The sequence below is a fragment of the Nelumbo nucifera genome, chromosome 2 (genome assembly GCF_055504915.1).
Source record: "Nelumbo nucifera cultivar China Antique chromosome 2, China Antique-T2T, whole genome shotgun sequence".
NCBI lineage: Eukaryota > Viridiplantae > Streptophyta > Magnoliopsida > Proteales > Nelumbonaceae > Nelumbo > Nelumbo nucifera.
The window spans coordinates 71146312-71218400 of record NC_142650.1 but is presented as its reverse complement, the minus strand read 5'-3'; the positions used below and the strand labels follow the sequence as shown (position 1 = coordinate 71218400).

Below are 72089 nucleotides of genomic sequence, written 5' to 3'. Positions count from 1 at the left end.
ACAATGATTGAGTAATGAGCAGATTGCATATATTACCTTATTCGTTCCCTCCATTTATCACCAAAACTATAGCATACAAAATATAATCTAAGAACTTCCAATCCACATAATCATATGCTTTCTCCAAATTCAGCTTACAAATATGCCCCTTTCCCCTTGTTCCTGATAAATGATTGAAGGAAGCACTAATTTAATCCCAAGAGAGAGGTCCTGAGCTACGATTTTGTAGAGATTACTAGTCAAGCTAATAGGCCTAAATTCAGTAGAGATTAGAGCGTCACGAGACTTGGGAATAAGAAATACAAAAGTGGCATTGACCATCCTTCTTAATCACTCCTCTATAAGATAATTCACCAAAAACCTCCATCAATTTGCCTTTCACAATTCCCCAATAAGTTTGATAGAAACCCATGGTAAACCATAATGTCCAAGGGCCTTTGAAGGGTCCATATTGAAAACAGCCTGTTTCACCTCCTTTAATTGGAAAGGTTTCTCTAACTCACAGACAAGAGATGAGGGATCCAACTTGGGCGGGAGTGACATATGTTTCTTAAGAACTAAGAAAATGAGGATGCTATTGACTCCTGGTCAGTAATAACTTCCACATCTACTTCCAATTTTGAGATCAACTTCTTTTTATCTAGAGAGTGAAAAAAAATTGTGTTATCATCTCCTTTCTTTATCCATTTACATCTAACCTTTTGCCTCCAATAAACTTCCTCTCTCTTTAATAATTCCTCTAAATCCTTTAGGTTCCATCTATTCCCATCCAAATCTAATAAATCTTCCGCACCTTCCTTGAAATCTAACTTTTCAATTTTACTCGATATTTGGCTTTTTTTCTTCTCTTCTCTCGCAAAGATCTCCTTATTTTGCACTCTTTCAATTTCCCTTGAATTCTTTGGGGCTTTTGAAAAATCTATACCACTTCAGTAGAAATCTTGTTGAATTAAAAAAATATGAAATAAAGGAGTTTCTTGAAGAAAGAAGGAAGAGAGAAGGAGAAGAAGAGAAGTTGAAAAGAAAGGAGAGCAATAATTTGGTTGCCCCCTTCACTTATTATTTATACTAAAAATAATAGAGCAATACAAAGACAACTATGCCCTTATAGGGCGACAAGACATAAAACAACAAATATAAGACACAAAACATAATAAAATTTGGACTCACATAATTACTGTAGTCCCCACCTCCTATCTAACAACTAACATAAAACATCTACTCATAAAAAACATCATAAAACTGATATCTTCAACACTCCCCCTCAAGTTAGGAGTAAATGTCACAGATTCCCAACTTGCGTAGATCATGTTCAAGCTTGTTCTTTGCCACCCCTTTAGTGAGAACATCAGCCAGTTGCAACTCTGAAGAGACATAAGGCAAACAAACTTCTCCGGTTGTTACCCTTTCTTTTATAAAGTGTCTATCAACTTCAATGTGTTTTGTCCTATCATGCTGAATTGGATTGTGGGCAATATTGATTGCAGCCTAATTGTCACAATATAACATCATAGGTTCCTTTGCTTTCACCCCAATCTCACTCAAGAGAGATATAACCTAAAGAAGTTATGAGACACCATGAGCCATTGATCTATACTCAACCTCTGCACTTGACCTTGCCACAACCGCTTGCTTCTTACTCTTCCAAGAGATCAAGTTTCCACCTACAAAGGTACACACTCCTAATGTGGACCTCCTGTCATCTAAGCATCTTGCCCAGTCTGCATCTGTATAGGACTCTAGCTTCAGATTTTCATGATTTGAGAAAAGAATGCCTCTGCTAGGGTCCTTCAGATATGCAAGTATCCTCTCATAGCTTCCCAGTACTGAACCCGAGGTGCATGCATGTACTAACTCACAACACTGACAGCATAAGAAATATCTGGTCGTGTCATACACAATTAAAGCAGTCGGCCCACCATTCTTTGATATCTCCCCACATCCTTTACCAATTCACCACCCACACCATTAATTCTGTGATTTGGATCAATAGGAGTGTCTGTTTGTTTGGTCCCCAGCTTCCCAGTCTCTCGCAATAGGTTAGTACATACTTTCTCTGTGAAATGAAGATCTCATGCTTGGATCTTGCAACTTCAATCCCCAAGAAGTATTTGAGTTGACCAAGATCTTTGATCTCAAATTCTTGCTGCAATGATTTTTTGAGATCATCAATCTCTTCCAAATCATTTCCTGTCACCACTAGATCATCCACATACACAATCAGAATTGACACCAGAGCATCTCTCCTCTTCACAAAGAGAGTGTGATTAGACTGTGTCTGTGTGTATCCAAAACGGATGAGTGCCCCTCTGAACCTGTCAAACCAAGCCCTAGGTGACTGTAAATCACCATTGAGAAGACATTTTTAACATCAAACTGGAACAAAGGCCATGAATAGGTGGCTGCTAGAGATAAATGGATACGAATTGAACTCATCTTAGCTACTGGTGCAAAGGTTTCCAAATAATCAACACCATACGTATGAGTATACCCTTTTGCTACCAACCTTGCCTTGTATCTCTCTATCTTGCCACTAACCCTATACTTCACTGTAAATACCCATCTACATCTGGCTATCTCCTTGTCTGGGGGGAGATCAACTATTTCCCAAGTTTGGTTTTTAACCAAAGCATCCATGCATGGTTGTTTTCCACTCAAGTTTGGAGAGAGCCTCAGTAACATTCCTAGGTATAGACACAGAATCCAAGGAAGAAAGAAAAGCACGGTAGGAGGGTGATAAGGCACTGTAGGAAAGATGGTGTGAAATGCAATGGGTTGTACACTTTCTCTTCTCCTTACGAAGTGCAATGGGAAGATCAAGGTCAGTGGGACCGTTTGCAACAATGGTGTTAGGGACATGAACATTATCATCAGAAAACATAACAGGCTCAGGCTCAAGAGGAATACCTGGAATTGTATCTGCCGAATCTGGAGTTTTAGAGGGACTGATAGAGAGTGGTGTGGGTTGAGGATGTGTGGAGTCAACCCTCATTTGCCGGCGTTGATATTCCTGTGAGGCTACTCGTAGTGGCTCAGGTAATGAAACTGGAGGTGCAGGTGTGGGCTGAACTGATGAAGGTGCTGGTTGAACTGGTGGAGGTGCTGGCTGAACTGATGAAGGCACCAAAGAAACAGGAAGATGAACAGATTGTGAGTTCTCCTCCCCAAAACTCTCCCCTTGAGGAGAACCACTCGAGAAGAAGAAGGTGGATTCAAAGAAGGTAACATCCATTGTGACAAATCTGCTCCTCGACACTGGGTCATAACAGCAATACCCCTTTTGGTTCTAAGCATACCCAAGAAAAACACATTTCTTGCCCTTAGGATCCAATTTCTTGCGATGAGGGCCAAGAATGTGAACAAAGGAAACACACTCAAAAACCCTCAAAGGTATATGAAGTATCTCTCCAAAGTCCGTGAAGGAAGACGGTTAATCAAATGCACGGCTGTAAAACTACATCTCACCAGAACTGCACAGGAACTGAAGCACACACCATAAGACTCCTTGCCACCTCCACAATGTGTCTGTTTTTTCTCTCAACAACTCCATTTTGTCGTGGTTATATGCACAACTGCTCTGATGAATTACCCAATGTTCTAGGAGATACGTGGTCAAGTCCTTTTCAAAGTACTCTCTGGCATTATCTGATCTAAAAACCATTTTTCTCACTCCACATTGTGTGAGAACCATCTGGTGGAACTGTCGTACCAAGTTAGGAACCTCATCACGTGATCTCATCAAATATATCCAAGAATATCGTGTATAATCATCCACAAACAAGAGAAAGTAACGGAGTCCTCCCATGGAAGGGATATGATATGGCCCCCATACATCAGTGTGAACAATATTAAAAGTAAAAGTACTTTTATTAATTGGTTTAAAAGACTGTCTACAATACTTTCCTAATTGACAACTCTCACACTCCAAAGTAGATAACTGAACAGACTCAAACAGCTTTGGAAAAGACATTTCAAAAAATTAAAAGAAAGGTGTCCCAAGCGATTGTGTCGGAGCATAATCTGGTTCATTGACTCTGACCCGCTACTACTGCTGCTGCTAACATGATGGCCTTGATGTCTCGGATTCTCATCCAGAAGGTAGACTCCATTCACCTCACGACCACTCCTAATCATCTTCTTTGACTCCAAATCCTGCAAAACACAATTATCAGGAAGAAGGGTCACAAAACAATTCAAATTCTTTGTCAAAGAACTAACAGACAGTAGGTTGGTATGAAGTTTAGGGACATGTAAAACAGAAGACAGAGTTATATCATTGGTCACTCTAACTGTCCCTTTCCCAGCAATGGGAATATGTGAACCATCTGCTTTTGAGATTCTGTCTCTACCAGAATACAATTGATAGGAACTGAAAAGGGTAGGGGCATTAGTCGTGTGCTCAGATGCTCCTAAGTCTTTAATCCAAGGAGGTCTCTCCTTACCTAAAGTGGATGCAAGATTTGCAGTTGCATATGAACTACCTGTATGTGCAAAGGAAGTGGTGTAGCTGGCTCCTGCATTTTGTTGTCCATCTGGAAGGATAGTGCTAAGTGAATCTTTCTTATTCATAAGCTGTCCAAACCTGTCCAGTTCTGTCCTCACTGTTGCTACTACAATGGATTCCCAATCAGTTTGGGAAAGAGGGACCGAAGAGTCTTTTGTAGTGGCTACATTTGCATTTCCCTTATTGTTCCTTATCCGGGCAGGCATAAGATTTGGATGAAGCTTCCAGCAAGTGTCCCTGGTATGCTTAGGCTTCCCGCAATAATCACACACCAAGTCCTTATTTTCCCTTCTAGTCTCACTACTTCCCCTGTCTCCATTCGGCTTAGGTTTTGTTGTACCAACCATAGCCGACTGGTCAATTCCAGGCTGTCTCAGCATTACATTCCTCCTACTCTTCTCTCTAGAGACAAAGGCATAGGCTTTAGAGAGTGTCACACCCTCCCTAGAAAGAATGTGCTGTCTAGCAATGTCGAATTCAGGGTTCAACCCTGCCAAGAACTCAAAAACCCTATTCCTCTCTACCAGTCTATGATAGGTTGTTGCATCATTTACACTTTCCCATACCACAGTTTCTAAGTGATCTATTTCCTGCCATAGGTTTTTCAGCATGGAGAAATACACAACAAGAGGTTTTTCTTCCTGTTTCATACTTATCACCTGATTCCTTAACTAATAGGCTCTGGCTTCATTTTGTTTATGAGAGTAGGTTTCAGTCACTTCATCCCAAATCTCCATAGCAGTATTAGCCCATAGGAATTTTTTTGCAATATGAGGTAACATAGAATTACAGAACCAGGACATTACCATGTAATTCTCCTGCACCCATTAGAAAGAGTCTGTATTAGGTTTCTTCTCTTCCCTAGTGAGATACGCTAATTTTCCACGGGCACCAATAGCCATCTTAGCTGATTGTGCCCACTCCAAATAATTTGTACCATCAAGTTTTACTATAGTAATGATCCCTGACCCAAAAATATCACTACTACCTCTAACACCCAGTCCCACAGTACCGATATATTTCATCTCGGTGTTCCAACTCTCCATCTTACTTCAAATAGTTCAACAGTAAGAAAAAATAGATTGGGAACCTTCCAAAAACAATTTAATATCACACACACAGAAACAAACCCTTCCGGAAGAAGAAAACCCTAGTTGGAGAGAAATCTCTCTCCTTCCCACGCCTCCCAACAGAGAGAAGAGTGAATCAATCACTCCAAGAGGCTCAGAAAAATCCAGAAACCAAACTGCACTCTTCAGGAAATCAAAAGAAAGCTAACAATACCTGGCCGTCCAAGATCATATAAAAAACAAAGAGTCCAACTTTTCAGGGACTCTTCCCCGTACTCCAATTCTTCCTGATTTTGTTGCCGAATAGTAGATCACCTTCCTGATGACTAGATTCCACCAAAAAATCCAAGAACCAGGCAATTTACAGCAGATCGATCAGCCCTTTATTACTTCATGTAGTTGGCTGATCTAGGGCTGCATGAGAATGCTTCTAGAAACCCTAGCCACCGCTCTGATACCAAGTAGAAAGCTTGCTGAATTAAAAAATATGAAATAAAAGGAGTTTCTTGAAGAAAGAAGGAAGAGAAATGGAGAAGAAGAGAAGAAGAGAAGTTGAAAAGAAAGGGGAGCAAAAATCTGGTCGCCCCCTTCACTTATTATTTATACTAAAAATAATAGAGCAGTACAAAGACAACTATGCCTTTATAGGGCGGCAAGACATAAAACAGCATATATAAGACACAAAAACATAATAAAATTTGGACTCACATAATTACTGTGGTCCCCACCTCCTATCTAACAACTAACATAAAACATCTACTCATAAAAAACATCATAAAACTGATTAATCTTCAACAACTTCCATTTACCTCCCATCTCCTCCTTCCACCATTCTTTAGCAGACTGCAGAAACCTGGGATATAACGTCATATATTTACAAAGCCGAAAGGAATGGAGCCTCCTCTAAGAACCTCATGACAGATGCTAATAGACCAATTGTCAGATATGAGTACAAAGGAGGAGATTGAGAATTGGTCTAGGTGAACCTAGCATGTAACATGGGGATTTCTTTTAGCTCACTCATTAATGAAGCTATTTAATTTCCTCATACTGGTTGAGAATGGGTGATTAGGGTTAGTCGATTCTTTTGTGAATCTGGTTACATTGAAATCACCACCAAGGAGACAAGGACTCTCCCACAAAACCTATTATTGTCACCAAAATTCCTCCACAAAGCTTCTCTCTCTATATACCTGTTGAACCATACACATTAGTCAGGACCTAGGAGAAACCATCCTCTCTTCCTTATATTTTCACAGGTACTGAGAATTGCCCCACAAGCTGCTCGGTACATTCAAATACATCTTCTTTCCACAAGGTAATAATTCCCCCTGAGGTTTCCCAAGCTGAGCATATAATCTAATTGATATATCTTGAGACCCAAATACTCCTAATACATCTCCTATCTATTTCTGACAATTTTTATCTGTTGGATCAAGACTATATCCGACGTCTCCTTTTTAAATATATTTTTTATTACTCTTCTCTTATTCGCACTCCCTAGATCCCTTGCATTTCTTTTTAAATACCCTGCTTACCTTCTGTTTTCTCTTTTTCTCTTCCTCTTCCTTATCATGGATCACAAGCTCACTTCTTTTCTTAGTTTCTATCTCAACTTTTCAACTTGAATATACAAATGTTTCCTTTTGAGATTGATATACCTAGCTTTTTGGCAAATTCCCTAACAGAATCCTAGGTGGGCTTTAGGGGTGAAGGATGGCCTAAATCACCTTCTATGCGGAGTGCCTGGTCAACTTGTGCAGGCCTTTTACAACATCAATATTCTTCCACTATCTCTCCAGGTTTAATAACCTCACTTTCCTCTTCCTCATCTTTCACATCCACCTGATCCCCTACAGATTCTAGTGACTCAAAAGACTGACAACAATGGTATCAACAATAGGGTTCACTTAAGGGTTAGTCGTCAATCCTACAGAGCTAGGACACATATTAGAGACACTGTTGGTACCAGGAGGACAATACAATAAACAAGGAGAGAGAGAAGGAGCAAGGGAGAAAGACAAAACAACTCCATGAACTGCCCCCAAGTAAATTGAGTCCCTAATAGCAAAGCATGATTTCTGGGGAGTCATAGCTTGTCGAGAACAAGAAGGTGAACTTGGTGCAACCTCCCCTCCCACAATATCTTTTATCGGATCTAGGGATTTAGGCTTTACATCCTTGAGTACACCCTAATTTGCTTCTTCATATTCAGAGTTGATATCCCCTGGCTTGGTCTGGTAGTGTCTTGAAGACTTTTGCTCTTCATTGGAGAAAAGAAAGAATATCAGTGTTCAGATCAGTATCACCGATAGGCTTCAGGCTACCAATACTGGAAGCACTATCAAAAGATTCATATTCTAAACTATCTTCTTCATCATTTATGCATGAAATCCATCCTTTATCCAAAATGTCTTTATCTTGACTGTCCACTCTCTGAAATAATGTGGATTGAGATTCTCAACTTTAGGCGCCATTACTTGGCTGTCAAGCATGAATACACAGGTTTGAGAATGGCCACTGTGCAAAACATGCGTTAGGATTGTATCCAGTCCACCCCTCTCAAGATCCAGGTAGCTGGAACCAGCATTGGGTAATGGCCTTTTTTTAGGCTTCTCATTTTCTTTTCTTTGAATTGGCTGCCACACTAGATTCCTACTTGTTGGTTAAGCCCTTGATTTTCCTTTCATGGTGTTGAATGAGGGAGAAGATGATAGATGATAATAATTATCCACAATCTTCTCCTTATTTATGGCCTCATGTGACCACTTAAAGAGGCACCTGATTCAAGTTGCCTTATAACCCAGTTAAGTGGCTTGGCTTGATTGGAATTCACCTGTTTAGGGTGGACAAAGGTGGTTTGTCCATATAGGATAGGAGGATAGGCATTTTGCACCTCCCACCTATCAGTGGTTTAAATGCTGTGCCTAGGTGCACAGGTGAGGTGCATTTTAAGGTTGTGCCTTGCCAAGGTCTTGGTGCAGCCCCCTTTGAAATGACATGTGCCTAGTGTATCTTGCACTTAAGTTCAGGCATGCACCTCAGTTAAATTTTGTGCTTTTTTGCCTTTTGAAGTACACTGGATGGGTGAGAATCCCCCTTTTCCTAATGTTGTTCATTTGTTCTTCTTAATACAAGAATTTTTTGAAAGATAAGGAACTACAATTAAAATTATAGAACCAATATTTTGTGTATGAATTAAAAATTTAAGACTATAGCATGGACTTGTTTGTGCTTACCTCAAGGGGCTTGGTACAATACTACAATGGTGGCTTATAGAACTAGGAATGCAAGATGTTTAACACTACATTAGCTATTTGAAGTAGTGCGATTGGGAAAGGAATAGAGATTGAAAGTTTCACATACTTAAATTGTTTAGTGGCTTGAGCATGTTCTATATGTTATTTTTTATTGGGCAAATTTCTTAAACCACCCTTATGGTTTAGCTAATTGACTAACTCACCGTTACTGTTTACATATTGTCTTAAAGCATCCCTACTGTTTCTGGCAATTGTCTAAAACATCCCCTACCGTTAACTCTCCGCCATAAACTGTTTACATGTGGCATCACGTGACTGATACATTTTTCAAAAATCCCTAAAATACCCTTTTGTCACAGAGAACTCAGGGCATCGAGACCGGGAGCAGAACTTAGGGCAAAGCTGGGAGGAACTCTGCTTTCTCTGAGTTCATCAGCTAGGATTTGTGAGTCGATGATGATAGAGTTTCAAACCAAAGCGCAATGGAACCAAAGATTGCCTTTTTCTTATTTTGTTTTTCTCTTTTTTATTCCCGGTTTATAGGTAGGCGTTTTCTGTCGGTTTTCATTCTTGGTGACTTCCTGTCTTTGATTGCATTTTGTCGGAAGGGAGGAAAAAAAGAGGAGAAAAAAATTAGAAACCTAGTTCATTCTTGGTTCAAACAATCCAAATCATGAAAGAGAGAACAAAAGAATTTTCAGGAACTCCATCTCAGTCTTAGTGGGATAAGGATCTCTGGTGAAATCCAAGACTGGAATGTTGGGCGGTTCCTATAGTTCTGATTCTGGAAAGAGTTTGCATTTCACCTTGACCATAATAAACTTGGCAGAATTGGGCAACGGGAGGCTGAGCTTCTTGTTCCAGGAGGGGGGCAACTCCTGCCCTGTGTGTCCATGCTGGTGGAGCATGAGTTCTGGGTTTATTTGCTATCCAGCTAATTCTGTTGTCTCACAAATCCAACAGATTAGGGGAAATGGCCTCCATCTGAAGGATTTGGTTGTATTTCTTCCGGAGGGCTCAGAGGCACTTGTTGATGAGACTCAGGATGGGATCATTTGTGACTTCTGAGGACGCCGAGGCTACCATTGCTGTTGGTGACACCCTGGTTCACTCCCTTCTAGACCACAACAGAGATCCAAAGTATAGGAGATTGAAAAGATCCTCAAGAATGGCTTCGTCATGGTCCCTGTCCGGCCTGCTTTCCTTTAGTTCTCCACCATCCTCTTTACTGTCCTTAACCTTGTTGTCTACGATAGGGGGAGTAGCAGAGACTTGATGACGTTAGACGACAAGGTTGAGCTTCATTCTCTGCCTCATCTCTTCTTGTTTCTTCATTAGCTCAAACACCTATACAAACTAAAATGCCCTTCAATCCCTCCCTAAGCAAAAACCAAAAGAATCAAACCTTTGAACCAAACAAAACAAATCCACAGTTTGAACCTTTTTGCCCCATGAAGAGCTGTTAATCTCTCGTGCCACCTTCACTCCTTGCTCAAGCGCTTCTGGGTCGAAACCAGCTGCCATTGTCCACGGATTATCATTCCGAACCCACTGAGTTTCCTCTTTTGCAGCTGACCCGGGTGGAGGAACTTCGTGAGAAACTTGAGGAGTCGACGAAGGATAAGAAAACGGATCGGAATAACAATCCTCTACTGCTAAGGAGGCCGATGCTAGAGCAGAAGAAGACCTGCAGCATAGGCTCTTGTTATTGTTTTTTTAGACCTTAGATTGAGGGGTTGACAAAGCTTTTCGAACTCATCGATGACAGCAGTAACAATGGGCTTGGAGTGGAGAACCTCCTCTTGCTCCTTGTTGATGGGCTTTCCCTAATAAATGCCACGTAGAGGACGAAGGAGGAAAGAGATTACAATTCTTCAAGTTTTTCATCAGTTGGGTTTTATTTTGAAAATTTGAGGAACAGTGGAGGGAAAATTTGACATTTCATTTTTTTTTTCCTGTTAGCACTTAACAATGATGTCAATTGTCAGAAACAGTAGGGGTACTTTAAGACAATATGTAAACAGTAAGGGTAGAGCCAGTCAATTAGCTAAACCATAAGGGTAGTTTAAGAAATTTGCCTTTTTTATTTTATTTTATTTGTGCATGTTCACTTTGAAATTTGAATATGTTATATATATTATGTTTATGTATTTTAACTTGAGCTAATAGGCTTTTTAAACATTTAGTTTAAAATTATTATGTATGCATTTTTAATTTATATTAACATTTCTTGATTTATTTTGATTTTTTTTGCATATTTTGAAAATTTTAATAGTTTTGTGCCTTGCTTCAAAAAGGTTTGCACCTGAACTTGTGCCTTGTGCCTTGGGAAAAGCCATTTGTGCTTTTTTGCACCTTACATTTTTTAAATGCTGCCCCCAATACATATGGTTCTTGGGAATCGCATGGTTTAAGATCCAACGGCTGTTTTTTCTTCCCCATTTTGGTTAACCTGGCCATTACTTTTTAGGGAGTTGAAAGAATTTCTTTATAAGATAATTGCTTGCCCTTTCTTTGACTACCCATCCTCGGTTCGCCACATTGACCCACACATTCCATGTCATATTCCCTTGCTTCTCGACTCCATAAGTAGAGTCTGGTTTACACCAAGGACGACAACTAGGAGGCTTTATACTTTGTACCTTCCACAATCAACTCAATCACTCTAGGGATGTGATTGATCTCTATGCCTCTCACCTTTATCCTTGCCTCCCTTAGGCTGTGTTTTGTTTGAAGGAAAAGGTGGTTTGTATAGGTTTCCCTGTCTTTCCCTTCCTTTCCCTACCTTTTCCTTCAAACCAAACACAGCCTTAGATTAACCAGGTTGATGAATTCATCAGCTTCAATAAACCCACCACATACATTGTCAATAACTCTAAAGATATATTCTCTCCATAGTTGACCTCCCTTTCCTTATTGAATGATACAACCCACACTCCTTTCCAGCTTCTGCTGTTCTCATTCAAAGTTGCAACTGACATTCTCCACTTGGTATTCAATATCACCCTCTACTTTACTTTATGAGCTGACTCAGTTACCTGAGATTGTGCTCTCAAGGATTTAGAGAAGGGGATTTTCTCTTCAACTTCTCTTATAGGAAATCATCATCATCATTTAATCCTTATCTGGCTATCCCAACTATATGGGGTTGGCAACATGAATCTTGTTTCGCCATTCCATTCTGTTTAATGCTATATCCATTGTTAAATAATGAGCATTTAAATCTTTTCTAACAACTTTGACCCATGTCCTTTTTTGTCTACCTAGCCCTTCTAGCCCCTTCTACTTGCAACAGATCACTTCCTCTATGGGTGTTATTAGTGGTCTTCTATGCACGTGACAAAACCATCTTTGTCTACTTCCTTTCATTTTTTCACCTATTGGAGCTACTCGGTTTTTCGAATGACATCATTTCTGACCCTGTCCATTCTAATTTTTCCACTCATCCATCTCAGAATATGCATTTCTCTCGCTCTAGTTGTTTGGACATGTTTCTTGACTGCCCAACAGTTTGCTCCTTACAACATAGCTGACCTTACAGCTATTTCATAAATTTTTCCTTTTAATCTAAGTGGTATTGTCTATCACATAAAACTTTGGATCCACCATTCTATTTTGCCCATTCTGCTCTAATTCTATGGGCAACATCGTCCTCAAACTTTCCCATGTTATGAATTATTGAACCAAGGTGCCGAAAAAGGTCACATTGTGTAATTTCTTGATCTCCAATCCTAAGTGTATCCTCATTTGACTCCTATTATTACTAAAATTACATATCGTATATACCGTTTTAGTCCTACTTATTTTAAAACTGCTTGTTTGTAGTGTATTTGTCCATAAACTTAATTTTGCATTTATCCCCTTATTAGTTTCATTAATTAAAACAATGTCATCAGCAAACATGCACCATAGGACCTCCCCTTGAATATGTTTAGCCTATTCATTTACAAGAAAAATGAGTTCCATATATTCCCATGACATTTTTGCTAGCACGTTCCATCTGGATGCCTTTTTTTCTTCCAGAATACAAACAATTTATCTCCCTCCCTTGCCAAATTTTTCTCCCAGTTGAATGAATTCCACTTCTAGTTGCTCTTCTTCGTGCTACAAAAAATATATTTTTTTTTCTATTACTGCTGCATTCATCCCTCCAATGACTCATTTCTACCAAAAGAGCTCTTTCTACAAATCCCTTCCACCATGTTAGGCATCTACTATCCAGGTATACCACTCCTTTTCCCACCTCTTGAATCTTCAAACCAGTCATCCTTTTTACAGAGATCTGCTCCGGGTGTAGTGTTTTAGCCTCAATCAAAATCTATTTTCTCCACTTAGTCCTAGTCCATCCTTTCTCCATTCTTCCTCAGCTTTCAGCCTTTTTCCCTTTTTAACAGGGTTCATAAAACTTTATACTACCTGCACTCCTTACTTGATGTAAGATTATGCTATGCTTGGAAGTGCTTATGTTAAAATTAAGTGCTTATTAGAATAAGCACTTATTTGCATTTGGCACCCAGCTTTTTCAAGTGCTTATTTTAAAAAATAAGCAGGCGTTTGGTAGTTTTTTCCTCCAATAAGCACTTGTGATTTTTTTTGTCCATTTTCTTTCAAATTTTAAATATATACCATAAATTTATGTCTAATGAAGTTTGGTAATTGAGACATTGTCACCACTGACCCTGGTGATATAAGCTCGTGGTAGTAGGGAGCTCTGCTAGCAATGGAAGTCTTCAAGGTCAAATTAACAATGGAAGAAACAGCCATGGGAGCTCTGCTTGCAGACTCGCAGTTCAAGTTGCCCTAGTTTTCTTCTTTGTATCATTTGTAGCATTACTCCCTAGTCCTGTTTACTCGCAGGAGCTTCTGATCGCCAATGCCGAGCAGAGAGATTTCTCTCTTTTATGAGTACTTCTTTTTCTTAGCAAGTTCAAAGTAATGATATAAAGGAGCCGGTAACTGAGATTTTGATTTGTGGTCTTTGATGGTACTCTGCTTATTGATTAAACTGGAACGCAATTATCCACTCAAGTAATCAGATTGCGTAAGTTTATAGTTCATTGTTGTTTGGATTTTGGAATCTTTCCTTCGTGATGTGTAGACTATGTGCTGGAAGTTTGATGAAGGCAGCAGTTAGTTTCTGACCATTCACAGCTCATGGAAAAATGTAATCAGACCATACCAGCTTGACGACGATGTGGTCGGGTGACATGCCAGTGAAGTTGCTGCAGAAGATGAAGAGGGTGATGGAGAAGAAACAGTCGATGGACTAAACCCTAGGTTTTTTTTACATTTGAATGGCATTAATGGAATTATAAAAACTTATTGGGGACAGTTTTGGTAGAAAAAATGGAACAAGTGCTTATTGTTTAAGCACTTAAAAAAGGTGGGAATTTGGGCTTAAAAATGAGCACTTATTTCGGGCTTATTTCCCAGACACCACCAAGTGCTTAATGGTGTTGTCCCAGCCAGAAATAAGTGCTTATTTGAATAAGCACTCCCAAATGTGGTCTTAATTGTATTATTACTAGTATAGCTTATATATATTTATGTACAAGTATTATTTAGTCTAGCTGATACAAGTGCACATTTTTTGTAAGGAAAAAGTGTTTGACAGTTCAGACATGGACATAATGCATATTTGTTTTTGTGTGCACACTTGGGAGGAGTGGAGGTTGAGGTGATGACTTGAGTAGTTATCTCTTAGACACCTAGACTATGCTATGCATGCCAAACAAACTAAGAAATCATGAAATGGAGGGTGTTTTTTTATTTTTATTTTATTTTTTTTTGGGGGGGGGGGATATACTTGGGGCAATCACATGCTGAAAATGGAAATCGTCCATTGTCAGGTTTCATATTTCTGACATCTTGAGTGTTGGGATCCAAAACATTGGTTCTATTCTTATAGAATATTTAAACCTTCTTAAACATTGCAGGATATCTTTTGTTCCTGATTTTATGTGGCAAGTGAATCGCTTCTTAGTTTGCATGATCCTTCACCTTCTGTCTTTTAGGATGGAGAGTCAGGATGGAGCAGCTTGCACAGGGCTCTTCATTTTGGTCATCTTGCTATGGCAAGCATTCTTCTCCAATCTGGTGCTTCTCTTACGCTTGAAGACTCTAAATGTCGATATCCTGTTGATCTACTTTCTGGACCTGTGTTTCAGGCTGTTGAGAATGGACGTGATTCAGGTAAACCTGTCTGGAATAGCAACAGTTTCTATTTTTTATGCTTATATAGTTATTGATCTTTCAAAAAAAAGTAATTGATCTTTCTAGTGGGCATAGATTGGTCCTAGTGATATCTTTGATGAATTCCTTTGTTATTTTAGTTGTTACAGAGGTCTTCAGCTGGGGAAGTGGTGCCAACTATCAACTTGGAACTGGAAATGCACATATACAAAAATTGCCATGCAAAGTTGATTCACTTCATGGAACTTATATTAAGTTGATTTCTGCTGCTAAGTTTCATAGTGTAGCAATTGGTGCTCGTGGAGAAGTGTACACCTGGGGATTTGGAAGGGGTGGTCGCCTTGGACAACCTGATTTTGATATTCACAGGTAATTTGGATCTACAAAATCCTCCTGGGACAAATTAGCACTCAAGAACAAAGTCTTTGCTTCTCTCTTGTGCTTGTTGTGCACATGTACCTTGTGTTTCTTGTAATTGTTGTGAAATGCTATCTATTAATCTCTTTATATTTTTCCTTGGATGAATTATGCCTTTTTATTGATAAATACATATTATAACTTTAACTTCTAAAAAAAATACATATTATTAACTTTATTCTCATAACTAGTTAAAAAAATTCTTTATTGACATAATGGCAAAGTTGAACAGAAAACTACATTCACACTTGCAGCATGTCAATGTGTCAAACAAAAAGTAAAGCTTGATCACCGTAACTATCCATTTATAGCTTTACTTATCTTTTGGTATTCTGGAATTTAACTTCCTACGTTATTGATTTCTATGAAGGACAGAAATAACTCCTCTATTTACTTGGACCCCGATGGATTATTTTCTCCTATTTTTTCTTAAACAATAGATAACAAGATTGTTTTTAATCAAAGAAGAGGATAGATAGAAAATAGACATAGAAAATGACTTTATCCCAGGGTGCAGAGAGTTTCCCACAACATACATATTTATCTTTTATTTTAAGAAGAAATCTCCACTTCTTATTTTGGCCCAATCACCAAAATTTGGATGCATCTTAGCTCCCTAGCATGTTTTTTACCCTAAATGTCTTAGTGTCCATCACATATAGATTCTTGTGTAAGAATGCTACAAGGTATTTGGATCAAGTCTTAAGCAATGTTTAAAATGTTGGTGTCGTGGAAATGTCAATCATCCAAATTTAGGAAACATGTTGGAAATGTCGGATGGAAATATTGTAAAAATTATAGACATGGTGGAAAGTGAAAACGTTTTTTTTTTGATAAGCAACACTTTCATTGATTAGAGATTAGAGAGATTACAACAATCTGGAAACAGAAATTACAGTTCGTCCAAAAACAATTGGTCTCTATGCACAGCCTGTTTTGCCATGCAGTTTGCAACTTCATTTGCTGATCTTCTAACCCATTTAGGGTAGCTTCCACATCTTTGGCTAAGGACTGTATTTGCCTTAATGTCTGTCTTAAGCCCAAGCTCCTGGAATACTGCTTTTCAACCAAGAAATGACAATCTTAGCATCTCCTTCTACATCCAGCAGTTTGATTCCAAGAATTTTTGCTAATTCCAAACGTTGCAAAAGTGTCATAAGTTAAGCTGTGACAACCATTTGCTCCAATGGAACTTGAAAACAAAACTTTGATATTGTCCATTGAACTCTAAACTCCTCCAATTCCTGCTGGTCCAGAGTTGCCTAAGAAACTGCCTTCAAAATTCAACTTCAATCTTGGACTTAAGGGTGCTTTCCATTCCATCATAATCTTGTCCTTCATCTTTGAAGAGATAACAACTGCTCCCCAAGCTCTCAAGATGTCATTCAGATGGACTTCTTTGAACTCTTCCAGGGTTTTTACCCAACTAGCAACCTTTAGTTTTATAATGCCTACTAATTTACCCACTGACTCTCGTTTTTCCTTGAAGATTCTATCATTTCTCTCTTCCCACACTGCCCATAGAAGTGTTGCCCTTGCTGCCCTCCATAAAATTCTTCCTCTTATTTTAGGCTGTCTTAGAAAATTTGGACTAAATAACCCTTCCACCTCTTCAGGAGCCTCCCACCTGCAACTAACAAAAGAGTATACTTCCATCCAAACACAATTCACAAGTTTACAGGAGATTTATAAATGGGGTGCAGATTTACCGCTTTCCTTGCATAGAAAACACATATGAGGGGAAAGACATAAAAGGCCTTCACCTTCTTTTTTACAGTGTATCACAGGTGTTGATCTTGCCCAGAGCCACTTCTCAACAGAAGGCCTGAATTCTAGGAAGGACAGTTTGGCACCAAACTTCTTTCACAGGGAAAACCCTCCCCAATCCAACTGATCGAGAAGAGAGCTGAAGAAAGAACAGGAAAATAAGCCCAAGGGTGAAGGTGGCCAAACTTTGCTATCAACAACTTGTCCATCCAGGAAGACAGACTTGAGTTTGGACAAGAGGATAATTAGAGAGCTGCGTTCATTTTCTCTAAGACTCCTTCTAAAGCCGAAGTCCCAATCCAACCCAAGCGGAGAGGCAGACCAGAATTTAGAGATAGGTTCTAGCTTAGAATTTGAGGGATATGGCAAAGGGAAGATCTTTGGTTGGGGAATGCTATCTTCCAAAAAAAAGGAATTGTTCATTGAGGGTAGCATTCCCCAACCAAAAATCTCCCCAAAAAAGAACCTTGTTCCCACATCCCACATTGTACTTGATAAAGTTTAGAAAAGAGGTTTGAATTTCATGAGTAGCTTTCCAAGGAGAGAGTACTGAAGAGTTAGGACCAGTTATCTTCCATGTTAAGGTGCTAACTTTTAATGTTTTGTAGTGGTCAAGCTGCAGTTATCACTCCCCGGAAGGTGACTTGTGGTTTGGGATCTCGGCGAGTTAAGGCAATTGCAGCTGCTAAGCATCACACTGTTGTTGCAACTGAGGGTGGTGAAGTGTTCACTTGGGGGTCCAATAGAGGTAAACTGTTGGGGCATTTCTCATGTCTATGGATGTAAAGTTGTAAACCTGGTAATGGGGGGATACTTGAATTCCTTGTCAACATTTTTGTAGCTTGCCTGTTAAGAGGTGGGGTGGGGTGAAGAGACTTGGTTCTACCTACTTGATTCCTGTATTTGAAAAGAGAAAATATTTTCTGCTAATATGTTATGCATATATATCTAATTGGAAAATAATGGATTTACCACTGATAAAATTATGCAGAGGGTCAACTTGGTTATACCTCTGTGGATAGCCAACCGACACCAAGGCGTGTTAGTTCCCTTAAGACAAAGGTAATTGCTGTTGCTGCTGCCAATAAGCACACAGCAGTGGTTTCTGACTCAGGTGAAATATTCACATGGGGATGCAACAAGGATGGCCAACTTGGTTATGGTACCTCCAATTCAGCTTCAAATTACACTCCAAGAGTGGTTGAATACCTGAAAGGAAAGGTCTTCTCAGGAGTCTCAGCAGCAAAGTATCATACAATAGTATTAGGGTCTGATGGGGAGGTAATGTTCCATATAACTATTAGTCTGATTAATATTTATGGCCCCATTTCAATGTTTTCTTTCTCTTTTGTAAATACCATATGTCAATGTTGTTCAATCTTATGTTGTTTCATTTTTTTTATGGTTGTTATACCATTGTACTTGAAACTGAGTCTGATCTTAGGTCAATCATTTCAAGTTTAAAATCGTAGGCAAAATCGAAATAATTGACAGTTTTCAATACTTAAAATCGAGGCTATCAGGTCATACCTATGGCTGTGGGTACTCAAATCTATTGATTACTTGATTTCATTTTCTGATTCATAAAGAAAATTAATGTTTTCAAGTTTAAAATCTTAGGCAATTCCCCAGCAATTGACACACTTTTCAATACTTCATCAAGGATTTCAGTTCTATTCTTCTGGCTTTGGACCCTCGAATCTGTTGAGTGCTTGATTTCACTTTCTATTTTGTACAGAAAATTATTATCCTTATATTGTTCCATGTCTAACTTTGAATATATTTTTTTTTTTAGTCTGCTTCTAGCGGAAACATTTCATCCAGCTGATTACTGCACTGATTGTATAGTTTAATTCCGAATTTATTGGTACATGCTAATATTTGTAATGCTTTTGCATTTTGGTCCATTGGGTCATTATGGCTTGCAGGTATTCACTTGGGGTCACCGGCTTGTAACCCCAAGGCGTGTAGTCATTGCTAGAAATACAAAAAAAAGTGGGTCTGCACTGCTCAAGTTTCATCGCATGGAACGACTTCATGTGATTGCAGTAGCTGCAGGAATGACACATAGCATGGCACTAACTGATGATGGTGCACTATTTTATTGGATTTCCTCTGATCCTGATCTGAGATGCCAGCAGGTTTGATTTGATCTATTGTGTGGATCTTATTCTTTTCTTGTCACCTCCCATTTGTTTCTGACCATATGCCATGCTTGGGTATTACATATAGCTGTGTTCTATGTGTGGAAGAAGTTTGGTAAGTATTTCTGCAGGGAAGTACTGGACTGCTGCAGTTACATCTACAGGTGATGTTTATATGTGGGATGGGAAGAAATGTAAGGGTGAGCTTCCTCTTCCAACTCGGTTACATGGTGTTAAGCGGGCTACTTCAGTTGCAGTTGGCGAAACACATTTATTGACTATTTGTTCTTTTTACCATCCTTTTTATCCTCCTAATATGGAAGAGAACTCTCAGAAGCTGAAATTAGATGCTGACTATGAATTAGAAGAGATAGATGAAGACTTAAATGAAATGCAAATGAAGGCAATATCGTCTGCTGTAAAACACAATGATGTGGCTAACAGACATCCACCAAGTTTAAGGAGTCTCTGTGAAAAAGTTGTCGCACTGTCTCTGGCTGAACCAAGGAATGCCTTACAACTACTTGAAATTGCAGATTCTCTAGGAGCAGATGATCTGAAGAAGCATTGTGAGGTAAGTATCGATATTCTTATGAATGATGGTGGTGATCCGAGTACTTGTACTCAACCACTTGATTTTCTTGCTTTCTTTCAAGAGGTGGGAAAATGGGTGCTGATATGCTTGAATCATATAAGAAGTTTCCTTTGTTAATGGGCACTGACAAGTCTCGCAACATGTGTTATGAGAATGCCTTTGATCAGGGCTTTTCATTTTCTTCTTTACAGGACCGTATCCCTAATGAATCTTATGCATTAAATGTTTTATATTTCAGACTGTTCTGCAAGGAAATTTAAAGTAATGCGTTTCTGTTCCAAAATACTACTGGAATCCAGTACAGAGAAGTCATTTAACATGCAATATATGAATGATAATCTCTTAATCAGACAAGTAGCTCAATCATACCTGTACTTGTATTTTGAAGCAAAAGTGATACATATGATTGGACATTCTTTCCAATTAAATAAAATTTTCGTGAATATTCAATGAACTTCTGAACTTCTAATAGGTTAAATAATTACCATCATCTGATTTATACCCTCTTTGAACCATCTGCTATATTTTGTTCACAAACCTATGGAAAAACAATAGATTACATAAAATTTTCTGGTTGGCTCAATTTTTTTTTCTTTGTTCTACTGGGTGCCCAAAATGAAACAGTGGCTCCTACTCTCATATGTAGGGGTGTCAATTGGACTGGATTTGGTCCCATCCCATCCAGTCCAATGTGAGTCCATTATAAATGGACCAGGTCCAATCCAATCCAATGAATATTTTGGACCATTTTGGACTGGACCGTCCATTGTGTTCAAATTCGTTTTAATTTAGATTTGTTTCAACCCAAACCCCGTCCATTGACACCTATATTCTATCTTATATCAATGGACCAGATATTGGCTTAATCCAACCCAATCTAATAAATATTGTGAACCGGATTGGTCCAATCCAGTAGATCTTGTTGGTCCGTCCAATCCGTCCAAATTGATTTTGGACTGGATGGGGTCCAATCCAAAACCGGTCCATTGACACCCTTACTCATATGCTCCTCCATGTACACACATGTAGAGGCAGGGAAGATCGGTGTTCCATCTTCCATCCTGACAAGTGTGCCTCATTTATTTTCCAATTTGCATGCTTTCATATAATGGAATCAGGTTACTTATCTCAAGTATCTGATTGTACTTTTGAAAACTTGTGTGGCCATGCAGGATATGGTTATTCGCAATCTTGATTATATTTTCACAGTTGCTGCACAGACCATTGCAAGCACATCACTAGATGTTCTTGCTAATCTTGAGAAAATATTGGATTCAAGGTCCTCTGAGCCATGGAGTCACCGTAGGCTCCCAATTGCAACAGCTACTTTTCCTGTCATTGTTAACAGTGAAGAGGAGGATAATGAGAGCGAATGCCTTAAGATTCGTGACAATCCTGCAAAATCTGTCTTGAGGGTTAATTTTCCCCAGCCCTCCGACTGCTTTTTGGAGTCTGATAATGGTGCCAACCAAGCTATTTTGAAACAAATTCGAGCTCTGCGGAAAAAGTTGCAGCAGATTGAGGTACTTGAGGCTAAGAGATCAAATGGCCATCCCCTTGATGCCCAACAAATTGCAAAACTCGAGATGAGGCCAACTCTTGAAAGCTTGCTTTCTGAGCTTGGTGTTCCAGTGAAGACACAAGAGAAAGAATCATCTCCAGTTGTTCTAGAAGGAAAAGGTAGTAACAAGGTTGAGGTATCAAGAAAGCAAAGGAGAAAGAGTAAGAAGGTGACACAGGTAGAAGCAGCTGTTGGACATTGTGAGGCTGTCTTAGAACCAGACCCTGTAAAGGGCTTTGTGGATGTTGAGGTCTCTCAAATTCTAAAACAAAAGGTCAGTTTTTCAAGCTTCATATGCACCTTTTGTTCATCTATTCTTGTTGGGTTCCACACATATGATTTGAATCAAACTGTCTAACTGAGTAACAACAGTTATCATATATAAACCGAATAATGGGAACATGGTGCACAGTTCTGTCAGATTGACAAAACCAAGGGGTTGTACTGGTAACCTGGTGACCAAATGACATTTATTGGGCTCAGTTAATTGATGATTTTTATGGTCTGCGTGAGTTAAACCTGATCCAGTCAGTATTCTGGTTTTCTGTCTGGTCCGAGTCTGACAACACTGATGGTGCACATGGAAGAATTCGAGATCTGATATTCAAATGGATCCCAACTGGGTGTTCCCATATACTGAAATCAGTTTTAACAACTTAATTGATCCCATTTCTTTTGAAAAAATCAATGGAACAAAAAGAGATAATCCAGAAAAGTGTTCATATGTTGGCTTTACTATTGTTTGATATGCCACCTTGGTAAGATTTTCCTGATGCAAACCCAAAATCCCCTCAAATGTGGGCACAGATTGAAAATGGCACTCCATCTGCTCATATTGAAAGTATAGTTTCTATTATCTATATCCAGAAATGGCACTTAATTTTTCTGCATTATGACTTATCATAGGTGGAATATATGGAAATTGAAGGATCTGGGAGCTGCCAGATAGCTGATTCTCCTCCCTGCATACTGAAGCAAGAAATTCCTGAATCTGGGAAGAACAAGAACTCCTTTGCAACTTTGACCAAAAAGAAGAACAGGAAAGGAGGCCTTTCAATGTTCTTGAGTGGTGCTCTTGATAATGTTCCCAATCATGTTTGTCTCTCATCGCTAACACCCAAAAGTGAGGGCCCTGCATGGGGTGGGGCAAAGGTTTTGAAAGGACCTGCTCTCCGTGAGATCCAGAATGAGCAGAGCAACACAAAAGAGAGTCAGCCAAGTAGGAAGGTGATGGATGAATTTGAGGATCCTTGTGAAGGAAGAAGTGGGCAAATCCGATTGAGTTCATTTCTTCCAGTGAAGACAAGATCCATCCCAATAACTGTCGCATCAACTCATGCATCTCCAGTTTCTGATGGAGAGAAAAGTACACCTCCTTGGGCTACTTCTGGGACTTCTCCCATCTTTACTCAGACATCATTTCGTGACATCCAAATGCAGCAGGTATATATTTTATATATTTGTATTCAGAACATTAAACATTTATACTGTGTTTTCAATCTCTCATTCACTGGCAGAACAAGGATCTGGGCCATCTAGCCCTCTTGGCAGATCAGTTTTCCCTACTGACCCAACAAACTTCCAAATGAAATTCTTCTCTGAACCAGTCTGGTTTAATTGGAAGTCTTTCTGCTGTAGATATCTTTTTATTACATCAAGTCAAAAAGGGAAAAAAAAAGAGCTAACTTGGAAAGAAAGTTGCTTCAGGGAGAAAACGGATAAAATACATTTCTTAAGCATGAAATCAATAACTCTGTTTTTATGCTGTTTGAAACCGTTTAAGCTTCCTGATTGCCGATTGCTGTAGGGGATGCCAAGACTGGACCTGAACACAGAACCTTAGCCTAGGCCCATAAATTTGTGGGCCAGATGATTTGGCCTTCCAGGCTTGGGCTAAGAATGATCACCTCTATCATAAACCCCATGGTCCTCTCCATTTTCTGAACATATCCCAATGTTCTCAACCAGAAAATAATTTTTGCTAATGCAAGCATTAGATCACGAGTGATCCAGTGTAAATCTCACACACTAGATGATTATGTGTATCTTCTCTACTAATGGTATTAGTTAGTGCTTTTCTTTGGTTTAGTAAATACCCATATGACAAGGTTTTTTTTGGCCAAAATCCTACATAAGTAGCACCATGTGGTAAGTTAACTGCTCCACAGGCAAACTCATTTAAGCATGTCTGCTTGATCAAAGATGAATTATTTTGATAGGGATTTATACATCCACATGACTCACACAATAATTGTGTGTGTATATTTTATTTTTAAAAGGGAAACCATGCATAGAACACACTCTTTTGAGTTGCATGGTTAAAAAAACTAAAGAAAAAAAAAACTACAGAACACCATTGAATGGGTTTCACTTAAAAAAGAAATCAGTTTCTCCCTTCCATTTCACTAGTATAATCATACTTTACCTTTTCTCAAAGAGAGAGAGAGAGAGAGAGAACTGTTTGAAAAGATACCAGAACACCATCTTTCTGGTATCATGGTCTATTTTCTTGACATTGTACTACACAAGTCCATCTGTTGTATGCAGCACATTGATGCTAATTTCTTCTGGGTTTTCTCAACAGGAGAAACATCATGGCCTTTCTCATAGCCCAAAGAAAAGAACTGCTGGGTTCTCAGTTTCATCTGGCCTGGGCTCTCCATCAGATTCTGCTAACACTAACCGCTGGTTCAAGCCAGATATTGACTCTCCTCCGTCAATCCGTTCAATTCAGATAGAGGAAATGGCTATGAAGGATCTAAAACGCTTCTACAGCAGTGTTAAGCTTGTTAAAAACCAAGGGTAGGTCTTTTGACGTCTTCTGAGGGCAAATTTAGCTTCCTTTCTTATTCTCCCCTTAACCCTTTGTAAATTTGGTTGTACAGATAATCTCACCCTACATTCAGTTTTGTTACACATGCAGGAATAGTTATAGACTTATAGGTCAACTGTAGTCCTTTGACTCTCCTCCCATGTGGCTGCACTAAATTTGATTTAGAAAAATTTCTTTATTCTCTCTTTTCTTCTACAAATAAGCCAATACTTCGTCATTTGGTTGATCTTATCTGGGTCCCATACTACATTTGTGATAAGGATGATCATGGAGATAGTTGTGTGCTTGTTCTCTGGACCAGGGGATGCAAGTAGGTGATGCTTGTGAGGTCTGGGCCAAGACAGGCAAGTAGGTCATGCTCAGGTGAATTGGCTGGATTCAGGCGTAGAAGATCATCCTTCATTGGCCTGCTCCAATAACATTTTCAGATTCTACTCAAATATTGGGCATATCGCATCCGTATCAAAGGGTCCGATTCACTATAGAAGGCCACCTTGGGGCTTTTGAACCTTTGAGATGATAGAAAGGATCCTCATTGTTCCATTTGAGTAATTTTGATCCTTGGGGGCTTTCGTTTTTGGGATTTTGAGAGGGGGGAAAGTTGATCAAATGGAATTAGGAATCCCATTGACCAAGAAATCCATGTTTTTTTTCTAATTCATATGGGAACCAAGGAAAGTTTATTTTCTTGGGAATCACTTACCTGGGTAAATGATACCCAACTCCCGGGTGGGTAAATTAACTTTCCTATTTTGAGAAAGTTGCCAACATTTGGATAAAACAAAAATGTCTTTTGATAATGGGAGTTTTATGACTAAAATGGTCATTAACTTATATACTTGGAAAATAAAAGAACATGGGTAAATAGTAAATGCACTTATTCGAGTAAGTGTATTTATTTGGGTAAATAACTTAACCAAAAAGCAACGTTTTAAAAAACAACCCGGAAATGGAACCGTTCTGGTCACTGATTTTTGGGTCGACAGTCCGACCGTCTGGTTTGAATGGACGGCCTGGCCTGACAAACAAATTAAAAAAATAAAAAAAATGGTCAAAATCGTTGAACGGGTTGGCAGTTCGACCACTTGGGTCAATGGATTGTTGACTTTTTCAATAGTTTTTGGCCAAAGACTGGATTGGGGTAAAATAGAACCAGTTGCTTGGACATTCCTGCGCCGAATGGTCCAACCATCCGGGTCAATGGCAGTTCGAAAACCTTGCTGGGGCCTTGATTCTATATTTCAAATGTTACAAAATGGCCTGCTTTTTGTGGCAATCAGACTTCTGACAGTTGGGTTGCTTAAGGTGTCCTATTCAGGTTTAAATCAAACCAATGGGTGATTCAATGGACCTTTGGGGCAAATTTAGGTTGTGTTTTGTGTTTTGTTTTTTGATCCACAAGCATAGCGCAAGAAACAGAACAAAGAAACACCAACCGAAGAAAACAACTAAACAAGAACTAAAAGGGAGGAGATAAATTTTGAAGCCAGGGAGCCTGCAACCAACACATGTCAGAGCTGGAGTCGCCCCTCCTAGCAAGCTCAAGATCCACACAGTTTCCTGACCTGCCAACGAAAATGAAACTGAACCTTTCATCCACAAGAGAAAGAATATCGCTCAACAAAGGCCAAAATATAGGGTCAGTCTCAAAAGATTTATCCACAATAGCTTTCATTGCGTTTTTTGCATCACTTTCTATAACAATCTTCGAAAAGCCCAAATCCTTAGCCAAAAAACAGCTCTCCCTAAATACACACATATGTGTATGTAGCTTGAGCCCAACTTAGGCCTGGCTCAACCCAACTTGCCAGAGCAAATACATGCATACGTGTATTGAGTTTATGTATAAATATCTTTTCAATGTATATATATACATTTGTAAATGAGAATCTATACATGTTCTCAATGAATTCTACCCTTAATGTGGGTCATAATATAAACCCAATCAATCCTCCCAAGCCCAATTAACCCAATTCAGCTTGAGCCCAATTCGAGTTGTGTTGGGTTAAGCTCGGGTTGGGCCTAGGTTGATAAATTTGGGGTTATCCTTGGATTGGCCCAGGGTTGAACCTAAGGGTTGCACCTTTAGGATTGGACCTAGGTTGACCTACAAGCCTACCCAACCCACCTGAGTTGCACCCCTAGTGCTTTATTTGGTTACAGGTTAATCAATTTGTTGAATAAAGTAATTAAGTTCATAATAAATTAACATTAACAAAATTATTAGATTAGTAAAGGTTATTTTGGTTAATTAATAAATTTAGTTTAATGAAATTTTGTTTTTAATAATTTAATTATGTCATAATATAAATTTGTGATAATTTAGTTAGCTAATCATTAGATAATAATTTAGTTACTTTAAGTTAATTATGGGATAACTATGTAACTTTATTTTTTAAATCAATTAAATAATCATGTTAATTTAAGTTTTTTTCCTTTTTTTGAGCCTCTTTAAATTGTTTTTCGCTAAAATATAATAATTTAATTTAAGATAATAAATTAACTTGACATATTGCACATATATTAAAGACAAATTGTAAAGATCAATTCCATAGCATAATTAGTTAGAATATAAGGGAAGTATGCATTGTTAGTTATTGAGGAGAGAGAGAGAGAGAGAGAGATGCCTATATTCAAGGGATTTTAAAAGAGGAGATATTTTATGAGAAAGTGGAGCCCTTTTTTTAGCAAACCAATGAATGTGACATAAAAGATGAGATATTTTAGGAGAGAGATTTTAGGAATATGAGAAGCGTGGTAAGATAGATGTGAAAGGGAGAGAGTTTTTAGGAATACTTTTAGGTAATTGGAATGGGAATATAGAGGGATGGTGACTTGAGAGATTGGGTGTGGTGGGAATGGGAAGGGAGATAGAATTAAGGAGAAATGAAGGAAGAGGGCTTTGGAGAAAGGAAAGACCATGTGAAGTGAACAACCTTGCTTTATACATACTAAAACAAGGAACTCCTTTTCCCTTATTGTCCAAATCTTAAGAATCTAAATATTAAAAATCTTCATAAAATCTCTCCTTCTCTCTCTTTCCATGTTCCAAATCACCTAAATTATCTCATCTACTAAAATTCCTCCTTATCTATCCATCCCACCTAAAACTTTCTTTTAAAACATTTCTTAATATATCACACATGCCAAATAAACCATCTAATGCTAACCTCTCTTTCCCTCCCCCCTCTCTATGTCTATCTATTTATATCTCTTTCTCTTCCCACCTTTTAAATACATGCATTTAATTTTTCATCAATCTATTAAAATATCAATGTTTAAGTTAAAAATTTTTTTAGCACTGCTTAAGTTAAAACTTAACAACATAATAAAACAAATAATAAAAATAAAGTAATAAAATTTAATAATTAATTAAAAATATTATCATAATTTAATATTGGCATTATAAAATTTAATTATTAACTATAAGAATTTTATAATTATGAAGTAATAAAATTCAATTTCCATTTAAAATGATTAGCATAATAGAAAATTCAAAATAAATTATTTTATTATTTACAACAATATTATACTTAACTTATAATAACAAATTCTAACCCCTTGGGCTTTATGGGCTTTTAAGCCTTTGGTGTACTTTGATCTCTACAAAAAAAAAAAAAAAAAAAACCTCCCCTAACATCTTTCGAATTATCAACTAATAAATTTAATCAGCTTTATGATTTTCCTATGCATTGTACTGGCTAATGAGTTTTACTAGCTACACATAGGATGTATTACATATGTGAAACTAAAAGACCGAATGTAGGATTTGGAAAGAACTTTGGCATTTAGCTGGAGAATAGATTGCCTTTATTGTCGTTGTGAACTTGCTTGGATAGCTAATTCTCGTGAATATATGAATCTAACTTGTTATGTTGGATGTAGGAATGGCAACGGGGCGTGGAACCCCCTCCCCGTCCCCACCCCTAAGTCACGATACCTTGCCCCGTACCCGCCCCATCCCCGGTGGCGGGGTGGGTTCGGTGCGGGGCATCCATTCTCCATGTGGGACGAGGAATCCCTGAATTTTTCCCGCTTCAAGGTAATTACTTAAAACTTATCTATTTTATGAATAATTTATACATAGGATATAGGAATTTGGGGGTATTTTAGAATTGAATTATAATATTTTAGGGGTAATTCAAAAATAAAATTATGGGATCCTAGAATTTTAAAAATTTAGGGAAAATTTAGAGATATTTTAAATATCAATATTAAACCTAGAGATATTTTACTAATTTACCTTCGGGTTTGGGGTGGGTTCGGGGAATTATATACAAAACCTGTCCCTGCCCCGTTCCCGATTCAGGGAAAAATTATTTTCCCCGTCCCTGCCCCGTCATTGTTTAGGATCGGGGAAAACCCACCCCGTTCGGGGCAGGGCCTCGATTTTACAGGGGAAATTGCCATCCCTAGTTGGATGTGTCCAAAATGCTCAAGATTCCTTGAATCAAAACAGTTTCGCCTTAAAACAACAATATCTTGAATACAATGAGGCTTCAGATAGGGCTATGACCAAGTTATTACTTTAGAGCAAGGTTCAAACCATCGGTAGCCTGTATTGCGCCGATTGCTTCCTGATACGCCCCTACAGGGGTTGTCTCAGGTCAGATCATGGTTCAAAGGGGAGTCGGAACTTAAACTGACCCCTCTGAACCAGTTTTAAAAAAAATAAAAATAAAACATAAAAAAAGCATTGATACAGGCTAATACTTTGAACCTTGCTTTAGAGTTTAGGTCGATCATTTAGTGTTCTATTAAGCTTACAAGCATGATGACCTACATTATCTGAGAAAGGAGAATTCACAGATCTTAAGTGTTGATCTAGAGGAAGTGTCGCATGGATTCTCTTAAAATGGATGACATGTTGTGTTGGGCAAGTGTTTGAGCTTGATACTCCGTAGATTCTTGAAGGCACTTCTAAATAATATTTTATTTTTATTTCTTAGCTTATTTGACATAAATGAACAACCAATTTACAAAATGAATCCAATTTTTTTTTGTATAAAAAATCGAAAAAAGGCAACATGTTTTATAAGTATATGTATAATGTTGGAATTCGAAAAAAAAAAGAATTATCTTAATAGTATACACTTTTTCCTAAATATGAGGGTGGGCCTTGGTGCAATGGTGGGGTGGCTCCATAATGACTTGGGTGACTAGGGTTTAAAACTTAGAAAAAACCTTTTGTTATGATTTAACTGGAGTGGTCCATATGCATTATTATTATTTCTTAATAACAAAATTAACCCCTATTGACCTATTTTCCACTAACTTATTTTTATATGTAAATGCCCCTAGTTTATTTCTCTCTGCCCCTATTTTATGTTCAATCATTTTACCACCTACCAATGTTTCAATTTAGCAAGTGAGTTCAATTTGAGTGATTGAGTGATTTTTCCTTTTTTTTTCTTTTTTTTTTGGTTTAAAGCTCGCTTCTTTGAATTTTGATTCATGTAGGGATAGAATTGAATGGAATTGTTCAACTAGTGTGTAGGCGGGATTTGATCCCAAGTCACCGTTATGACCAATAGGAAGTTTTATCAACTAGCTAGTTAGCACCTTGCAAACACCAGTTGATATAATCTTTTGCTTTTTTGCTCAGTTTTGAAGGATTATAAATACAAATATGTTGAGTGCAAAACAATGTATTTTGTACAAGGTTTAAAAAACCGATCCGTAAACATAATCATTCTATCTACCGGTTTCTGGGTCATCGGTTCAACCGTCCGGGTTGAATGGTTCAGACGGTTTGCATATTAGGGCAAATTTATATGAGGTTTTAGATTTGAGAGAGGAGAAAGAAGAAAAGAAATGTTGGCTAAGAAAGAAAAAAGAAAGAAAGAAGAAGAAGGAAGGAGAGAAGGAGGGAAGAAGAAGGAAGAGGAGGAGGAGGATTTGATGCTCACCAGCAACGGCGATAGCGAGGCGATGGCAACTGATGCAGATCTGAGATCAATTTCTTTAAAACACTTGTAGTCTTTTTTTGTCTTCTCTTTGTGCTAGATCCTAGATTTGAGTTCGTGTATCAAATTGGATCTCAAATCTGAGCTCTCCTCTCTACAACTTTATATTGTGAACTGTTGGCTGGGTCAAACGAGTCAGCAGTTCGACCGCCCGGGTCAGCAATTTTCTAACAAAGTTAACGGTTTTTGACCCAAAACGGGTTAAGAGTGAAATGGAAACGGTTGTTTGAATGGTTTCCGGGCCGAACGGTCGACCATCCAGGTTAACGACAGTTCAAAAACATTGATTTTGTATGTATTTATAATATATATATTTGTATTTATACTCCTTCCAAACTGAGCCTTTCTTTCAAACACTAGAAGATGGCATGAGGTCCCAACTAATTGTTAAGTTTGAGACAACTTTGTCTCTTTGGGAGGACTCTTCAGATATTAGCTTTCTCTTTAAGAGATGTAACAGGGCTAAGCAGTGGGGCAGAAAGGTTTGGATCTATTACATATTTGTTTTTAAGAAAAAATAAACTTTTTTTTTTTTAATTTTAGGAGTTGGATCAGTACTACGTAAGCATCCTTAACATTTTAGCGGGACTTTCAAGTTTTGGGTGGGAGGTGGGAAAGGACACACTTAATGGTTTTAACAAGTTTTGGGGGGCCAAGGACCCACCAATAATATACTTGACTTCACCCGTAGGGCTAAGAATGGATTCATGTTAAAATTTTCTTTAAGAGATGGAAGAGGATGGGGAACAAAAATTAGATTTTGGAATTGGAAAACTGTCGTTGAAATGGTTGTCACCCACCAATAGTTGACATACGGGGCTAATAATGGATTCACATAAAAAGTTTCTACTTGAGAGACATAAGTGGATATAAGAACAAAATCTAGATTTTTTTTGTAAAAACTAGATTTTGGAAATTGAAAACTGTGGTAGAGAAATAGTTGTCAGGTAGGGGTAGTTACCTAACAACTGTGTTAGGAGTGTTCATGATTCTAAGGTTTTTAAAACCGACTCGGACAATGAACCGGTCAAGGGTCTGGTTCCTGGGTCGAACGGTTGGGCCGTTTTGACAAAAAAATATAAAAAAATGGTCAAAACCACTGAACAGAGATGGCTTGAATGGTTCAACCGCCTAGGTCAGCGGTTTTCTGACCAAGTCAATGTTTTTTTGGCAAAAATCCAATTTTGGGGAAAAAATGAACCAGTCACCTAACCGGTCCCGGATTTTCCGGTTCGAATGTCTGGTCCAGTCCGGTTTTGAAAACCATGCATGATTTGGTTCAATGAAGTTTAGAGAATATCTCATATCAAACCAATAAAATATAGTATGAGAATAGCTAAATTGTTTTATTATGGTTTGGTGTGGTTTTTAATACGGTTTGAGCCATTCTATTGGGCTTAACCCAGTTAGAAAGCCTAAGCAACATATGTATGCTTTATAACAAATAATAGGTAAATTACAAAGGCCCCTTTTACTATGGGGTCAGTGATAATAGGTAAATTACATTTGTGACAAAAACTCAAATACCCTCCTTGTTAGAGTTCCGTCAAATAACTTCGAAGAAAAGTTCTTTCATTCAGTTGTTTAATATTTTTAAACCCCAACTTACCATTTTCTTATTTATTTGAGTGATTTATGATTCGATTAGTTTTTCAAATATGATATTGAAACCCTGTCGGTTGCTTCCATAGATTCTTGTAAAATTTCTGACAGGATTCAATATTCAAATGAAAATGGTAGAAGTTTCTTTTTGATATTTATAAATTTATACTTTTGTTTGGTTTTTCTTGATTTATCAGAGAAAGGAGTGGATAATTTTTATATTTAAAGATGAAGAGAGACATTCATGTAAGTGAAATGAATCAAGAATTAAAAGAAAAAAAACTATTATGCCAGTGAAATGATTCTTGTTATTTTATCTAGTTTCATTTGAAGAAAATTAAGGTATTTTTGGTCAATTAGGGTTTAAGAGAAAAAGAGCAAGGAAAAGAAAGTAAGGAAAGTTTTGGTAGGCATTTTGGTAATTTAATGCATTCTCTCATCCACTTAATGGTTAGGGGGTATTTGTTGCAAAGTGAAAGTTTAGGAGGTCTTTGTCATAAACTAAAGTTCAATAGGGTATTTGTCACTAACCCCAGTACAAGGGTGGTCATTTATAATTTACCCAATAACAAATATTATGTTTTAGTCACCATAAAATCATGGGAGAATGACGGTTCAACCCAGGGTCAGAATTTTTAGGCCCAAAGTACAGTTGGGTGGGTGCCAACTCGGAATTGATGCTAATTCACGGACGAGCATTGGTGTATAGAGTGGTTTTTTTGTTGACATTTTGAATGTTTATAGCTCTGGAGTGGAATTTAGAAATCTACATTGGTCTGTCCGTACTTTTCCGTAAAATCATTGTAATTGGTATGTTATGTAAGCACCAATTTGATTAGAACGAAAGAGTTCTTTGAGAGTTACTTTATTAAATATGTTATAACATGGTTTTCAAAATTGGACCAAACGGTATAGTTGGACAAGAAAAACCGAGAACCGGTTCATAACTTCCGTTTTACCCAGGACTATTATTTTGCCAAAAACCATTGATTTGATCAACAAACCACTGACCTGGACGGTCAAATCTTTTGAATTGTCCAACGGTTTGACCATTTTATTTATTTTGTTAGAACAGGCCATCTATTCGATTCAAATGATGGAACCGTTTGATCCGAGAACCGAACCCTTGGACTGATTTGTTGTCCAATTTGATTTTAAAAACCTTGTATTATAATATTATGTTTGGTTTGATTTCTTAAATTTTGTAAATTGAACCAAGATGTTTTAAATCTAAACCAACCAAACCAAACCATAAATTACGGCTTCGTTCAATTCAATTTGATGGTTTGGATTGCATAATTAACACCCCTACCTACCGTGATAACATGCAAATATGGGAGATGTTTTGTGACATGTGAGTAGGTGAGAGCCCATCCCCCTAACCCATATTCCCCGATCAACTGTACTAACCAAACCACGGGTTATTAAATCTGGTTCGTGCATCAAATTGATCAATTTGTAGAGTTTAATTGAATTAATTTCATTTATTATTTTGTGGGACCAAACAACTTTTACCAAAACAGAAACCAGAAACCACTAATATATGTATAGACGGAATTTGGTAGTTGGGTTGGGTACCAATAAAAATATAAAAGATAGTAACACATGATCTAGGTGAATAGAGAGTGAGCTGGCAAAACATGTGGGTCCAATGGGTGTCACTAACCGTTAGTTAGCATTGTTAGATCCAAAGTAGGGGTGTAAATAGTATTGGAAAATATGATTTCGAATTCAATATTTGATATAATCGAATAGAATTCGGATAATTTTAACATTTAATCCTCGAATTCCAATATCTTATTCATACCAAATAGTTAATCGGATATGTCTTGATTTGATTTGATAAATATCCGAATTCGACTAATTATTTAATTCTTATATATAATATATAAAACATTTTATATAATTTATATATATAATAATTAAGTTATATAAATAATTTATAATTTATATACTTTATATTTATTAATTATCTAAAATAATTAATTAATCGAATTCAAATCGAATATTCGAATATTTAATCAAATTCAAATATCCGTCAGATATCAAATTGAATTTGGATATCGGATTATCTAATCGGTTTCAAATTTAGATATTGCTTGATCCGATTCGAATTCGCTCCGTTTACACCCCTAATCCAAAGTGTATGATAAAATAGTTAGAGAGAGAGAGAGGTGTATTTTTTTATTGGGTGGAGCCTAGACATATGACGTCCAACAAATAAAAGAGAAACATATGATGGATCCTTAGGTTGTGTTTGGAAAGAGTGCAAATGCCCATTTAATATAAGTATGTAGACAACTGTTAAAAGTTGTACTTAATCTTTTTCAATGGTAGGTTGGGGGTATTTCAAGGAATATGCGTAAAAAACTTTGAAAGTACTGATTTAACGTGCTTACAATGATGTGCGTGCCACGATACAGAATTCTGAATTCCAGCCCCCCCTACAATTACTCTCCCCCCTTAAATCACATCCTGCCCGTGAATTTGGCATCAATTCACGATCAGGATGCATTCCCCCTGTATTTTGGGCCTAGAAAATTCTGATCTGGGCTGATTGGTACTTCCATGCAAAAACTAAACCAATTTTGCATTTATATGATCAAAAATACACTTTGTATATTTGCATTCTTCCCAAACGCAACGTTTAATAGGAAGCAGGATGGACATTTTCGTAAATGTCGTACACACCCGAGAACTGACTGACGGCGTAAAATTTGCTTATTTTCTTCCTTCTTCTCAAACTACTAAATACTACTAATCCTAGTTCCTAAATCTCTCTTTCTGACTTAAATCTTTCTAAGTTCCTTCTAACATCTGTCGTGTTGTAACTATGAATTTGCCACGTGTCAATTCAGAATTAAGATCTTGACCGAAGAGGACCCACAGGACATCCCGGCTAAGTTCTCTCATGTGTCATTTGGTAATACAATGAAGGTATTTTGGTCCATTCACCTGTTTATGGGAGCTGGATTCCCAAATTGCCCTTGGAAGGCTGAAGGCTCCTCCTGTCTTCTGACTTCTGAGGGAAGAGGAGCATATTCCTGCCTTGGCGGTGTTATATTCCACGGCTCGATTTTCTCTTCATTAGAGCTCGTCACCACAAAACAGGAGCAGAGAGAGAGAGAGAGAGAGAGAGATTGGCGACTTTTTTTATCCTTATTCTTCAATCCTGATTTCCTTGTACCCGCTGTAATATCAGGGTATGACTTTTCTTCTTCCCACATTACTCTTCAATGGGGTTCTGGTCATTTGTTACTCATTGTTTGATTTGGTTTCATGTAGTTTGACCCTTTTGATGTGCTTGCATGTTTTTCTTGATTTGGAAATCTGTTTTTTTTTTTTTTTTTTCATTTTTGATTCGTTTGAACTCTGTGAAGATTTGATGTTGAGTAGCGATATTTTAACCAGTTGGGGTGTTATTTTTGGTTCAATATGTCGTTTCTGGTTATGCGTTTGTTGATACTCATGATTGTTTATACTGGGTATAATTTGTTATGAACTTCTGATGCATCTTGATCATTTTATTGGTTTTCCAAGCTGGGTTTTGAGAGGTAAGGCTTGAATTGTATTGCTGGCTTGAAATATTGGCATTTTCAGTTTCCATTAGGGTTTCCGTTGTTATCGTCTTTAAATTTTGATTTGATGGATTAGGTGGGTTATCGGGTGGAGGTGGAGGGTATAGATTTTGGAATTAATCTAAGGTGACGCGGGTGGTCTCTCTCTGGCATTTGCTAACATAAGCACTGGGAACTAAAGATAGAGATGAGAATTGTTTTGTAAATGTCGAGTCAGGCTGGGTAACTTAGCTTTGTCTACGAGATAACTTCTAAATTTCTTTGTCCGAAAGCTTCTGTGTTGTTTGAAGGACGTTTTTTGCTTTCTGTTCCCAGATTTTCATAGAAAATGCTTGAATTCTTTTTTGCTAAATTCCTAATTATTTGGTGGACACGGGATTCATTTAGCAATATAGTTTAATCTTTATTGAATGATTTGTACTGATATTTATGCTTGTACGCTGGATGCATTATATAATTGCACAGATCTTCTATTTAGTATGCCCCAGCCATTGGTACTTAAATTATATCTTATAGTGATATGTGAATATAGATTGCCAGATGCATAAACAGCTTATATTTGCAAAAAAAGTTGATCAAACATTCTTGCCATCATCATATAAAATCTCACTATTTGCAACATGGCATGACCTTCTTTTTTGGGAATTTGGACTAATCCCAAATGTTGAATCTAAAATTCCAAACCCTGGTTTTATATAATGGTGGTTGTATTGAGATGTTCACAATTTGTCTCATTCTCTTTTTCACACACCATGTAGTTATTTATTTTTGAATCCATTCAATATGTTTGTTGTATGCTAGGTGCCATTTGACTGTTGTATTTTGAAAGGTATGATACTTTTGTTTTTGGTGGAAAGGGATATGATACTGTTGGAACAAATTGCAGATGCAACATATGGCTTTTCTTGGATATGAGATTTTTCTATGCCTGTGAACTGCTATGGGGGTTTGTGAATGGTTGCTGCAGCTCGCATGTGTTGACAATATTGACATGGATGATAGCAGTGTCTAGCATCTAAGATATCTGGCTTCTAACTGCCAATTGGGTAAGGATTCTTTAATTTGCATACCAAGCAAAAGGCTCTATTTTAACATGGTTCTTATCTAGGCAACCAACTTTCCAAGGGCCAGAGCGCTAATTTCTACAATGCATTTACCTTGATAAACTGTTACTGATTTTAGATCTGGCTCTTTTGAGTATCTACCAATGCCAAAGTCTTAGTTAACTTGAGAGGGAGGGGTTGGATTGAGAATGATTGGAGTATGATGTTGTGAAAATTAACATGTTTTTCTACAGTGTGCTAATTTATAAGCATGGAGAGTTCACCATCACCTTCGGGCCAGAAGCACAACCAGCATACACCCATGCACAAATTTTCTTCTGTTGGGACCCATAAAGATCTTTGGTATATTACACGAGAAGGGTCCTTGCCTGAAATAGATTCAGCTTTGGCAGCACTGAAGAAAAATGGGGGCAATATTGATTCAAGGAATATGTTTGGTCTCACTCCTCTTCACATTGCAACATGGAGAAATCACATTCCAATAGTGAGGAGGCTACTTGCGGCTGGTGCTGATCCTGATGCTAGAGTATGTTAGTTATATGTCTTTACTTCTTTACGCTTTCTTGTCTTGCTTAAGAAAAAATGGAAAAAAAAGTGAGAGTGGTCCTTTTAATTAGTTTCTGTTGCAATGCCAACTATTAGTTTTTTTTTTTTGACCTTAAGAGGCTTTTTATGTCCTCATAAAATTCTGTTGGATCTATACTAGGATCTTTTATTATTGATTACTTCCCTTGTTAATTATTCAAAGCACATTTATCTGCGCATTTGTATTACACAATAAGGAATCTTTAGCATTTTCTTATTTTGATTGCTTTGGAAGCATTTTGTTGTATCTTATACTTATAATTCTTTCATTTGAAATCTATATTTTTTAATGCTCACATGAATGGAATCTATCAGCATAATATTCCTAATTTTACCTTTACAATGTGGGTGCCATCTGAATCTTATGGGCTAAGCAATCAATGGCTATACCACCTGTACTATTTTTGGGGGAGTGATTAGGGATGAAAAAGGTGTTGTCATGGCAAAGTATTCAGGTCCCATTGGTGTTGGCAATTCCTTAAAAGCTGATGTAATGGTGTTGCTACAGTCTACAAGCATTGAGGATAGCTAAGCAGCTCGGGCATCAATCCTAACAGGGTTACAGCTGGCAGCTGGCTAAATCTGTCAATGACTGGAATATATCAAGGTTGTCATAGACTGGTAAAATGGTAATAAGTCAGTGGTATGGAGATTCAGATGCGTTCAGAGAGATTCAGTTCCAAATGTCTGAGAGGAATCAATTGCTTGGACTCCGGGATCTGAATTGCTCAATAGCTTGAGTTTAATAGGAATAATCTATAGCCAGTCATTGCACATACTTCAAGGTATGTGCAATGACTATATTGGAGCCATTTTGTTTTCCATTGAATATTTTATTATTTCTTTCCAACCAAAGGCTCCGTTGGATGGCAACCCTCGTGCTTCTCTAGAGAATCTTTCCTCTTCTCTTTGTTGGACCATAGAACCTTGGGCTAACGATTCAAATTGATATGTGCAATGACTATATTGGAGCCATTTTGTTTCCCATTGAATATTTTATTATTTCTTTCCAACCAAAGGCTCCGTTGGATGGCAACCCTCGTGCTTCTCTAGAGAATCTTTCCTCTTCTCTTTGTTGGATCATTGAACCTTGGGCTAACGATTCAAATTGATATGTGCAATGACTATATTGGAGCCATTTTGTTTCCCATTGAATATTTTATTATTTCTTTCCAACCAAAGGCTCCGTTGGATGGCAACCCTCATGCTTCTCTAGAGAATCTTTCCTCTTCTCTTTGTTGGACCATAGAACCTTGGGCTAACGATTCAAATTGATATGTGCAATGACTATATTGGAGCCATTTTGTTTCCCATTGAATATTTTATTATTTCTTTCCAACCAAAGGCTCCGTTGGATGGCAACCCTCATGCTTCTCTAGAGAATCTTTCCTCTTCTCTTTGTTGGACCATAGAACCTTGGGCTAACGATTCATGCTAACTTCAATGGAGGGCTCCACGTAAAGTCACAAAGGAAAGAAACAACTCCAAATACTAAAAACAAATTTGTAGGAAGTTAGCAAGCGATGGGCCAACTCGATTTACTGACACTGCTCAAGGGGAAAATAAAGCAATTTAAAGCTTTAAAGGAGACACATATGTAGGAAATTTGAGGGTTTAGGGGTCACACTTGATTAGCAGAAGTTCAGAACCAGATTCAAAGAGAAAACCCTTTTAACATATCCAAAGCTGGACACACTTATTGCATTTCAGAATTCTTTATCCCTTTATGAGTCCTAAATTCTAGGGGTGGATTTGAGCCAAATATATAGCTATTCGAGCTTGAGCTCGACTCGGCTTGAGCTTGATTGTAGTCCAAACTTCATATAAAAAATAAAAAATTATTCATGTAAAAAAGTTATATATATAATAAAAATGATTACATATAAAAATGATTTATTATTATACATATAAAAAATAACAATATTATATATAATATAATATAAGCTTGATTAAGCTCGTGAGCCTTATTTGTCGAGCTTCATTGGGCTCGAGCTTGGCTCAATTAGCAAATGAGCCTATATATTGGCTCGAGCTCGGTTTAAACCGAGTTGGGTCGAGCTTTTCATGAGCCAAGCTTGAATAGTTGGGTCGAGCTTTTCATGAGTTGGGAATTTGTCTTTAAGAGGAACCTACCAAGTATCTTCCTAGAATTTATTTTTGCCCCTTTACAAGTTCCGTGCATTAAAAATTGCAGAAAAGAAGTATAGCAAAGATGGTTTTCCAAGGAGAAGAGAGAGTGGCTCTAGCATTCAAGTTAACAACTCAACTGTTTGGTGAGACTCCATGTATACTTTTAATTACCTTGTGCCAGAGTTTGTCTGAGTCAACAGGATATCTCCACAATCACTTACTTCGTAGAGATATGTTTTGAGCTTAATCCTCCCAATCCCTAACCTACTTTCTTCCTTGCTTCTACCAATGACATCCTAGTTGACAATATGATCCCTTCTAGATTCTTTTGGTTCCTACAAGAAATCTCAAGATTTTTTTAATTTTTTTGACTATCGACATCGAGGTATTAAAAATAGAAAGGTAGTAGATATAGGCCGATAAAGTAGTTGTCAAGGCCTTGCCTAGGCGACTAGGCACCCTTGGCTGGGCGCCTCGCCCAAACGCCTTGACTTTTAGCAACTAGGCGCCTGCCTAGGCGACAAAAGTGACAAGGCGGATGCCTTTTATAATATCATTTATATTGCTGTATCTTATTAATGTATGTGTTGATACATTTTATTATATGCTATATATATCAATTATACTTTGTTTTAATGTTTTACTATTGAAATTTAAAATATCAAAGGGTTTTGAGAAGAGAAAAAGAAAGAAAAGAAAAGAAAGAGGAAAGAAAGAATAGAATAATAAAGTTCTTTTTTTTTTCTATTCTCTCTCTCTAATTAAATAAAACAGAAACTCCATCATTGTTTTTTTTTTTCTATTTTACTTACCGTCTTGAATATTTGTCATATAAAGTTAGTAACCTTCTTTAGCTGCTAATTAATATGAATTTTCTCTATTAAATACTTATTATAGTAGTATTATTTTTGAAAATAATGAATTAATATATGTAAAAGATTTTTATCTTTTAAATGTGATGATTTGCCACATTTTTAGAGGAAATTTAATGTTCTTAATAAAGAGAGTTGCTATTTTTTCAATTAACATACATGCTGAATGGTATATAAAACTAGGAAACTAGCCAAAAGTCAGTTTTTTATATTATAAAATTTTTATCACCTAGGCGACTAGGCACCCCAGAGTCGCCTAGACGCCTTGAAAACTATGGCCGATAACTGATTGGAAAGGGTTTCCTTGATCGAAGTGATCCTACCTACTAGGGAGAAAGGCAAAACAACTCCCTGAGCTGTCTTTGGGCAGATTGAATCCCTAACAGCAAAGCATGATTTATGGGGAGTCATAGCTTGTAGAGAACAGAAAGGTGAACTTGGTGCAACCTGCCCTCCCACAATATCTTTGTTCGGATCTAGGGATTTAGGCTAGCTGAAGGGGCGAAGCCCCCTAAGCTAAAGGGGCCAGGGGCAGATCACTTTCTCTTCCCTTATCTTTTCTTTCCTTCCCTTTTCTTTTCTCTCTCTCTCTCTCTCTTTTTCTTCTCTTTCTTTTTCTTTCCCTTTGCTTTCTTTTCTTTTCCTTTCCTTTCCTTTTTCCTTTTTTCTTTTTTCTTTTTTTTTTAAGTCTTTTTATATGAGGTGTGCATGAGGCGTATGCCTCTTGCACATGAGGTGTACGCCTCAGAGGTGTCAACGCCTCAGGCTTACGCCTTGGGGCGTTTTGGGAGCGCCTCCAGGTGCATGCCTTCCACGCATTTTCAAATATTGATCCACACTACACCACTGTCTACAGCTGTTCTGAATTGTGGACAGAAACTCTCTACACCCACAGGGGCGTTCTGCAAGTGTAGTGTGGACTGGTCCACACCACACCTATTGATTCCGTACATCTCACGTACAACTTGTGGGATAATTTACACAATCGATCATTAATGGAAAAAAACCATAATTTAAAATAATTTGGAATAATAATATAAAATAAAACACAATACATAATTACTAATAAATGTAAAGTAAATATATTTTTCCATTATAATATTATCTTCAGCAATAAACAATTTAAAAAAGAATTTCAATATAAATTAAAATATGTTAAAAGATTAAATAAAATGAGTGTAGTTGGGCCAATGTAACACAGGTGTGTTACACCGAATCCTTCCACGCCATAGTGTGGCCCATCCACGAGAAAATACCGTGGATGATAAATTGGGGTGTGGTCCGTCCCTGTCCACACAAAACAGAACACCACATTCTATCGTGTACAGGACCAAAACGGTCCCATCCACGATAGAACGCCACATTCTACCGAACACCCTTTGAATCAGCTGCACGCTAGATTTCCTCTTGCTAGTTGAGCCCTTGATTTTCCTTTTATGGTGTTGAATGAGGGAGAAGATGGTAGATGACAATAATTGTCCACAATCCTCTCCTTGTTTAATGGTTTCATGTGACCACTTAAAGAGGCACCTGATTCAAATTGCCTTGTAACCTGGTTAAATGGTTCGGCTAAGTTGTGGTTCACCTGTTTAGAGTGGGACAAAGGCCTGTCCATATAAGACATGCATTTTATCCCTTCACCTCCCACCTATCAGTGGTTTAAAAGGCTCACCTAGGCCGCTAGGAGCATAGGTGTGACATGTTTTAAGGCTTGTGCCTTGCCTAGGCTTAGGTACAGCTCCTTTGAAAAGACATGTGCCTAGCTTCTTGTGCTTAAGTTCAGGCATGTGCCTGAGTTAGATTTTGCACTTTTTTGCCTTTTGAAGTACAGTGGTTGGGCGAGAATCCTCCTTTTTCCTAATGTTGTTCATTCATTTTTCTTAATATATGAATTTTTAAAAGATAAGGAACTATAACTAAAAAGTCTAAAATTATAAAACCAATTTTTTTGTGTATGAATTAAAAATTTAAGACCCTAGCATTTACTTTTTATTTTGATAGGAAACGATAACTTTCATTAGATAATTAAAAAGATTACAGGCTTACTACCCACAAACCTTGAAGTAAGGCCATAACTTTTGCCCTTAATGAATCTCCCACTCCAATTGGGCCCGAGTAAAGGGCCAAGACTTTTCCTTCCTCGTTTCTGTACACATCTCCAACTCCCGACGGACCTGGATTACCCAAGGAGCTTCCATCAAAGTTTAGCTTCACCTGGATTACCCTAGCATGAACTTGTTTGCACTTGCCTCAAGGGGCTTGGTACAAATGCGACTTGTAGAATTAGGAATACAAGATGTTTAACTTCACATTAGCTATTTGAAGTAGTGTGATTGGGTAAGCAATAGAGATAGAAAGTTTGATATGCCTAAATTGTTCAGTGCTTGAATATGTTTTATATATTAATTTGATTTTTTTTGCATCTTCACTTTGGATATGTTTTATATATTAAGTTTATGCATTTTAATTTGGGCTAATAGGCTTTTTAATACATTTAGTTTAAAATTAATGTATGCATTTTCAATTAATACTAATTTTAATGTTTCTTGATTTCTTTTTTTGCATTTTTTTTTAAATTAAAAATTTTGCGGCTTGCTTCAAGAAGGTTTGCATCTCACCTTGTGCCTTGTGCCTGATGAAAAGCCCTTTGTAGTTTTTTGCACCTTACACTTTTAAAACGTTGCCCCCAGTACTTGTCATTCTTGGGAATCACATGGGTTTAGATCCAACAGCTTCTTTTTTGCTCCATTTTTGTTATCCCGGCCATTTCCTTTTAGGGAGTTCAAAAGAGTTTCTTTATAAGACAATCACTTGCCCTTTCTTTGACTATCGATCCCTGGTTTGCCATGTTGACCCATGCATTCCACATCATCATTCCTTACCTCTCAACTATAGGAGGAGAATCTGGTTTCCACCTTATCTTTCTACCTTCCACCTTATCTTTCTACCTTCCACAATCAACTCGATCATTCTAGGGATGTGATTAATCTTTGTTTCTCTCAGTCTCATCTTTATCTTTGCCTCCCTTAGGTTAGATTAACCAGGATGATGAATTCCTCATCAGATTCAATAAACCCATCATATATGTTGCTCATATATTTGAAGATATATTTTCTCCATAGTTGATCTCCCTTTCCTTATTGAATGATACCACCCACACTCCCTTCCAGCTTCTGCTGTTCTGGTTCAAAGTTACAATTTGTTCCCACTTAGCATTTATTATCTCTCTGCTTTATTCTATGAGCTGACTTATTTACCTGCAATTTTTCTCTCAAGGATTTAGAGAAGGAGCTTTTCTCTTCATCTTCTCTTATAGGAAAAATCATCATTATCATATTATCAAAAAAAAAAACATCATTATCATCATCCAATCCTTATCCCAACTATATGGGGTCGGCAACATGAATCCTGTTTTGCCATTCCATTTTATTTAATGCCATATCAATTGTTAAATTATGGGCACTTGAATAATTTCTAACTACTTTCATTTGATCCATGTCCTTTTTGGTCTACCCCTAGCCCTTCTAGCCCCTTCAACTTGCCACAGACCACTTCCTCTACAGGTGCTGTTGGTGGTCTTCTATGCACATGTAAACCATCTTAGTCTATTTTCTCTCATTTTATCACCTATTTGAGCTACTCCTAGGTTCTTTTGAATGACTTCATTTCTGACCCTATCCATTCTAGTTTTTCCATTCATCCATCTCAGCATACACATTTCTGCCACTCATTTATTGGACACGTTTCTTGATTGCCCAACATTTTGTTCCATACAACATAGTTGGCCTTAGAGCTGTTTTATAAAATTTTCCTTTCAATCTAAGTGGTATTCATTTATCACATAAAACCAGTGTTTTAAAAGCGCAAGGCGCAAAAAAAACGCAAGGGCCAATTTGCACCTGAGGCGTAAGGCGAGGCGCACGCCTTTTTAAGAAAGGCACAAAATTACAAAAAAAAAGCTAAAAAAATAAAAAAAGTCAGAAAATTCCAAAAAATGCAAAAATTTAAAAAATATTAAACATAATGTTAATAAAAATATAAACTTAAATTATAAAATAAATGATTTAAAAAACCTATTATCTAAAATTAAAATACATAAACATAACATGTAAAGTGTATTCAAATGAAAATTTAAAAATAAAAGCAAACATATAAAGTATTTTCAAGCATGTAAAACCCGTAATCTCTTTTTTTTTTCTTAATTGCATTGCTTCAAGTAGTTAATGTGATGTAAAACATATTGCATTATTGATTCTATGAGTCGCCTTTGTAGCATGCCCCTCGAGGCAAGCCCGAACAAGTCTATGTTAGGGTCTGAAATTCTTATTTCTCACATAAAATATAATGATTTTACAGCTTTCATTGCCTTTTAAGGAGATATTTTATTGCAATGAATGAATGAACAACATCAGGCACATGCCTAGGCGCACCAGGCGCACGCCTTTTGAAAGAGGGGTGCCTAGGACCTGGGCGAGGCGCATAACCCAAAATGCGCCTCGCCTGTGCGCGCCTTTTAAATCATTGCATAAAACACTGGATGCAACCCTCCATTTTGCCCATCTTGCTCCTAATTCTATGGGCAACATCCTCCTCAATCTCTCCCTTGTTATGAATTATTGAACCAAGGTATCGGAAAAAGTTACATTGCATTTTCTCTTGGTTTCCAATCCTAAGTGTATCCTCATTTGCTCCTATCATCTCACTACTATGCTAGTGTGAGCTTGTTTTGCATCAATAGTCCGAAGCCCATATAAAGGAGGGGGTTGTGTCAGGTTGGCAGTCGGCATTAAAACTTTTGCCGAACTCATATTATTAGCCGACCCCATATAGTTGGGATAAGGCTTGGATGATGATGATGATGACATCATATATTTTGTTTGTCTTTCATGCTATAAAACTGCTTATTTCTAGTGTATTTGTCCATGAACTTACTTTCGTATTTAAACCTTCATTAGTTTCATCAATTAAAACAATGTTATCAGCAAGCAACATACACCATGGACATCCTCCTGAATGTGTTTAGTCAATTCATCTTACAGGAAAAATGAGTTCCATATATTCCTGCAGCTTTTGTCCTTGTACTTTCCATCTGGATGCCTTTTTTTGCTTCCAGAATACAAACACTTTGTCTCCTTTCCTTGCAAAAATTTTATACTAGTTGAATGAACCTTCCACTTCTGTTTGCTCTTCTCTATGCCTCAAAAAGTTTTTTTTTTTATTTTTTTGCTATTACTGCTGCATTCATCCCTTCAATGACTCTCCTTTCTACCAAAAGAGCTCTTTCTACAAATCCCTTCCACCATGTTATGCATCTACTATCCTGGTATAGCACTCCTTTTCCCACCTTTTGAACCTTCAAACTGTTCCTTCTAGAGAGATCTGCTCCTGGTGTAATGTTTTAGCCTCGATCAAAATCTGTTTTCTCCACTTTGTCCTAGTCCATCCTTTCTCCAGCTCTTTCTCCATTATTCCTCAGCTTTCAGCCCTTTTCCTCTTTAACAGGGATTCCTAAAACTTTATACTACCTGTACTAATTCTAAGTTGTAACACATTTCATCAACCCTTACTTGATGTAACATTTAATTGTACTAAATGACTAGTACAGTTGAATAATATATATTTATGCACAACTATTATTTAATTTAGCTGATATGAGTGCACATTTTTCATAATAATAAGTGTTTAATGATATGCTGCATGCTTGTTTTTCGTGTACACACTTGGGGGGAGTGTTTATCTCTTAGACGCCTATACTATGCTATGTATGCCAAGTAAACTTAAGAAATCTTTGAAGTGGAAGGTGTTGGCAGGGAGATATACTTGGGGCAGCCATATGCTGAAAATGGAAGTTGTCCACTGTCAGGTTTCATGTTTCTGACTTCTTAAGTGTTGGGATCCAAAACATTGGTTCTGTTCTTATAAAATATTTAAAGCTTCTTAAACATTGCAGGATATCTTTTGCTCCTGATTTTATGTGGCAAGTGAATCTCTTCTCAGTTTGCATGATCCTTCACCTTATGTCTTTTAGGATGGAGAGTCAGGATGGAGTAGCTTGCACAGGGCTCTTCATTTTGGTCATCTTGCTGTCGCAAGCATTCTTCTTCAATCTGGTGCTTCTCTTACACTTGAAGACTCTAAATGTCGATATCCTGTTGATCTACTTTCTGGACCTGTGTTGCAGGTTGTTGAGAATGGATGTGATTCAGGTAAACCTGTCTGGAATAGCCACAGTTTCAACCTTTTATGCTTATATAGTAATTGATCTTTCTATTGGGCATAGATTGGTTATAGTGATATATTTGATGAATTCCACTGTGATTTTAGTTGTTACGGAGGTCTTCAGTTGGGGAAGTGGTGCCAACTATCAACTTGGAACTGGAAATGCACATATACAAAAATTGCCATGTAAAGTTGATTCACTTCATGGAACTTATATTAAGTTGGTTTCTGCTGCAAAGTTTCATAGTGTAGCAGTTGGTGCTCGTGGAGAAGTGTACACCTGGGGATTTGGAAGGGGTGGTCGCCTTGGACAACCTGATTTTGATATCCATAGGTACTTTGGAATTTTGTAACTACAAAATCCTTTTGGGAAACATTAACACTCATGAACAGTCTTTTCTTCTATCTTGTGCTTGTTGTGCATCTGTACCTTATGTTTCTTGTAATTTTTGTAAATGCTATCTATTATCTACTAATCTCTTTATTTTTTCCTTGGACAAATTATGTTTTCGTTTTTGGTAAATACATATTATAACCTTATCGGCATAATACTAGTTAAAAAAGTCTTTATTAACATAATGGCAGAAGTTGAATGGAAAACCATATTCACCCTTGCAGCACGTCGAAGTGTCATACAAAAAGTGGAGCTTGATCACCTTAGCTGTCCATCTATATCATTTTTTTTTTGATCAAACCTGTCCATCTATATTATTACTTATCTTTTGGTGTGCTAAACTTTATCTTCCTACTACATTAATTTCTATGAAAGACATAAATGACTCCTCTATTTATTTGGACCTAGATGGATGATATTCTCCTATTTTTTTTCTCTTTGTTTGATAAGAAAATAAAAATTCATTAAAAACAAAAACAAAGAACAAGGGGAAGGTAGCGAGACATCACCTGGGAGAAGAAAGAAGAAACCTAACAAATTCAACAACAGATACAGCACACTCACACCCAACACGAGACCCACATAAACAGACATGACTCAGAGAAACAGCAATTCTCTGCCACACTAACACAGAGCAAAGAAAACAAGACAACTCCAACAGACCTTGCAAAGACGAGATCATTCCTCCCTGTTGAGCTCCTCTTCCTGACCTCCTTCAGTCTGGTTCTCTCCCTCTTCCCCTACTTTTGTCAAATTCTTTTTACATCTCTTCTCTCTACTTTTCTCAAATTCTTCAAAAGCTCATCTAGCTAAGGCCTCACCACCCAAGAAAAAGAATCCCAAATTCTTACCAACCTCCACATCCCTATCTACAAGTGTCTTCACATCCTAACCTCCTTCATGTTTTTCCTCCAAATACTTGCCAACCTCCACTCCCTCATCCACCATAAATTAGTATCCTCACCTCCGCTTTGACAAGACCCCCCTTTCAACTAATGTTATGCATCTTTATTCTTCTTAATATAAAAGATTTTCATTAAAAATAAAGAAAAAATCAGATCCCCGCTTCCTCTTCATCCTCCTCCCCTTCCTCCTAACTCCCTCCTCTTAAGGAGGCTTATGCCTCTTGCATTCTGAACTACGCCTCACGCCTCTAGGTAGTGGAATGCCTCGCATCACGCCTCCGCGTTTTAAAACATTGGTTTAAACTCCCCAATCCCTTTGCACCACGTAAGGCTGCTTCTTCAACCCTTTCATTTTCTTCCTTGCGAGCCTCTCTCCATAGGCCTGCTTCTTCTTGGTATTTCTTCTGGCCTGACGCCATTGAGAAGAAGAGCTGCAGAATGAAGATCCCCCCAGTAAGTGCTAGCAAGAGTCCCACCACAAAGATGGACGATTGATTCAGCTATCTCCTGCTTCCCTAGGTGAAAAGGAAGTCCTAACACACGTACCAGAACTTCATCTTTAACAAAGAAATCTTTAGAGTTAGAACCTGGGCTCCACCTTGCAATTGTAACTTGCCCATACGTAGACTGAAAATTAACTGCTGACACATCTAATTCATCTTCAGCCAGATCAAGAACTGCCTTGCAGCTCTCAAAGGGAGTTATAATGAAACATCCTTTTAATTTCAAGTTACAAATCAGCAGGTCTGCAATCCTCTTCCAATCATTAACCTGACTTTTAACTTGGATAATATATTTGCTTTCCCAATCTTCCCTTTTAGTGTATGCTAGCACCCTGCTCTGACCGTTGCACTTTGCCAAAGCCATTAGATCTTGTTTCAAATACTCCTCTTTAACAGCATTTTTTGTTGCCTTCTCTTCTTTTCTCTGGGCCTCCTTTTCTGCTATTGCCAGGCATGTTACAAACTCCTTTAGTAATCCACCTACCTCCTTGCAGCCTTGCCCGTCTACCTTCAGGAAAACAAACCATCTGCTTCCTACCCTTTCCAAAAAATTCCAGAAAAGCAATGTAGGAACCTTTATTATTCCTCTTGCTTTCTAACACGTATCATTTACCATCTCCAGTTCCATACTCCTTCCAGCTTGGCTGTTTCGCTTTGATGTTTGCTCCACTGAAGAAATCCTCAACCCAGTCAACATCTATGCCTTTCAAGAACACAGTTGCCTTCTTTGCTTCCCTAATCTTCAGACTCAGCACATCCCTGATTCTTGTTTCTTCGAAAAGTAGCTCCTTAGCTTCAACCTTCAAGGCTCTCTTTCAACATCCAGCTTCTACGAACCTATTCTCCATTGCTTCTTCCCCAAAATGTAAACGATGATCCTGAAACACTCTTCTATCATCCAACAATTCTTCGTCAGAATTAGACAATTTATAATTCAAATCAAGGGGTGTAGTTGCTAGCTTAACCCTAAGTTTGCCTGTCTCAGTAATCAAATCAAAGACATACTTGCATTGGAAAATGAATATGCCATCATTGGATCTAGGAACCTCAACTCCCAAGAATATCTTAGTTCCCCTAAGTCCTTGATTTCAATTTGGTATTGAGAAACCTCTTGAGACTTTCTGCCTCCTGCACATCATCACCAAACATTATCATCCACATATACAATCAAGAAAGTGGTAGAAGTAGCCTCTCCTCTTGACAAAGAGGGTGCAATTTGACTGTGTTTGGGTATGGCTAAAAGCCTGAAACTGACAAGAGCTGCCTGAAATCTCTCAAACCATGTTCTAGGTGATTGTTCAAGGCCATCAAATGATTTCTTTAGTTTACACACTTTTCCCCGTGTCTCATTACCATATATCTCATGAGGAAGGGACATGCATACCTATTCATGCAAATCCCTATTTAAGAAGGCATTCTTTACATTAAACTGACATAAGGGCCAATCAATAGTTGCTACTAGAGATAACAAAGCCTCATGGAGGTCATCTTAGCAACAGGAGCAAATCTCTCCAAGTAGTCCACCCCATACATCTGTGTATACCCCTTAACAACCTACCTGTGCCTTAAACCTCTCAATAGATCCATCAGCATGATACTTGATGGTATAGACCCATTTGGGCCTGTTAATTTTTTTTATTCCTTTCTTATGTTATGTTATGTTATGAGCTGCCGCCCCATTAAGAGCATCTTTGTAATTGTTTTCATTAAGTGAAGATTAATAAAAGTGATTAGGAGAAAGGAGAGAGAACTGATCGAACTCTCTTCTCCTTCTCCTTCTCCCTTCCTCTTCTCTTCTTCTTCTTTTCTGCTTTCGTTTCTCTTTTCCTCTACTTTCAGATTAAAATATTCTTTTTCCTTTTGGGTTGATTCACATCTGAAACTCCTTTCTTCTCCCTTTCTAATATCCTCTCACCATCAGACTTGTTGAAATTGAACAAAAATAAACTCACCCCTAATTTCCTTGCTTGTGAAAAGCCCATTGGAGGCCATTCAAAGCTCACCTATCTCTCCACTTCTATAGTATCTGGATCTGAAGCCATGAATTTTTCTTCACAACCACACCTCATAGTGCCTACCATCATTCACAACCAAAAACTATTAACAATCATGTTGATCTAGATAACTCAATAGATGGTAATATAGCATAATAATCCAAATGGGGTTCTACTAGGGTCGCACTGCTGGCTGTATTGCAGATTTCGTAGGCATGGTACACAGTTTTGATCTACCAAGTTAGGGGTGCTGAGGCATTTCATTGTATAAATTCATATTATAAATCATTTTACATTTCTTTTGTAACACATCGTTACAAGTAGTAAAGTTGAAGTTACTAATCAAAAGAAAGGATTTTTCATTCAACATAATTCACTCCATTGAGTGATGTATATTTGGTAAGGTCTGGTTAGGGAATCATATGAATAGTTCCCATTAATTACATTGTTGCAAGGGAGCAGAGAACACCTTTTGATTCTGACTTGGAGAAACGAACATATAGAACAAATAAAAAAGAAATGTGGCAATTCTTGAAAAGAAAGTTCCATTCAGGGTTTTAAAAATTGACCTGGAGGCTGAACCGTTTTTGCCTCTGGGTTGTGGGTCATTGATTCAATCATTTGGGTTGAACGGGTCAGATCATGCCATGCCAGCATATGTAATATATACATATATGCATATATATGAATATATATGCATTTTATTAATAAAATAATGTATACTTATTTTTACATGTAATATATGTATATATGTATTATTTTATGTTTAATTTATATTTTTTAATTCAGTTTTTTATTTGGATCATTTACTTAGACAACCCCTATAGGTTCATGTATTTACTAAAACCTACCCTCTTATTTTGCATAGTACTAAAACACCTATATGGTTTGCATATGTTTTATTTAATTGACCCTTCATCAAGAACTTCCATTTGGTAATGGTCACATGACGCCTTAAGGTGTGCCTAGAATATGAAGGGGCATTGGTCCAAGGTTTTTATTCCAAAAATAGCTCTAATAATTCTCTCATCAATCATCTAGAAAACAAATAAACCCTCTCTCCACATTACGAGGATTCTAACACCCCTTGGAGTTAGAGAAATGAATTGGAAATATCAGCTATCAATGTTCAGGCTGATTTCAGATCATTCACAGTCTTTAAATGGAATCCAACATCCAACTCCAAGGATTTATTTGTCGAAGATGGTGTGGTGGTGCGTGTAATAGGCTTGCCATTTCATCTATGGAAACAAGAAGTAGCAGAGTCTATAGCAGTATTGTGTGGAGGAATCTTGAAAGGAACTTTCTGGGGCGATCTTTATTCAGTAGCAATCCTGCTAAGTGGTGTGAAGCCAGAAGACATTCCACGAAAGGTAGAGGTACGGATAGAGGGGAGTTTTGTCTCTGTGTGGCTAGCATCCTCCGTTGAAGCAGGGCTGTGGAAGGAGGCTCGTATGGTAGGAGGGGAGAAGGAGGAAGAAGAAGCATTACGTGGACTTGTGAGATTGGTTAATTCAAATGGGAAGGAATGTTTCACTAAAAAGGGCCAACAAATTCTGGGAAGCCAAAAAGCTTTGGGGCAGATGGAAGGTCAAACCTGTAGAAAGCAAGAAAAGGCTATGACAAATGGCAGATCTTTTGTGCAGGTGGTGTCAGGGGAAATAGATACCAGTGTCTAAAGGGAGAGGGCTGAACCATCAACCTCAGACAGGGAGGGTTTCTGGTTCGACCATTAAAACAGGGGGGCGTGATTTGTTAAGAGGTCACGTGGGAGGAAAAGACTTAGAAAATGGGCCCAGTCAAGTGGATCCCATTTTTGGTGGGCCGGAGAAGGCAACTCAAGTAAAGGCTTTAAAGCTGGGTTCTTATATTACAAGTTTTGAGCCCAAGGCCCATTATAAGACAGATGGGCCAAGGGACCCTTCAAGTAAGCACGTGACTGGGAGGAGGGATGAGCTGATAGACGAGATTAAGCGTCTATCTTCTTCTACCCCGAATCCCTCCTTCCGATCGAACAATTCAGGCGCAAAATCTCAAGACTCTCAGTCTCGAGGCTCTCTACAGTGGGTCCCATCCAACTTGGCGAACCGTCTCTCACCAGATAGGCGCAACCCGAGATACCTGAAGCCTAGTGATTTGAACAGAACAGGGTTTGAAGATTGCTTGAGTGAACAAAACAACAGCGACGATTTTGATAGAGATGAAACTTTAAGTTTGGGAAGTCTGTCTCCGAAAAACAACAATGATTTACTTGAAACAGAAAGTTTGCATATAGAGCTATTGTTTTTAGAGGAAGAGATTGAAGAGGCAGGTGGCGGGAAGACTAGAAATGGTGAAGAAAATGGTCCTAAGGCTGTGAAAACTCCTCTTCCCTTCGTCGAGGGAGTTGACCCTGAGTCTAATGAATTATAGGATGTTGGTGGAGAGGGACAAGAATCGGCCGAGGATGGATGTGGGTATTCCAGTGTCGGAAACACAAAGAAAGGTTTTCCAAGTGGGTAGGTCGTCAAGAAGTGATTCTTTCACTATGTCTACTTCACAACTTTGTCCAAAATAGGGAAAGGCCTTAAAACCATTAGTCTCCTATCAACAACTCAATTCTAGTGATTCTAGTCCTACCCCCGTCCTACCAGGTATGGGTGTCAATTCTTTTTTAGGTACTGACTTGTCTACTATGCCTGTAACAGATATTCCAGCTTCCCATTCAGGAGGTTTTGATACAAGAGAGAGGGTGATAGTGGAAGGAGAGAGGGTGATGGAAGGAAGTAGTAAGGGGGAGGCGGACAAAATTTGGGAGTTGATTTGTATAATGGTGGAGGAACTAAAAAAAAGGAAGGATTCTTAGAGAGATGCTGTAGCCAAAATAAGTGTGAGCAGGGTAAAATTCTTCCTCAGACATTGGCTAGAAAGGATAGAGAAAAGAAAAAGGATGATTGTTGTATTAGGAAGGGGGGGGGGGGAAGGAACAAAGAAGAAAAAAAGATCTGAAGTGGAAAGGCTAATCTCAGACATTGAGGGGGATTTATAATTCAGTGGTAGAGGGGATAGGAGGAAGGGCCTAAAATGAGGAGATTATGGCCTTTTCATGGGTTTGTTTTTGCTATGTTGTCTCGATGAAAATTATTAGTTGGAATGTAAGAGGGTTAGGGAGTGCAAGAAAGAGAAGGGTGATCAAAGACCTACTTCGAAGGGAAAAACCCGATATTGTGCTGTTACAAGAATCCAAAATGATGGAATTAGATGGGAGATGGGTGAGGAGTTTTTGGAGGTCTAGGTTGGAGCTCGTCTCCTTCTTGGGGAGCCTCGGGGGGGGGATCGTAACATTGTGGAGGGAGGATGTGGTGGAAGTAGTGGAAGAATTGATAGGCGGATTCTCAGTTTCCATTAAGTGTAAGAATGTAGAGAATGGGTGTGTATGGGTCTTAACCAATGTTTATGGCCTTAATTCCTATAGAGAGAGGAATGAGATGTGGGAGGAACTATATGCAATCAAGGGGCTATGGGATGGCCCTTGGTGCCTGGGCGGGGATTTTAATGTCATTAGATTCTCTGATGAAACCAGTAATCCCCAACAGGTAATTACAACAAGCATGAGGAAATTTAATGGTTTTATTGAAGAATGTGAACTGAAGGAAATACCTCTACTGCAAGCCAGTTACACTTGGTCCAACTTTTAGGAAACCCCTTTGTGTTCGAAGTTGGACATGTTCTTATTTAACCTTGCCTGGGAGAATAGTTTGGAAAACTTGGTTGCTAGAGCGTTACCCAGGGTCACCTCCGATCACTGTCCTATCCAGATAGGTACTGAGTTTTTTCCTATAGGACCCAAACCTTTTAGATTCGAAAATATGTGGCTTACCCATCCAGACTTTGTGAAAAAAGTGAAGGAATGGTGGGGTGAGGAGGAGAGGGGGGTAAGATGGAAGGGGATCAAGTTTCATAAGAAATTAAAAAGGTTGAGAGCCAAAATAAAAGAGTGGAATAGAGATCATTTTGGTAGAATTGAGGAGCAAAAGTTGTGCCTAATCTCTCGAATAGAAAACTTGGATGTGAAGGAATCTCAAAATGGGTTGATCGAGGAGGACAGAGTGTTAAGGAGACAATTGAAAAAGGATTTGGAAGATGTGTTACTGAGGGAAGAAATCAATTGGAGACAAAAATCTAAACACAAGTGGATTAAGGAGGGCGATGGGAACACTAGATTTTTCTATGATTTAGCAAATGGGAAACGAAGAAAGAATCTTGTGACCAAGCTAGAGATAGGAGAGGAGGTGATTACCAACCAGGATGACATAGCCAGAAAATTTGTGGACCACTTCAAATCGATTTATAGAAGACCTTTGAGTGAGAGAGTAGTCGTGGAAGGGGTGGAATGGCCAAGAATTGATGACGGAGTGGCAAGGTGGATGGAAAGGGATTTCGAGGAAGAAGAGATTAAGAAAGCTATTTTTCTAATGGATAGATCCAAGGCTCTAGGTCCAGATGGCTTTACAATGGGTTTTTATCAAGACTGTTGGGAGGTGTTGAAAGAGGATTTAGTTGAAGTCTTTAAGGAATTTGCAGACAATCACATTATAAGCCCTGGAATTAATGCCCCCTTTTTGGCCTTGATACCTAAGAAGAATGATGCCAACCACCCAAAAGATTATAGGCCTATTAGTCTGGTGACAAGCATCTATAAAATTCTGGCTAAAGTGCTCTCGTTGAGGATCAAAACAGTCCTCCCTTCTATCATTAGTGAAACCTAGGGGGCTTTCATTCAAGGGCGACAAATAACAGATCAGATCTTAATTGCGAATGAGTGTGTGGAGGAAATGAAAAGGTCTAGTAAGAGAGGTTTCATTTGTAAATTGGATCTTGAAAAGGCTTATGATTTGGTGGACTAGAAGTTTCTATTAGAGGTTATGCGAAACTATGGATTTGGGGACAAGTGGTGTAGTTGGATTTTTGGGTGTATCAGTACTTGTCACTACTCCATTCTAGTAAATGGTATGGTGAGGGACTTTTTTCCAGCTTGCAGGGGTGTCAGGCAAGGGGATCCACTCTCACGCTTCCTTTTTACCTTAGTAGCTGATGTGATTAGTAGGATCATTACTAAGGCTGACAGTGAAGATGCCATTAGGGGTTGGAGAATAGGGAGACACCAAGTCCCCGTCACCCACCTTCAGTTTGCAGATGACCTAATGATCTTTTGTGAAGGAGGTTTTAGCGAAAAGGTAGCAAACCTAAAGGAGCTAATCAAAGGATTTGGAAGTATTTCTAATTTGAGAAGAAATTTGGAAAAGAGCTGCATAGCGGGTATAAATTTGGAGGTAGGGGAGGTCGAGGCTATTGCGGAGTGTCTTGAGTGTTTCACCTCTTCTTGGCCTATGTCTTATTTAGGGCTTCCTTTAGGGGCAAATCCTAGGGAGAGTAGATTTTGGACCCCGGTGATAGAAAAGTTTAAGAAGAGATTAGCCTCATGGAAGAGGAATTATGTCTCTTTAAGAGGGAGAATTACCCTAATAAGAGCTACCTTGGCTAACTTACCTACCTATTTTTTGTCTGTTTTTAGGATACCAGTTAGGGAAGCTAGGAAACTGGAGAAGTTGATGAGAGGTTTCTTATGGGAGCCGAGACAAGAAAAAAAGGATCACTTGGTTAATTGGGAAATTGTGTGTAGAAGTAAAGAAAAGGGGGGTTTGGGACTTGGGAGGGTAACTAGAAAAAATCAAGCTCTGTTAGGGAAATGGTTGTGGCGATGGCCATTGGAAAGAGAGAGATTGTGGCATGAGGTGGTGGGAAGCATTCATGGGAGGTTAGAGAATGGATGGGATGCTGGTGTATCAAGGCAAGCTAACCTAGCAACACCTTGGAAGGCCATTCACAACACCCTTCCTCAATTCCTCAATTTTATCAGGTATGAAGTTTGTTCTGGCAACACTGTTCATTTTTGGAAGGATATTTGGGTAGGAGACACACCTTTAAAGGATCTGTTCCCTTCGCTATTTTCTGTTTCTTTGTACAAAAAAGAGGTGGTCTCAAAATTTGTCTCACCTTTGGGAACACCCTTAGATCCTACTTGGGATTTTGGGTTTCGTAGAGGACTTAGGGATGATGAAATTGAAGCTCTTTCTGTTTTGCTTGGTTGTCTTAATCAGGTTTGTTTGGATCCTTCCAAGCCAGATAAGAGGGTATGGACTCCTAGACCCAATGGAACCTTCACTTGTGCTTCTTTCTTCAAGTCCATCTCTCAACTTTCTACTCACCAACCCTTTCCGTCAAAAGAAATTTGGTGCAGGCCAGTTCCCCAAAAAATTATGGCGTTTTATTGGGAAGTATTCCATGGGAAAGTAAATACTCTAGATAACCTACAAAAGAGAAGACCTTTCCTCTGTATTTCTCCTAATTGGTGTATCCTCTGTAGAGCTCACGGTGAGAACTGTTATCACCTATTAATATCTTGTCCCTTTTCTGCAGACCTTTGGGCTTGGCTACTTTCGTTGTTTGGGAGTAGTTGGAGTCTACTGGCAGAAGTTCACATGCTCTTCAACCATTCTACCTTTTATTGGCCTACAACAATAGGGAGAATTATGTGGAGATGTGCTCGTGCTTCCTTTATTTGGACTCTTTGGGAAGAAAGGAATATTATAATTTTTCAAGAAAAGGAAAGGTGCAGCCGGAATTGAAAGACTATGTGTTAAATAGTGCCTTGGCTGGAGACTTTGGAAATCTTTCATCAATTCTCCTTTAATGACCTTTGGAGGAATTGGTTAGTAGTAGCGAGGTGTTCATCTCTAAAGGACATATCAATTACAAGCTGGTCTCCATCCGAAGGCCTCACTGAAGTTGAACTTTGATGGAATTAGCATGGGTAATCCAGGATTATCCGGAATGGGGGGTGCTTTGAGAAATGAGAAGGGAGAGATTTTGTTGCTCTACTCAGGTCCCTTGGGAATTGGGGACTCCATCAGGGTAGAACTTTTAGCTACTGTACAAGGGGTGCAATTTGCAAACCAGCTGGGGGTACAACACCTAACAATCGAGGGGGATTCCAAAGTGGTGGTGGGTTGGTTGAAAAATCCTGAAGAGGCTATGTGGCGTTACAAGAATGAAATGAATGCAATTTGCAAACCAGATGGGGGTACAACACCTAACAATCGAGGGGGATTCCAAAGTGGTGGTGGGTTGGTTGAAAAATCCTAAAGAGGCTATGTGGCGTTACAAGAATGAAATGAAGAAATTTAGTTGGTTGACAAGGAATATGTTGGTCACTGTATAGTGGGTGGGGAGATCAACAAATACTTTGTCAGATGTGTTAACTAAGCAAGGGGTAAATAGGAAAGAATTGTTTTGGGCTTAGTTGTGATTCTTGCTTTTCTTTCTTAGTTTACTTGTAAGATTCAAGGAGGGGCTGCAGCTCACACCTCTCCCTGGGATGTTGTATGAACTCACTCTAAATCCGCTTCTGAATTAAAAATTTATTATCATTCATTAAAAAAAGTGTCTTAGGACACAAATTTTGAAAAGTTATAGAAAATCACAAATCACAAAAAAGATCACCCCAATTGGACATTTGAGCTCAAAGTTATGGCATTTGGAATTTGCATGTACATTTAGTGTACAACTCGTGACCTAGTCACTGGGTCAATGGTCCAACTGCCTGAGTCGGACGGTTTTTCTTGTGTCGTGTTCATGTTGTGTCGAGGAAGGAGTATTTGGATACATGGGTCGACATGAACACAACATGGTTAATTAATCGTGTCAAATTTTCAAACACAAGTGCAAATTGTTTATTACACATGTAATGCAACACAACTCACATTACCCAAATTAATACGATTAAACTGTTTAAATTAAAAAATAAATAGCTTTTACTAATAAAAAACATTCAATTATTCATTACCTAAACAAATTCATGAAAACCATTCAATGTCATACTTACCTACCATAATAGTATTTCATCCAAATATACATGATCTAATACTTGAAGCTTTGTGTCATAAATAGATCATTTTGGAGTTAAGTGGGTCAACCCAAAATTGACACGTTATTAGTCGTGTTAAATGGGTTGAGATGATTTAGACACGCACATGATTAAGATAAACCTGAACCCAAGGACTTTGTGTTGTGTTCATATGTCGTGCCAAATATGGTCGGAATCATGGCTGGGTGATGGTTTTGAACAGTTCAACCAGCTGGGTCGACAATGGGTTGAAAACACTGGTTCTGTTTACATTTCTTTACCTATCTCAAGTTTATAGGAATGAGAAATAGAAAATACAACCAAGAAGTTTTACAAGATCATATTTCTCTCTCTGTTTTTCTTGATACAAGCATTTCCTTTTCACTCCTTTCTTCTTCACAATAAGCCATAATCAATTGGATAAAAATCTGATCATAGGTGGCAATATGGCATCATTCTTCTGGACTTTTGCATGTAGGAAGGGAATCATAGTCAGTCAGATTAAATATTGGACTGTAGACTATTTTTATCCCTCATTTCTCCAATCTCAAGATCTGCATTTGAAGGGAGCCATAATCAGCCTTTGGGAGCAAGGCTGTAGATGGTTTAATCCTTGGCCTGTTTTGGTAGAGGTGCTATAACAAACCAAGTAGAAACACTTGATTGTAGATGGTTTCTTTTCCTCTACTTCCTTTCTTACAAGGAAACTTTGCAAATTGAATGAAAGAGAGAATAGAAGACATTTGCAGGAGATATTTGCAGAGAATGACTTCCCTTCCTACCTGTGAGAGTAGTATCTTCCTTTTTCTCCACAAAACTTACCTTCTCTCTTCACCATGGACTTGTGTTCTCTCTAAGAATGTGGTTGTCTAAAATATATTCTTCAAAGGACTGGGGTTGAAGCCTCCCTCCAAGAACTTAAATAGGGATTGAAGTAGTTATGTAATTACCGCTCTCTGTAGGTGATAGGCACTTGGCCTCCCACTTAAAGAAAGGATTCCAGTATGAGAAACCTCTTTTAATCTAAATGGGTTTTGTTAGGCCACTTGCCAACCCATTTAATTGGGTTGTAAACAATTTTAAGTTTATTGGATTTCATAGGCTTAGAACTAAGCTCACTATCTTTAATAAATTTTGCTTTTAACAGAGACCAATTAGTCAACTGTCTCACCTAAGTTGGAAATAACTTTGGCAAGTTGGGCACATCCAATTTTTATGCTCAGCTAGATGGGTATTGGGTGCAGAGATTTAAAAGGTGCGCCTCAGGCATGCCTAGGCTCATTTTAGGGGAGGCACCTTGCCTAGGTCCTAGGTGCAACACTTTCAAAAGGCGCATGCCTGGTGTGCCTGGGTGTGTACCTTTTGAAAGTTTTATGCTTTTTTGCTTTTTTTTTGAACCAAGTGGCTAGGTTCATAAATATCTTCTTAAAAGGCAATTAAAATTATAAAATCATTATTTTTTGTGTGAGAATTAAGAATTTAAGACCCTAACATGGACTTGTTTGGGCTTGCCTCGAGGGGCGTGGCCCAAAGGCGACTCGTAGAATCAGGAATGTAATATGTTTTACATCACATTAGCTACTTGAAAATGCTTTATATGTTTGATTTTACTTTTAAATTTTCATTTGAAAATGCTTTACATGTTATGTTTATGTATTTTAATTTTAGATAATAGGTTTTTTAAAACATTAATTTTAAAATTTAAGTTTATATTTCTTATTAATATTATGTTTACTATTTTTGTTTTTTTGCATTTTTTTGGCATTTTTTTTGAAATTTCTTATTTTTTAATGATTTTTAGCATTTTTTTTTGTATTCTTGCACCTTTCTTCAAAAAGGGCGTTCCTCGCCTTGCGCCTTTATTCTTCTTAATATCGCCTTTCAATTAGTGCTATGCATCTTTATTCTTCTTAATATAAAAGATTTTTATTAAAAGTAAAGAAAAACTGAGATCCCCCTTCCTCTTCTTCCTCCTTCCTCCTAACCCCCTCCTCTTAAGGAGGCTTATGCCTCCTTGTTTTTTGGAGGCTTATGCCTCGTATGTTTTGAACTACGCCTCACGCCTTTAGGTAGTGGAATGCCTCGCGTCACGCCTCTGTGTTTTAAAACATTGCTTTTGGCCATCTGGACTGTTGGAAGATCTTTCTAAAAAGACTTGCTAAATGACACCTAAGTCTTTGGTTAGTTTGATTAAGAGAATCTCCTATTCAGCACATAGATCCTGCTTGAGCTAGACAAATAAACTAGAATCATGTTCATGGGATTTGGCTTCACATAACAACATCTTGACTGTAGGCCTATAGGTTTTAGTTGCATTGGTCTTAGGCTTGGGCATTTTTGTCCATACATTCTCCCTATCAAGAAAAATTCTATATGTGAGGGGATTCCACCCCTTTTTACCAAGCTTGGATCTCCTAAAAGTAAAACCATGTGAATACTTTAAGAGTACATCCAGCCATACATCGGGAATCTCTTATACATGTATGTTAAATTCATGGGGAGATGTTCCCAATGCACGGCTGGGTTCCTGTGTACTCAGAGTGTTACCTTGGTTTTTTCTTCAAGGAAACCCTGCCACTTTTTTACCTCCATTCCGATCAGGAAAAAAAGATGAGTTGGCCCAGAGGTTGGCCAAAAAGGAGCTCTTACTGAGGAAGTTTAATGGTTCCATTTAGGGAAAGAAAGAGAATGCTTATTCATATCACATTTCTTCAACTGATAAGAATAAGATTTTGAAGTAGGGTTGAACCTGGATTGGAGATTATAAGAATTTCTTTACAATGAGCTTGCAAAAGGATGCTTTGATACTCTTCTGCATTGTAATGATGTGGATATTCTATGGGAACCTAGGGAAGAGAAAAAAGATCACTTGATTAGGTGGGAGGTGGTGAGTAGAAGCAAAAATGAAGGAGGCCTAGGCTTAGGGAATGTGGTGAGTAAGAATGAAGCTCTTTTAGGTAAGTGGCTTTGGAGGTGGCCCTTGGAGAGGGAGAGGTTGTGGCATGAAGTAGTGAAGAGTATCCATGGCTGTTCTGAATCAGGTTGGGATGCGGAGGTATCCCGAAAGACTTCACTCACAACACCTTGGAAGGTTATTTATGGCATTCTCCTAGAGTTCCTCAGATTTGTAAGGTATGATGCTTGTTCTGGAAACTCCATTCTTTTTTGGGAAGATATTTGGGTGAGCACTCAACCCCTAAAAGACCGCTTTCCTTCTCTCTATTCCATCTCCCTCTTTAGAAAGAAACCATCCCCCCCGGTTCGCCCTTTTGATTTAAACTGGAATTTTGGGTTTCGAAGAGGGTTAAGGGATGAAGAACTTCTTTGTGTTTTAGAGCTCTTGTTGCTTCTAGACTCAGTGTGCCTGGACCTCCCTAACCTGGACAAAAGGGTTTGGTCTCTAACCTCGGTTGGCTCCTTCACTTGTGCTTCTTTCTTTAAAGCCCTCTGCTCCAATCCCTCCTCGCAGGTGTTCCCTGTTAAAGAGGTCTAGTCAAGGCCAATTCTTCCTAAAGTAGCAGTGTTTTGTTGGGTAGCCTACTTGGGTAAGATCAGTACGGTGGAAAATTTGCAAAAGAAGAAACCTTGTGTTTGTCCCCAAATTGGTGCTTCGTGTAAAGTGAAGGGTGAGGACTGTAACCATTTACTGATATCGTGCTCTTTTGCTGCCAATATTTGGAACTGGGTTGTTGCACTATTTGGGTGCAGGTGGAACTTGCCCTCCGAAGTAAAGTTGCTGTTCATTCCGGATGCCTTTGGGAGATTGACAAAAAGAGGGAAGCTAATGTGGAAATGTATCAGAGCTGCTACCTTGTGGACTTTATGGGAGGAGAGAAATGCTAGAATATTTCAAGAAAAGGAAAGAAGTCTTGCTGAAATTAAGGAATGCATAATGACAAGGACAGTCTCGTGGCTAAAATCTTCACACTTGTTGGCAGATTACTCCTTTGATGACTTAAGGAGAAACTGGGCAACTGTGGCTTCTACAGTCTCCACAAAGAACAAATCACAAGCTGAATGGGAATCCCCACCGGATGGAGTTGTAAAACTGAATTTTGATGGTAGCTGCCAAGGTAACCCAGGGCCATCTGGAATAGGAGGGATTCTGAGAGACAAGGATAGCAACATGTTGTCTTTATTTTCAGGACCAGTGGGTGTTGGTGATTCTGTAAGGGCAGAGATACTAGCAGCGGTACAAGGTATACAGATGGCCAGTCAACTTAGAGTGAACAATTTGATAGTAGAAGGGGATTCCAAGGTAGTAGTGGGCTGGTTGACATGTCCAGAGACAGCTTGTTGGGGCTACATGGATCTGTTAAAGAAAGTTAAATGGCTGACAAGGAATATGTCAGTAAGGTTTCAGTGGGTCAGCAGATCAGCAAATGCAATGGCTGATTCTTTGGCCAAGCAAGGGGTGTCAAGGGGAGATCTGTTTTGGGCCACTTTGTAACTGTGTTTCAGGCTTGTGTTTGTTTAGTGTTTATGACTCAGTCCTATGGGGAGGTAACACCTTGTGCCTCTTCCTAGGCTGAATGTACTACTATTTTTTGAATTAATAAAACTTCTCTCATTTATCAAAAAAAAATGATGTGGATATTCTATTTCAGGAACTGTTTATTGAAACTGCTATTTTTCATCTTATTGCAAATTAAGTGCCTAAGGTGGTGAGGATCTGTTATCATCCATGTTAAAATGCTAAATTTTATTGTTTTGTAGTGGTCAAGCTGCAGTTATTACTCCCCGGCAGGTGACTTGTGGTTTGGGATCTCGACGAGTCAAGGCAATTGCAGCTGCTAAGCATCACACTGTTGTTGCAGCTGAGGGTGGAGAAGTATTCACTTGGGGGTCCAATAGAGGTAAACTGTCGGGCATTCTTCATGTCTATGGATGTAAAGTTGTAAACCTGGTAATGGGGGGCTACTTAAATTCCTTGTCAACATTTTTGTAGCTTGCCTGCTAAGAGGTGGGGCAGGGTGAAGAGACTTGATTGTACCTCTTTGATTCTTGCATTTGAAAAGAGAAAATCTTCTCTGTTAATATGTTATTGCATATATGTCTAATTGGAAAACAAAGGATTTAATTCTGATAAAATCATGCAGAGGGTCAACTTGGTTATACTTCCGTGGATAGCCAACCCATACCACGGCGTGTTAGTTCTCTTAAGACAAAGATAATTGCTGTTGCTGCTGCCAATAAGCACACAGCAGTGGTTTCTGAGTCGGGTGAAATATTCACATGGGGATGCAACAAGGAGGGCCAGCTTGGTTATGGTACTTCCAATTCAGCTTCAAATTGTACTCCAAGGGTGGTTGAATACCTGAAAGGAAAGGTCTTCTCAGGAGTCTCTGCGGCAAAGTATCATACAATAGTATTAGGGGCTGATGGGGAGGTAACGTTCCAGTTTCTACATAACTTTTAATCTGAGTAATATTTCTGGCCTTTTTTCAATGCTTTTTTTTTTCTTTTGTAAATACCCTATTTCAATGTTGTTCAATCTTATGCCTTTTCATTTTGATGGTTCTCATATCACTGTACTTGAAATTCAGTCTGGTCTTATGTCAATCATTTCAAGTATAAAATTTTAGGCAAATTCCAAATAATTGACAGTTTTTCAATACCTAAATCAGGGCTATCAGTTCATACCTCTGGCTCTGGGTAACTCAAATCTATGGAGTACTTTATTTCATTTTCTGATTTATACAGAAAATTATTGTTTTCAAAATCTTGGACAATTTCCCAGCAATTGGCACACAGCACACTTTTTCAATACTTAGGATTTCAGTTCAATACTTCTTGCTTTGGGTCCTCAAATCTGTTGAGTGCTTGATTTATTTTCTATTTCTACAGAGTACTTTATTTCATTTTCTGATTTATACAGAAAATTATTGTTTTCAAAATCTTGGACAATTTCCCAGCAATTGGCACACAGCACACTTTTTCAATTCTTAGGATTTCAGTTCGATACTTCTTGCTTTGGGCCCTCAAATCTGTTGAGTGCTTGATTTATTTTCTATTTCTACAGAAAACTATTATCCTTATATTGGCCCATGTCTTACTCTCAATATAGTTTTTTAGGTTTGCTTCTAGTGTAAGCATTTCATCTAGCTGATTACTGCACTGACTATATTCTAATTCTGAATTTCATGGTACATGCTAATATTTGTAATGCTTTTGGCCCACGTCTTACTCTCAATATAGTTTTTTAGGTTTGCTTATATTGGCCCATGTCTTACTCTCAATATAGTTTTTTAGGTTTGCTTCTAGTGTAAGCATTTCATCTAGCTGATTACTGCACTGACTATATTCTAATTCTGAATTTTATGGTACATGCTAATATTTGTAATGCTTTTGCATCTTGGTCCATTGGATCATTATGGATGGCAGATATTCACTTGGGGTCACCGGTTTGTAACCCCAAGACGTGTAGTCATTGCTAGAAATATAAAAAAAAGTGGGTCTGCACCACTCAAGTTTCATCGCATGGAACGACTTCATGCGATTGCAGTAGCTGCAGGAATGACACACAGCATGGCACTAACCGATGATGGTGCACTATTTTATTGGATTTCCTCCGATCCTGATCTGAGATGCCAACAGGTTTGATTTGATCTATTGTGTGGATCTTATTCTTTTCTTATCATCTCCCATTTGTTTCTGACCATTTTCCGTGCTTGGATATTACATATAGCTCTATTCTATGTGTGGAAGAAGTTTGGTAAGTATTTCTGCAGGGAAGTACTGGACTGCTGCAGTTACATCTACAGGTGATGTTTATATGTGGGATGGGAAGAAATGTAAGGGCGAACTTCCTCTTCCAACTCGATTACATGGTGTTAAGCGGGCTACTTCAGTTGCAGTTGGTGAAACACATTTATTGACTATTTGTTCTTTTTACCATCCTGTTTATCCTCCTAATATTGCGGAGAATTCTCAGAATCTGAAATTAGATGGTGACTATGAATTAGAAGAGATAGATGAAGACTTAAATGGAATGCAAATGAACAGAACAGTGTCTTCTGTAAAAAATGATGATGTGGCTAACAGACACCCACCAAGTTTAAGGAGTCTCTGTGAAAAAGTTGCTGCACTATCTCTGGCTGAACCAAGGAATGCCTTGCAATTACTAGAAATTGCGGATTCTCTAGGAGCAGATGACCTGAAGAAGCATTGTGAGGTAAGTATTGATATTCTTATGAATGGCAGTGGCTGGGGATCTATGTACTTGTACTCAATCGCTTGATTTTCTTGCTTACTTTCACAAGGTGGGAAAATGGGAGCCGATAAGCATGAACCATATAAAAAGTTTCCTTTGTTAATGAGCACTGACAAATCCCACAGCATGTGTTATGAGAATGCCCTTGATCAGGGCTTTTGATTTTCTGCTTTACAGGCTTGTATCCCTTATGAATCTTATGCATTTAATGTTTCATACTTCATTGACTTCTCCAATGAAATTTAAAGTAAAACGTTTCTGTTCCAAAATACTGCTGGAATCCAGTACAGAGAAGTCATTTAATATGTAATATATGATCGATAATCTTTTAACCAAAAAAATATTTCAATCGTTCCTGTATTTTATATTTTGATGCAAAAGTTACACGTATGCTTGGACATTTTTTCCAGTCAAATAAAATTTTCCTGAATACTTTTAATAGGTTAGATGATTACTACCATCTGATTACCCTTTAAGAACCATCTGCCATATTTTGTTCACATTCCTATGGAAAAAAAATGGATAAAATTTTCTGTTGGCTCAATTTTGTTTTCCATATTTCTATTGGGTTCCCCAAATCAAACAATAGCGCCTGCTCTCCTACTCTCCTCATGTGTTCCACTTGTAGAGGCAGGGAAGATTGATGTTCCATCTTCCATCCTGACAAGTATTTCTCATTATTTTCCAATTTACATGCTTTCATATAATGGAGTCAGGTTACTTATCTCAAGTATTTGATCATACTTTTGAAATTTTGTGTGGCCATGCAGGATATGGTTATTCGCAATCTTGATTATATTTTCACAGTTGCTGCACAGACCATTGCAAGCACATCACTAGATGTTCTTGCTAATCTAGAGAAAATATTGGATTCAAGGTCCTCTGAGCCATGGAGTCACCGTAGGCTCCCAATTGCAACGGCTACTTTTCCTGTCATTGTTAACAGTGAAGAGGAGGATAATGAGAGCGAATGCCTTAAGATTCGTGACAATCCTGCAAAATCTGTCTTGAGGGTTAATTTTCCCCAGCACTCCGACTGCTTTTTGGAGTCTGATAATGGTGCCAACCAAGCTATTTTGAAACAAATTCGAGCTCTGCGGAAAAAGTTGCAGCAGATTGAGGTACTTGAGGCTAAGAGATCAAATGGCCATCCCCTTGATGCCCAACAAATTGCAAAACTCGAGATGAGGCCAACTCTTGAAAGCTTGCTTTCTGAGCTTGGTGTTCCAGTGAAGACACAAGAGAAAGAATCATCTCCAGTTGTTCTAGAAGGAAAAGGTAGTAACAAGGTTGAGGTATCAAGAAAGCAAAGGAGAAAGAGTAAGAAGGTGACACAGGTAGAAGCAGCTGTTGGACATTGTGAGGCTGTCTTAGAACCAGACCCTGTAAAGGGCTTTGTGGATGTTGAGGTCTCTCACATGCTAATACAAAAGGTCAGCTTTTCAAGCTTCCTATGCACCTTTTGTTTATCAATTCTTGATGGGTTCCACACATAGGATTTGAATGAAACTGTCTGAGTAATAACAGTTATCATGTATATACTGAATAATGGGAACATGGTGCACAGTTTTGTCAGACTGTGACAGAACCAGATGGTTGTACTGGTAACCCGGTGATCTGGTGAACCAATGACTTTTCTAAGGCAGTAAGGCCCAGTTAATTGATGGTTTTTACAATCCGCATGAGCTAACCTGACCCAGTTTGCATTCTGGTTTTCTGTCTGGTCTGAGTCTGACAAGACTGATGGTGCACATTGGAAGAGTTTGAGATCTGATATTCATGGATCGCAACTGGGAGTTCCCATATATTGAATCCAGTCTTAACAACTTGATTGATCCCATTTCTTTAGGGAAAAAGGAAAAGAACTGAAAGAGAAATGATGATGCATATGGAAGAGTTTAGATCTAATATTCAATGGACCCCAATTGGGAGTTCCCATGTATTGAAATCAGTCTTAACGACTTAATTTATCCCATTTCTTTTGGAAAAAAATAAAACTGAGAGGTAATCCAGAAAAATGTTCATAGATTGGATTTAGTATTCTTTGATATGCCACCTTTGTAAGATTTTTCTGATGCAAACCCAAAATCCCCTCAAATGTGGGCACAGATTGAAAATGACACCCATCCGCTCGTACTGGAAGCTTAACTTCTCTCATCTATATTCAGTAATTGTGCTTAAATTTGCCGCATTATGACTTCTGATAGGTGGAAGATTTGGAAATTAAAGGGTCTGGGAGCAGTCAGATAAGTGAGGAACTTCTTCCCTGCAGACTGAAGCAAGAAATTCCTGAATCTTTAAAGAACATGAACTCCTTTTCAACTTCGACCAAAAAGAAGAACAGGAAAGGAGGGCTCTCAATGTTCTTGAGTGGTGCTCTTGATGATGTTCCCAATTTTGTTGGTCCTTCATCACTAACACTCAAAAGTGAGGGCCCTGCATGGGGTGGGGCAAAGGTTTTGAAAGGACCTGCTCTCCGTGAGATCCAGAGTGAGCAGAGCAAAAGAAAGGAGAGTCAGGCAAGTAGGAGGATGATGGATGAGGTTGAGGTTCCTTGCGAGGTAAGAAGTGGTGGGCAAATTCGATTGGGTTCATTTCTTCCAGTGAAGACGAAATCCCTCCCAATTGCTGTGGCATCAACTCGTGAATCATCAGTTTCTGATGGAGAGAAAAGCACACCTCCTTGGGCTACTTCTGGGACTTCTTCCATCTTTAGCCCGGCATCATTTCGCGACATCCAAATGCAGCAGGTATATATATTTTTATATTTATGTTCGGAACATTAAACATTTATATTGTGTTTTCAATCTTTCATTAACTGGGAGAAAAAGGATCCCGGCCATCTAAACCTCTTGGCAGATCAGTTTTCCCTATTGGCCCAACAAACTCCCAAATGATATTCTGTAAACCAGTCTGCTTTAACTGGAACCTTTTCTGGTGTAGATATCCTTTCTATTACATTGAGTGAAAAATGAGTTAACATGAAAAGAAAGTTGCTGCAGGAAGAAAATGGGCAAAATACACTTTATAGGCTTGAAGTCAGAAAAGATAACTCATGCTTTTGTTGTTTGAAACTCTTCAAACTTCCTGATTGCTGGTGTTAAAAAATTTCAACTTCATTCATCTTCCGCTCACTTTATAAAACTTGCTTTCGGACTAAGGGCTGTTCCCCAACTAGGACGTTTCTGTTTTTCTTGTTTTGAGGGATACCACATAATCAATATACAAAATTGCCTTATTGCAGGGCGTTCAGGTTGTGGTTTTCATGTTTTGTCAGATTTTGATACACAAAATCATAATTTTGCATTACGGGATATTGGTTTGTGGTTTTGGGAGCACAGAGTAGGTATGATCATGGGCTTTCAGGGGGGGGGGGGCAGGGCTTAGCATCTAGTATACGGGGTGTCAATACTGGACCTTCACACAAAACCTAGGCCTAGGCCCATAAATTTGTGGGCCAGATGATTTGGCCTTCTAGGCTGGGCTAAGAATGATCCCCTCTATCACAAACCACATGGTCCTGGAGCGCATATTTCCTCCATTTTCTGAAAATTACAAATTCCAATGTTCCCAACCAGGAAGTAATTTTTGCTAATGCAAGCATAACATCATGAGTAGTCCAGTGTAAATCTGACACACTAGATGATTGTGTATCTCCTCTAGTTATGGTGTTAGTAAGTGCATTTTTTGTTATATGGTAAATACCCATATGGCAAGTATTTTTTAGCCCACATCCTACATAAGCAGTACCATGTGGCAAGTTACTTGGGCCACAGCCAAACTCATTTAAGCATGTCTGTTGTGGGCCATTATTAGGTACGAGGAATAGACTCAATCTCCTATAAACCCTCTTACAAGTAATGCTTTAAAGTTTTCATGGGTCATACTAGGAAGGTGAACTAATCCACTCAGTCCGAAAAAATTAAAAGAAATGTTTCTATTTTCAGTGGTGGAAACAACGAAAGAAATATGCTACACCACAGAACATTTTTTCTGTGTTTTCATTTTAAACAATCAATGTGTGTGTGTCTTTTTCTTCCAAACCAGGTGTGGGACCTTATTATTTTTAGAACTTACAACATAAAAAAAATTCAAGTTTTGGGGGGGTGGGGTGGGGTTCTCCAATGTGAATTGTGTAACAGACAGAGAGAACATGTTCTTGGTTACATGTGACTAGTTTCCAAAACTGATTCCACAAAGTTGTCTTTGAATTTCTGGTTTAAAGGACATTTTCACCTGGTGATTTAATATCTTGTTTCATAAATCATTAATATCTATACTCCAAAATTCGGGTTTCAAAATCATGAATTGTTTTCTGAAACAAAACCAACTTGTTTTTGCTTTTCAAAACAAAAAACAGTCGAAGAATATGTTTTGATTTTTTGTTTTGCAGATTTGACAATTTGAAAATAAATGAAATAAAAAACATTCAAGTTGTAGTTATGGAGCATTTTTCAATATAAAACAACTTCCACATCAGACTGATTTTACTGATGTGGCAGTTGATTTTGTTTAAAAATCAGCCGACTCACTTTATTTTTTTGTAGCGAACATATTTTTTGTTTTTGTGATTAACATGTGTACAGTTGCACTCGTGGGAGTTTCTCCCTTCCATTTCAGTAATACATTCATACTTTACCTTTTCTCATAAAAATAAAAAATAAAATAAAAAACAAAACCTTAAATTATTGTTGAATACCACCCTAGTGTGTCAGTGTGCGTAATGGTTCTGTTTCTGGTACCATGGTCAATTTTCTTGACATTGCAAGTGCAACTGCGCAAGTCCTTTTGTTATATGCAGCACATTGCTGCTAACCTCTTCTGGGTTTTCTGAACAGGAGAAGCATCATGGTCTTTCTCACAGCCCAAAGAAAACAACTACTGGGTTTTCTGTTTCATCTGGACAGGGCTCTCCATCAGATTCTGCTAGCCATAACCGCTGGTTCAAACCAGATATTAACACTCCATCATCAATCCGTTCGATTCAAATAGAAGAAATGGCAATGAAGGATCTAAAACGCTTCTACAGCAGTGTTAAGCTTGTTAGAAACCAAGGGTAGGTCCTTTAATGCATTTTGAGGGCAGATGTACTACTTTTCCTATTCTTTCCCTTTAACCCTTTGTAAATTTGTTTGTACAATTGTACAGATAATCTCACCCTTATGTTCAGTTTTGTTTCACATGTAGGAATAGGTTATATAGGTCTATTGTATTGTAGCTCCTAGACTCTCCTCCCATCTGGGTGGAACTAAATATGATTGATTTAGCAAAATTTCTTTCTTCCTTTCTTTTCCTTCTGCAACAAGCCAAAGCCAATACTAATTCGTAATCTGGTTCTTGCGAGTCCGACACTTCATTTGTGACAACTGACAAGGATGACCATGGAGATAGTTGTGTTTTAGTTCTCTGGACTAGGAGAGGCAAGTCGGTGATGTTTGTGAGGTCTGGGTCAAGTGGGTCATAGGTGAATTGGCTGGGTTCAGGTGTTGAAGATCATGGGCCTTCTCCAATAACAGTTTCAAATTCTATCCTTCAAACAAGGTTCAAAATATTGATACATCCGATACGCCAGGCAGTATTGGTAGTATTTTTTTCAAATCCGGTTCAGAGGGGCCGGTTTAAGGTCCGTCCATTCCCTGAACCGGTCAAAACCCTGATACACCCTCTGTAGGGGCATATCGGGAAGCTTCTGATACGATATGTATTGGCCAGTAAATATTGATATTTTGAACCTTACCTGTTTATGCCTATATTTTGGAAAGCAGATTTTCTCAGAATGTTGGATTTATTTAGCTTGTCCTATTAAGGTTTAATTTGCTAGAATGCTAGGTAATTCGTGGTGAGCCAAAACCTGGTAAAAAAAACCCTCACTACCGTATAGGGTCTACCCATCAAACCACTTACCTTTGGTTCAGTTTCGAACGAGTGCAAATACAAATACGTACAACAAAACAAAATTCGTTTCAATCTGAGAATTTGGAGCAAATTTACGATAAAAGATCCTTTTGCTATCTTCTTTTTCCAAAACAAGAAAGCTTATAATGAGAAGAAAGAACTTAGGTCCCGTTTGGTTTGCAGGAATAGGTGTCTGAAATCAGAATTGAAATGGGCTACTCCGATTCCAATTGTATGGTTGAGCTGAAGCAGAATTCCATTCTCATTTTTGCTGGAATGACATTCTCCCATTTGAGGGAATGGCCATTCCCTGCCCCTCCCTTGGGAATAGAATTTCATTCTTGTTAATTTCAATTCTCATTTCTATTCCTGTCTGAATCAAATAGAATATGGGAATAGATCATTTTGATTATTCTAATTTCAATTCTAAAGGAACCCTTAGGATGTCACGAGGGCGCCAGTGCTGTCATTGGTGGGTGGCATAAAGCTCTTGGAGGTTGGTGAGTGTAGACCAACCTTGCATCCAGGTGTCTGAGCAGCCCAAAGTGCCTTGTTGAAGTGTGGAATTCTATCCATTCAACCATCAACCATGTGAATGGAAAGGTCTAAGTTGTCAATACAATACTGACAGCCAACTTAGGCTGATGTGAGTTGGGAATTGGGATCACCTGCCAACAAAACATGTTCCAACTTTCAACCATGGTTTTCAAAACCGGACTGGACCGAAAAAAACCAGGAACCGGTCAGGTGACCGGTTCCATTTTCCTCCAATATCGGATTTCCCCCAAAACCATTGATTTTGGTCAGCGAACCGCTGAACCGGGTGGTTAACTGTTTGAACGGTTTTGACTTTTTTTTTTATTTTTTTGATTTTTTTTTGT

The 72089-nt window shown here is 38.2% G+C and overlaps 2 protein-coding genes across 7 annotated transcripts in view; both read left to right on the top strand.

The window, feature by feature from the left end:
- The window catches only part of LOC104604114 (uncharacterized), a 29095-nt gene extending 4574 nt beyond the window's left edge, over window positions 1-24521 (top strand). For 3 of the 5 annotated variants that reach the window (XM_088898984.1, XM_010268336.2, XM_019198899.2), the window contains 9 exons: window positions 14849-15026; window positions 15167-15395; window positions 17819-17958; window positions 18202-18491; window positions 19139-19351; window positions 19443-19928; window positions 21122-21784; window positions 22417-22953; window positions 24095-24521. In XM_088898984.1, coding sequence (XP_088755110.1) covers window positions 14849-15026; window positions 15167-15395; window positions 17819-17958; window positions 18202-18491; window positions 19139-19351; window positions 19443-19928; window positions 21122-21784; window positions 22417-22953; window positions 24095-24316 — 2958 coding nt within the window. In that variant the 3' untranslated portion in view covers window positions 24317-24521. Of the gene's footprint in view, window positions 1-13952; window positions 14112-14848; window positions 15027-15166; window positions 15396-17818; window positions 17959-18201; window positions 18492-19138; window positions 19352-19442; window positions 19929-21121; window positions 21785-22416; window positions 22954-24094 lie in introns of those variants that run through there. The other 2 variants (XM_010268340.2, XM_088898985.1) reach the window with 2 other exon arrangements.
- A 10531-nt stretch (window positions 24522-35052) lies between these two features.
- LOC104604113 (uncharacterized) lies at window positions 35053-70585 on the top strand. Of its 2 annotated transcripts, none has more exons than XM_088898983.1 (12): window positions 35053-35103; window positions 36376-36535; window positions 36787-37079; window positions 46169-46346; window positions 46465-46693; window positions 62817-62956; window positions 63200-63489; window positions 64485-64697; window positions 64789-65274; window positions 66084-66746; window positions 67521-68063; window positions 70152-70585. In XM_088898983.1, the coding sequence occupies exons 3-12, from the start codon at window positions 36804-36806 to the stop codon at window positions 70371-70373; spliced, it is 3240 nt and encodes a 1079-aa protein (XP_088755109.1). In that variant the 5' UTR covers window positions 35053-35103; window positions 36376-36535; window positions 36787-36803; the 3' UTR covers window positions 70374-70585. The 2 variants fall into 2 exon arrangements, with proteins under 2 accessions (XP_088755109.1, XP_010266637.1); XM_010268335.3 differs by having other exon boundaries at window positions 35053-35114.
- The last annotated feature ends 1504 nt before the right edge of the window (window positions 70586-72089 follow it).

What these genes read in the sequence shown, in the direction of transcription:
- LOC104604113 (XM_088898983.1), top strand. Translation starts at nt 36,804, where the DNA reads ATGGAGAGTTCACCATCACCTTCGGGCCAGAAGCACAACCAGCATACA. An exon ending in GTGCTGATCCTGATGCTAGA is followed by an intron (nt 37,080 to 46,168) that starts GTATGTTAGTTA and finishes TATGTCTTTTAG; the next exon opens with GATGGAGAGTCAGGATGGAG. An exon ending in ACCTGAAGAAGCATTGTGAG is followed by an intron (nt 65,275 to 66,083) that starts GTAAGTATTGAT and finishes GTGGCCATGCAG; the next exon opens with GATATGGTTATTCGCAATCT.